Below are 71155 nucleotides of genomic sequence, written 5' to 3'. Positions count from 1 at the left end.
TCCTGCCCCTGTGCCATCCATCCTTTAGCACAGCCCATGGCTGCTCTGTGATAATAATGAGAAAACCAAGCAGGAGAAGTGAATTTACAATCTTTGCAGGTTTTTGAGATTGAGAACTGTACAAAGACCCACAACTTTTATCTCAGCATAGTGACCAGCACCCATCAATCCTGATCAGGTCCAGCCACTGGGACAGGAGGACTTGAATTCTGCTCACAGCACTCAGAGCCATCCAAATTCCTCTTGCCCACTGCCAGCACAGTGGAGAAACCCCCTGTGAGGTGAGAGAGGCCCTGCCAGCCCACTCTGATTCCTTCAAGTTCTCTCAATAGCCATCAGGAACCACAATTAACGTCTGCTGCAATTTCTTCATTATCATAATGACAGTGCTCAGCAAAATATACGGGAGGCATTGACGGTGACGCCCAGATGCTGGAACCATACGATGCCACATGGAAAATCATGGTGTGGTATAAAACCCCAGCTTTTATATGGTACAGCTGCCTCCACATAATGCCCTTGTAATTTATCAGTGGATGGCATCTGGTTCTTTCCTGTCATTCTTTGACTTCCAGACGACCATAATCTCAAGTGTCTTAATAATAACACAGACCTGCCAGACAGGGGAGGAGGGAGGATGGGAAGGGGGTGGGGAGCAAAATTGCTCCTTTTATGCTGTTCTACCCAAATTAGAGGGAAAAACCAGAAAAAGGGAAGCCTGGTGGGGGACTGGGAGTGCTGGAGGGGGGCTGGGGCGGCACAGCAGGTCCTGGAAGAATCTGCATGAGGGGCACCTTGCAGAAACCATTGCTTTGGTATCCAGGTCTGGAAGGGTTTCCAGGCACTTGCTCTTCCTGAGGCAAATTTCCCTGTGTTGGTTTAAAGGAAACCATTTGGATAAGGGTGAAATTTGAGTGTGTGCACAGCAGTGGTGCAGGGTGACACCACGGCAGAGCTCAGCCTGGGGCTGCACAGGGTGGAGGGACAATTCTGGGTCCTGCATTGGCTCCATGGAAAAAAGTGTTAAAAAGGGTTGGGGGTGGGAACTTTGCTTTTGGAGCTCCAGCCATGCTGCTGGATCCTGCAGAGCTGTGCCAGTGCTAAACTGCTCTGGCGTCTCTGTCACAGAGAGCTTTCCTGGCATTTCCTTCCCACTCCCTGCTACTCACAGGAGTGCCTGGGCTGTGACACCAACAGCAATTTTGGAGTGCCTGAGGGTGGACAGCCCAGACCTGGTGTGCTGGGGGTGTGAGAAGCCAAACCTTTACACTCTGTCACAAGTCTGGGAGCATGAAATACCTCCGTGTCCAACACATCATCACCCCATGTGTGTTAATGTCCTGGTGCACCTCCCAAGGGAGTCGGGGGAAATTCCTGGGGTGGGGCTGAGCCCTGCATGTGAGTGACTCTGCAGGGCCAGATCCGTGATGGGGTTACACGGCTGTGGACTCACTGACACTACCAGGGTGGGGTCGGGGAGTCTGGGGGGACAGAGCAGTGCCCGGTGCCGGGGGTGGTATGGGGGTGGTCCAGCCCCTTCCCACCCCCAACACACTCTGGGCTCCCACAGGGGCTGTGGGATGTGAAATGTGGGATGTGAGCAGGTGGGATCCGGGATGTGGGATGCGGGATGTGGGATGAGGGCAGGTGGGATGTTGGATGTGAGATATGGGATGTGGGGTGCAGGATGTGGGATGCGGGATGTGAGATGTGGGATGCGGGATGTGAGATGCGGGATGTGGGATGTGAGATGTGGGATGCGGGATGTGAGATGTGGGATGTGAGATGTGGGATGAGGGCAGGTGGGATGTTGGATGTGAGATGTGGGACGCGGGATGCGGGATGCGGGCTGTGAGATGCGTGGGATGCGGGATTGGGGATGCAGGATGAGGGCAGGTGGGATGCGAGATGTGGGATGCGAGATGCGAGATGTGGGATGCGAGATGTGAGATGTGGGATGCGGGATGTGAGATGTGGGATGCGGGATGTGAGATGTGGGATGCGGGATGTGAGATGCGGGACGAGGGCAAGTGGGATGCGGGACTCGGGCTGCGGGACCCGGGCTGCCTGCTGCCACCACGAGGTGGCGAGCGAAGGAGCCTCTGGCAGGGCAGTCCCAGGGAAAAGGGCCCGGCTCTCGGAGGCACGGCATGGCTCAGCCCGGTTTCCCGTAGCCAGGGAGGGTGGGGAGCGTGTATGGCGGCATGAACGGCCAGGCTGGACGAGAAGAAGGATGTCTGAAGTTATCCCAGCAGGATTTGGGAGAGCATGGCCACACGTCCCGCAGCTATTCGTACCCCCTGAGTACCCCCATTTTCTGACATGCTGAATCTCCAAGGGAAGGGCGGCTGCTTGGTCCCCCCTCCATCCCCTTTGCTGGCAGGATAACCCACTGCTCACGCCCCCAGCAGCTGGGGGGAGAGGGGCAGAGCCAGGCAGGAGGGGGGAATGGCACACCAGGGGCACCTTGAGAGTGGGCAGGCCCTGGGCAGGGCAGGAGCCCTGGCTGGGAATTGCATAGGAAAGGATTTTCCTGGCTGTGATGGAGAGTGTTGCTGTATGGAGGTGGGGATGGTGAAGACCAGTAGGGCTGAAGTTTTGCTCATCTGATTATTTTCTGTGCCTCCTTCCTGCCCTGTCCTCTGGGTGCTCTGCTCCTGTGGATGCACACAAGTCCCACCCTTTGGGCTGTGGGGCTTCTGTTCCTGCCTGGATATGACCTGGCAGGAGGGTTTGGTGGTTGCCATCTGCCCCAGTCTGCAAAAGGGTCAGCAAAGCTACTTCCCCCTGGATATTTCTGCTGGAAAAGTGGAAGCCAGCTCAGAGATCCACAGGGAAAGATGTCTGCAGGAAACTAAAAGGGCTTCTTGTTAAATATGTGAACACAGAAATGGTATGTGAGCTGTGGGAACACCCCTCAGTGCTGGGGATGGCTGACATTGGCACAGCTGCCATTCAGCAGGGTCTGGCTGCTCTGTGAGCTCCAGAGCCAAGCCTGGGGCAGCTGGGTGGGCAGCAGAGCCCCCCTACCCTGCAGTAGCACAGCACTTACCCTGTTGCTTTATTGAGAGAAATGAGGGTGATTATGAGAGTCACTTTGCAGAGGGGATTGGTGCTCCAACACACACAGTGCCCCTCCCAGGGCACCCTGACCTGGAGACCTGTTTTCACAGTTGGTGTCAGTCCAGAGTATTTTGATTTTTTTTTTTTTTTTTTTTTTTTTTTTTTTTTTTTTTGAGTGCACAGAATTTCTGGTTGGTCCTTTTAGTAAAGAGATGTGTTATTTTGCCCTGCTTTTCTCTGTTTGTACAGTAAGAGATAAGGCCCATATTATGTCAACAATCAGGCAACGTGTGCTGAACTGAATCTATTGGTACTAACTGGGACAGCTTTATCTTGGGAGGGTGCCTGAGTGGGAGGAGATCCCTGGCTGGAATGAGTGTAGATGATGCCAACTTCACCTTGGAGATAAAGTTTGTTCAGGCTTGCATCAAACTCTCGGGCAGGAATCCAGAGGTGAGGCACCTCTCTGCTGTGTCCTGTGAGGTTCCTGGGGTTAAACATCCATTTGAGAAGGGCTCCAGTGCATGGGTAAGGCAGCATAGTGAGCCCCAGAAACAGGTCTTTGGTGTGCTGGGGGAGTTCAGCCTCCTTTGAAGGAGCTTTAGGCTCATGCAGCCTGTGCCAAAAGCAGGTTTGTGGCCTGGGACAGTGAAGTCCCAGCAGTGTGGTCCCTCCTGAAGGGGAGCACATTCGTGTGTTCACAGGGGGACTTCTGGCACCACATTGAACTTATCTTCAGTGGTTACCTGAAACACGATATACCTGTAAAACAAACAAAGCAGGCAGTTACAGAACCCCCAAATCTTGCTTGCTTCCCTGCAGAGTTGAGATCAAGTGACCCAAGGCAGCCTGTGTTAATGCAGTGTCTGTCCTGCCTGGGTGGGCACCCAGCTCCTGGGAAGGGCCTTTGTGCTGCTTTGTGTCCCAGTTGCTGGCCTGGACTGGAGGGATTTTTGGTCTCTGCTGGAGGCACAGGTCTCCTTGCAGCCTTCTGAAATCCTGCAGGGTCCTGTGCACCACCAAACACACCCAGGGCAGTGTGTGCAGTGTTTGGGTCAGGTCTCCTTTGGGGCTGCACTGCTGAAGTCCTGTGCCACCCCTAGGCAGCAATCCTGGGAAGGAGCTCATGGATTAGGAAGCATTTCCCAGTGTGTCTTCAGTGTGTGGACTAACAAGTGCTTGCAGGCTCTGCTTGCATTTCTTTCCTCCCAAGAATCTTTCCTCTGGGCTGCCTGTCCCTGCCCAGCCTCTTCCCTTCTCCCTGGCCCCCTCCAAACCCAGACCACCACTAAAATCAGTTTGGTTTTGCTCTTGGGACAGTGGGAGCTCACGAGCCTGGGGGTGCTGCTGTGATGCTTTGCCCCTCCAGGATTCTCACCAGGATTGCTCTGCAGCCCCCTCCTCACACAGCAAAGCCCCCCAGGCCAGCACAACCCCTCAGATTTCTGCAAAACTGGCACAGTCTGCCCTGGTAATTTGCAGGAAAGGCTGAACACAAACAAAGTCGACGTGTCCGTGGGTTTGCTGAACAAGTGGTGTGTGCTGCCCTCGGAGAGGAGTGTTTGCCTTGGCTGCAGGGCTGGCTCCCTGCACACAGGTGAAATGTTCCTGGACCAAAGTGCAGCCTGGGCAGCAGGAATCCAGCAGTGGGACAACAAACACGTTACGCCAGCAGGTGAGCTGGAGCTGCATTCCTCAGTGTTTTCCCTTGGCAAGGGTGTCCCTGGGGTGGAGGGGGAGCTGCCAAGGGGCTCCTTCTCTTAATTAAAACAAAAATGTAGTTAGGCTTTATCAGGTTCAGTGTTAATTAACTTGCAGGGATGAAGTCACTTGTTTCAGAGCTGCTGGTTGAATTTTTGTGGTCAGTCTTGTATTCACCTCTTTTTGCACTGATTTTCAATCCTGTTGATGGAAGTGTTGGGTGAGAGGGACCTTGGGAGGGCTCTGGTCTGGTCTCTGAGCTGTTGCCAGGGCTGTTTTGGGTCAGCTGTGTCTTGGCCTGGGCATGTCCAAGGACAGAGCCTCCTCAGCCTCTCAGGCAGTGTCACTGCATTGCACCAGCCCTCCAGGAGAAACTTTCCTGGTGTTCACCCTGCACCTCCCCAGGCACATCCCTGGCACCACAGGACGTGTGGCTCTGCTCCTCCAGCCTTTGCCAGTCCCCTCTCCCTGTTCCCACCTCGGGAGCAGCTGGAGTTAGGCAGCCTGGTAGGTCTGGGGGTTGCCAGTGAGATACATATTTTCTCAAAGAAATACATATTTCCATAAAAAACAAACACTCCTGTTTTGGGTCAGCCCTGAGGTCTGCTCAGCCCCCTCCTCACAGGTAGGAGCCTGCAGATGTCCCACAGCTCGGAAATGAAAGCTGCCCTGAGAGGAAATGCCTTCCTGGTGCCCAGCTGGGAAGCCTGAACTTTGCTGTCCTTTTTTGAAGCATTCATTTTTTAAAATGTGGCTTCTCCACCATTTTGGCTGAAGCTGGACTGGTGAATGCTGCTGGGAAATGGAGTTTGGATCTGAACGTTTCCTCTGTGAGCTCTGGAGGGATGGTGGATCTTTATCTCTCTTCAGTCTCCCTTGGCAACATCTATTTACATGGCTGCACAAGCTGCTGAAATAGTTACTTCACCCTGGTCTTTTGTTTTGTTTCATTAGAAACCAATATTTTGGCCATGTCAAGTCTTGAATTCTTTTGTGGCATGTTTAATCCAGGTTTGATGGCTTGCTCTGCTCCCAGAGGTAGAAAACCAAATAGAAATAAATATGGGGAAGGAGCTGATGAGATGTAAAAGAAACTGGGGTGGGAGAAAAAACCCCAAAAACATGAAGTATCAGGAATTTGGCAGAAAGCCTCCTTTTTATTATTATTTTTTTTCCTTTTTCTTTTTTTCCTTTTTTAAAATACAGCTTATGAGACTTCATGAATCTCTGGGACTGGCTTGTGGTGCCCACATCTCTCCTGCCTCTGTGTTTTGGGAAGTGACAGCATCCTCTCCCTTACACAGAGCCAGCCTGGGGTGGTGGTCCTGGATTGGGTCCTGTCCCTGTGCCTCCAAGCAGGACTCTGGGTACCTCTTTTTCTTCCCAGCTGCCCTGTCTCACCTGTTTTGAGCATTAGTTGTCTGGACAAGGAGCTTTTGATGGAGGCGGGAGGTTGTGGCTCTGTTTGTGCCTGGGGGTGCTGCTATTTCAAACAACCAGAGCAGAATTTCTGCTGTAGCTGAGCAGCCTCTGCCCAAGTAGGTATTTATTTGTGTGGGAGCCTGGAGGGGAATTTCACTTGCTGCCTTATCAGCCTTATCTGCTTCTGCCCTGAAGCCAAAGTGGTGAGGAGTGTTTTCTTCTCATTTATCTGTGTACCTGCCTTAGTGACTCGCCAGAAGGGAAGGGGGATACTGTAGATCTCCAAACAAATCACTTTCCTCCAAAATGCATAATTTACTAAGTTATACAAGGAATCAATGCACCAGATTGCTTATCAGCCTGGATAGGGCACTGCTGCTCCCATTGCAATGCTCACACGCAAATCCAAGCAGCATCTCTTGGAAAGCTTTTATCTGGGATTGATCTTCAGCTAAGATAGGCATTATCTGCACAAAATAAATGTTTTTTGCCCTGTAACCCATGGTGATGTTGCAGCCAGGGCTGCCAGAATCAAGCCAGGCTGAGGGCCAGGTTGCATTTGCCCCTGGGGCTGGGCTCTGCAGGCTGCACTGCTGGCTCTGTGAGCCAAACTGGGTCCTGCTGGGCTGCTCAAACCTGCCTCCCACGGTGCCTCATGCCCTGTCACTGCTCTGCCACCTCCCTGGAGCTCCCAGAGCCCTCATCCCACCTGGAGAGGGGTTGTCTTCCTCTTTTCCTTCCCCCAAACCCACATGGGTGCAGTCACAGGAGGCACCATGAGCTCCCAGAGCTCAGGGCAGCTTCTCCTCTTCCTCATATTCCTGTTCCTCCTCCTTTCCAAGGGGCTGAGGGAATCCTGCCCTCATCCCCATCACAGCTTCTCCTCTTCCTCACATTCCTGTTCCTCCTCCCTTCCCACTGCAGCCAAAAGGGGCTGGGGGAGTCTGGCCCCCATGCCCATCACACCTCCACGATTTTCCCTTTTGTCTGGCAGCACATCCTTGGTCCTGACACAGGATAACCTGGCCTAAATAATGGATTACAAGAGCTGATCTCACCGTGCAGATCATTTTGCTGGCTTTGTAAAGTTAATCAGTTTACATGTTGCCGTTAGGTCAGGAAAGCTCCGTTTACCTTAAATAATTAATCAAGATCAATTAAACACAGGGTAATTGTGAAGAACAGCAAAAGGCAGAAATGACCCTCATTTCTTCCCTTTCTTTCTCATGTTTAGACAATGCAGTGAACAGCACATCTTGCAGAGCTTGGCCAGTGAGGGAGTAACTTACATTTATGTCTGTGATGACAGCTCTATCCCGAAGGTTTGACCCAATTACTGTGTCTTGTCTCGACTTCTGTCTGGGAGTTATTGTTGCTGTCATTGTGGCAAATGCAGCTAATGAAAACATCCAGTGGTCCCATTAAAATATCAGCCTGGTGAGTCGGCTCTGCTGTGCAAGTGCAAATGAATGTTCCTGAATTTCTCAATTTTTTTGGTGACTTTTCACATCACTTTGAAATTATCCTCCAGGAGTTCTAGTGAGTATTTTGTTTAGGTGACACAAGGTAAGACCAAAGAAGAAACTTCTTGAAAATAATTCTATGGTGTTCTTGATAAGTATTAAAACTCAATACCCCCTAGGAAGAAACTGAAATGCTTCTCACACAGAGACTGAGAGTTTTGGCCCTTTTAGTTGATCTTGGAGCTGCTTGGACATAATTTGCAGTGTTTTATACAGATATTTCTTGAGCTGTTTATTGCATAAGTTGGTTGAACGTGGTAGCAGCCAGTACAGAAACTGGTAGAAAGGGGCACGGTATGTCCCAGTGACACAGCTCCAAAAAAGCCCTTTGGAGGGAGGTGGGGGCTGCAGGGCCACTGCAGGATGTTCCTGGAAGGAGCTCGTTTCCTTCACTTCCACTGAGTTACAAAACTTGTTTTTCTGTTCTGAGAATCATCAGCACAAAGAGACCATAAAGAGTTTTAAAGGACTTCCCTTGGCTCAGTTGTAAGGAAGCTCTTTGCAGTGGACTGGCAAATACCTGCTGGTGGCTGGCTGGGCTCCTCCCAGAGCTGGAGCAGGCTCAGGTGAGGGTTTCCAGTCCTCTTACCTGGTGTAAGAATTACTTTAGGATGCTAATCTCTCTGGCCCTGACTTCCAGGAAGGAGAGCAAGTCCCTGAGCCATGGGGACTCAGTGATCTTGAAGGTCTTGTCCAACCTGAATGATCCTATGGCATGCTTTGGGAGCAACGCAGACTTGACAAGATACTGTGAAATGGGGTCTTTTTTCCAAATGGGAGATTCTTACCCCAAAGACGTGAAACCAAATAGTTACATGCTCATAGTTGAACAGGCTAGACACGAATTACTGCTCTAAAACAATCTCTTCTGGTACCCTTCACTCTCATGGAGCCTGACTGTGGTCTATTGTGACAGTTTTGCTTATTCTTTGTCCTCAGAAATGGCATTTTTATATGGAGACATCTACAGATGATACATTATGAAAAGAATTCTGCAGTGATAGCTCAGTGTTCTTTCTGCTTCTGATGGGGAAATTGCAGAGGGTGTTTTTGGCTGTAATTCCTGGAGATCAACACGTTAATGAAGTAGCCAATGAACTTTGGGTTGGATGTTGCAATGTCCTGGGGCTGTAGCACTTATCTGGATTACTCTTCAGAGGACCCATGTCCTGTCTGCTCCACAGGGAGGTTCACAGGACAGTCCATAAATCCTCAGCAATGCACACAATGGATTTTGTTTTAATTTATAATCTCCCCCTAAGCCAGAGTACACTGCTAACTTGTTGTTGATGCGGTGCCTGCTGTACTGACATAACCTGTGTGCAATGGCCACTGAGACCTCTCCAGGCTGTTGTGGCTCTTTCAGTCCCAGTCCCCCTTCCCAGCAGCACAGCACAACAGTCTAATATGCCCAAGGCCTGGAAATATTTATGCTACAAGGACTCCTGGGCTGAGTGTGCCTGGTGTATGTCCCTGTGTGTTTTGCACACTGTACAACAACAACAAACCCTGAATTTTAGGAGTGTCAATGCTGAGAGGAATCTGGTTCTGCACACAGGCAGGCTGCAAACCTCCTGGTAACAACAGAACCTCCACAATCACTGACCCACTTTGTTCAGAGGGGTTGCATTCCTTCTCTGAGGTGCTTTGGAGGTTCAAGGACAAGGAAGTATTTAGCATTTATAACCAGAAGCTTGAGGGAGGAAAACAGGCAGTGTTGGGAGCCCTGGATGAGAGCAAAGAGTTAACTTGCACCACTGGTTGCATGACAGCCCCCAGCTGTCTGTGCCTTCCCCTCCAGCACTTTTCTCCATTATTCCATCAAAGCAACAGGCATGGTTTTAATTTTCCATGACTTGCTTATGAAATACGATCCTCGCTGTAATAAAGAAATGATTTGGTTTGTAATAGATACATAAGAAATCAATTTCCTATTTTTAAATTAGGTGGGATTAACAATGAAGCAAACAATAAGCAGAGCAATGGGGGGAAAAGGATGGGAGAAAGACCTGGCAGCCCGCAGACAGGGCTGGCTGCACTTGGGCGTGTTAAACTGCATTTGTTAATGGCTCCACCAAGGCAGCCACAGCTGTAGGGGTTCTTCCAGTGTATATCCATTTTATGCTTTAAAATCATGACGTTGGGAATACGGCTGGAGATTCATTACTTCCCTTCTGCCTGGCAGTGACATTTAGGGTGCAACATGATTTCTGTTCAAATTTACAGCTTAAAAAAACTGGAACTGTTGTAAATGTCTTGGGAGCAGGACCTTCCTGCTGTGCCTGCAGCATCCAGCAAACACCCTCACCTGGACCAGGAGACTGGGAGATGCTCTTCAGCAACTGGAACAGAAGAAGCTCCCAGCTTCCACTGTCTAAGGGTGTAGCTGTATGTGAGAGCTGCTTGTTTGGAGATAGAGCAGCAGTGTGACACAGCCTGCAGGGAGTTTTGTAGCTGTCATTGCTAGAAACCATCTGCTCCCCCTCCTTTACCTTCCTCCTACAGCACTGAGCAGTGCTGCTTGGGGACCCCCAGGCCAGGCAGTTGTCAGCAGTCCCACAGCCCTGTACAAGACTAATCAGTCCAGTCACCTTCCTGGCAGCTCTGTGCACTGTGTCCCTGAAATGAAAGCACTTTCCAGTCCCTGCTGCAGTGACTATTCCCAGTGCCTGGTAATTCTGTGCTGGTGTGCCACGCTGGCAGAGCAGTCCATCTGCTGAGGTCCACTGGAGGGGTCTGAGGGGCACAGGGATTAACCTTTAGCCTCTCAAGGTGTTCCATGTGTTGTTTTACCCCCTGGGTTCCTTGGGAAATTCACTCCCCATGTAGCACCAAGTGGGCACGGTGCTTGCAGGGCATGCACAAGGGGCCTTTGGGCTGCCCAGTCACAGACATTTGCTCCAGGACACAGTTCCTTGGAGCTGCAGGAGCCTTGGAAGGCAGATTGCCCTTTAGACCTTGGACTGCAGATGGCTGATCCAGGCTCCTGCCAAGCCGCACTGCCGGCGTGTTTTTGTGTTGTTGACAGATGTGCTGTTCCTCTACCTCCCTACATGTACAGGGAGCTCAGGGATCACAGTGTCCCTGGAGCTGTCAGCTTGGGGGGTTTTGGGGGTGGGGAGTGGTCCTGAGCCTGTCTGAGTCTGTCCCCCTCAGCAAATCACCAAATTGCAGCGGGGACTTGCCAGAGCTGCTCTTCTGGTGCCAGCGACTCCTCCTGGCCCAGCTCCACACTTGTGCTAAGTGGCTTTGGAGCTGCCCCAGGGGTCTGTCACGGGTTGGAATTAAGAGTTGCATTTGGCTGGCTGGTCTGTCTTTCCTTCCTGGATGCAATTGCTTTTTTTAGCTTATCTTGGTTCTGCATGGGTTTGTGAGTTCCTGCTGAAGTCTCTAACAAGATTTGTATGGTGGCTTCTTTTTCCTCCAAGCAATCATAATTTGGCCAGAAATAAATGTCTGCAAAAATCTTTTTAAAGTCTCTCCCTCATGTAGGTTTCTGCAGCCTTCTTGAGAGACAAGCCGTAAAAACTGATGGGACTTTTGGAAATGGTTGGTGGGACTTCTAGGACTGGGCAGAAGTCCAAACAATTTCTTGTAATCTTCTCCACATAGATCTGTTATTGCTGGGGCAGGTACCAGATGCATTATCACTACTAATCTCCTTCAAGGGTGGAGGGGTGCCTGAATGTAGATAACTATGATGAAATAGAGCCAGATTTCTGTCTTTATAGAATAAGGACCAAGAAAACGCCACGGAATCCAAGGCTTGCTTCTACTTATTAGTGTCAGAAGGCTATTGTTTTTGTACTCTAAGACCACCAGTCAACCCACAGCTCTCAGCCTCCCCCTCCCTCTCCCAACTCTTGTCCTACTTTAAATTTATAGCTGATTTATAGCTTTTTTTTTTTTCCCCTATTGGTTACCTCTGGAGCTTGACATAACTGTTGGTAGCATCACTTTGAGAGGCAAAACCAGGCTGAATGTGGGGTTTTTGTTGGGGTTTGTTTTGGTGCAGATTCTTTTGGTCACCACCAAAGCCTGCTGTCCATGTTGTCCACTGTCCTGGCTGTGTGGCTTTCCATGAAGTTGTAATTTAAAGCAAGCCAGAGACTGAGGTGGAACAAAAGTCCAGGCACACTTACCTTAGCCTGGGCAGACCTGAATGAGCTATAGGAAAAGGAACTGGGGAGTCAGGGTGCTCAGTGAGGGCCAAGGCAGAAGCTTCCCATGGGTCCCACCACATTTTTGGCTCCTGCCAGCAGGAATAACTCCTGGGAGGGTTGTACCCCTCATGATTCCAGGCCATTCAAAGTCACCCCACTTCTGTAGCATTACTGGACATGGATGGTGATGTTGTTCACCTCGTGGGTGGGAATTTATCTCCATGCCCCCTGCAAGGCTCTGCTGGCTTCCCAGCCAGCTGAACTGCCGTCATCTTGTAGCTTTAGGCTTCGGTCTCTTTCCAACCTTGGATAAATTTAAAGCCTCTATTCATAGCTGCTCTCAGGATCTGGAGCTCCAGAACACCATGGGAAGTTTCTCATCTGTTCAGGAAGACACAGATAAATATAGTGATGGTTTCCAGTGGGTAAAACGAGGTTTTGTTGTTCTATTCACGTTCAGAGCTGGCATTTGTGCTGTTGCTGTGCCAGCCTCCACCATGGTGACAGGCCTTTCTAGGATTTCTGATGAGATGGGAAGGATGACAAGTTCAGACCATCAGTTGAGTTTAAAGCCCACAAATCTATACACAGCAAGAGTAAGATCTATTTATTGTGAGCCTAGGAGCTATTTTCTGTAGAGGATGAGCTTAGTTTGTGCTGGAGAGCAGCTGTTTATCAGGATCAAGTTTCTGGGAGGGACTGTTCCTTGACCATCTCAACCTGGGAAATGGCCTTGTGATGCTTTACAAGAAAAGGAACAAAAAACTACGTTCTTGGTTCAAAAAAAGAACAAAATCAACAAAAATGAAATGCAGCAGTTAACGAAGGGATTTTTTAGCTGAATAAAAGGCCTTGAGGCTGCATAAAAAAACAGCACAAAAACTTTGATATGTTCCTTCGTGAGGATTAAACCAGATGTTTTCCCTTTTCCAGTGGCCAGCATCTGACATTTCCAAAGAAGACACAAGGAACATTTCTGGGATGTGTATTAGAAAAAGTTCTGCTTGCAGCTTATCAGCTTGAAGGAAAGCTGAAGGCAGAATCATCTCAGAACCTATGTCTGGTCAATTTACACTGGAGAAAAGGCATGGCAAGAGGCACTAGTGTGAAGAGGAGCAAAACAAATTTCAAGGTGATTGTCACTGATGGCATCAAAGGCAGAACAAAGCCCTCCACACTGGGTAGGGACAACTCAGAGTTCTTTTGCATGGCCTCTTACAGCAAAGGCACCATAACCATGTTTTTGTTTGCAAGGATCAGAGCATAGCCTGAATTTTGCATATTAATATATGTGGATTTCTGCAATTTGCTCACAAAATCCTTCTCTGGTAAAGTTTTGCAGCCAAAAAATCCATGATGGCTGCAGAATGCTGTAAAGGAATACAATAGCAATCAGGGTTTGTTTTTTTTTCTTTCTCATTTTCCCCACCTAGCTGTTCTGCATAAGGACACACAGATGGGGCAGGACGTGGTTTGGAATCTCGGCGAGGGGGATTTGCCAACACTCATTTGACCAACGTGCCCTTTTGTACTGCTGAGGTTAAACCTCTGCCAGAAATGTCCTCCATGATCAACAGTAACAATTACTGATCTGGAGTTTGGAGTGTTCTGCTTTGCCATCCATAGCAGCATTCCCACAGTCTTCCAGCCAGGTACATCTCTAGTTACAATAATTGTCTTTCAGTTGGGGAACTGACTATACTGCCGCAAGTATGGAATAAATCATGTTACTATGGTAGCCAAGGTTTTTGGAAAACAGCATTTCCCAGAGCACAAATGCCATTTCTCTGAATTTTGCTTCTTTTCCTGAAAATAGCATCCCAGAATTGTGAGAGGTTTGAAGTTGGGTTTCACTATTTTCCAACACGAGTTCTGCAGCAAGCTGGACGCTCCTTTTCAGGTTTATTTATTTATTTGGTTTAACCTTCATGATGTTGACAGAATCCAGGTGCATGGATAACTTATATACTCAAGCTAATTACTGCTGAGACTGACATCTGAGAAGGGGATTTGAAGGAACAAGACAAAACACAGTCAAAACTTGACCTTCAACATGAGAAATGAGTCCAAAGGATGGCAGCGGGCTTGGAGGCTTCTCAACCTGTGCAAGGATTGGGCCAAGGTCTAGGTCTGAGCTCTGGGTTTATCTGTGCTAACAGGAGCACTTGGCATTGAGGCCAGACTTTTTGCCCAAGGAACTGTGCTAAATTTAAGGTAGTTGAGCACAGCCTTCCCTGGATGTGGTGCATCCATCACAGTGCTCTTGTCCAGGGAATCACGGCACAAAGTACCAGAGATCATATCCTGAAGAGCATTAATGGTTAAACTGTGATTTTAATTTTGTCTCTCTTCTTCTGAGCCACCGGTACATCCACAAGTGTTCTAACAAAGTATTTTGTTTCTCACTTCCCAGAATACCAAGTGCATTTCATAACACAGCTGTTGCAAATGTTATGGCTCTGTACACTTCATGTGTTAGTCTTGCCTGTGCTTCCCTTCTCTGAATAGCATTTAATAGGCCAAGTTTTATATTTCTCTGCTAATTTGTTGAAATTTATTGCATTTGTTGCCTTCCCCTCTTTCTTTTGAAAATCAGGGGAACTTCCAAATTTCAATTTAAAAGCATTTTGTTTTTATGGAGCATAGTATTTGTTGGAGGGAGAAGAGTTGAGATCATAATCTGGCACACTTGACTAAGTTTCTAAATTTTAAACCACCGCCTTCTCTCTTTTTAAACATTTTCTCTGCCAATACTAAACATTTTGATCATTCAAAATGTAAATTGTACTCCCCATAGATGCTGATGGGTTGAGGATATATTTACATACAAAGGAGCTGTTGAATGACTCACGCAAAAAACTCATTTTCTTGTTCTCATTCTTAACAGTACAGCAGGTTTTTTCCCCAAACTTTCTGGTTTCCGGAATGATCTGTGTCTCTGAGCAGTGTCTGAAAAGGTGCATGTGGTTAAAATGTGTGCAGTGGGAGAACCACAAATGGTTTAAATAATTTTTGCCAGTGGAGCTCGTGATAGGCACTGTCCATGAGTTGTGTTGTGTTACATAGAAAAAACACCCAGAGCAGAACCTGAGGGCAGTGGTGGTGAAATAAAGGAAAATTCTCGGATTTCTTGGGGTGAGGAGAAGAAAGCAGGGGTTTAGTCAGAAAATGAAAGCTGGTGTTTTGGGCTGTAAGATGCTCTCAAGGCAGTTAGCACTTTACAACACCAGTGTTGCTAGAGCTGGGTGTGTGCTGTAAGACCTCAGCGATGGTATCTATATCTCCTCATGGAGCAGCATTTTATGGGAGAAGTGTCACTTGGTTTTCCCATGTCCATATGCCTGCTGGGCCTGGGCCCCTGGCACAGATTCCTCTGGCAGGAAGCGGGAGTCGTTTCTTTGGAACACTCGTTGGAGCCTGGCTGTGTTTGGGAAGGCAGAGCAGCACACTGCAGCGCTCAGGGAGCTCTGGAAAGCCCCAAGCTTCTGTACATCTCCTGGGCACCATTTCAAGCTGTGCCTGGAACGTTTGCAGGGCTCAGGGCTGGGATGCTCTCCCGAGGCCCGTAAGAAACCCTGAGGCTGTAACTGGCCATAACTCTCTGGTATCACCCTGACAGATTTTCTCAGCTCTCTTTGTTCTTCCTTAGGCGTATCCAAACACCAGTCCAGAACTGTCACACCAGTTTTGAATGGTCCAGGCTTTTCATCAGCTATTTGTAGAATTACTTTAACAACTTTATTTTATACACTTGACAGTAATGCTTGAATCTGAGGAGTGCATATTCCAGTCTTCCTTGGCTCACTTCCTCTGACTTATTTACTGACTTCCACCTTGATTTTTCTGTTAATTCGGAGCCCACTCAAGAGGACACATATAGGTGACCCTGTAGGAGATGCAGATGTGATTTTGATCACCTCCATACAACTCTTCTCCACTTCCATCACAGCTTTCCATTGTCTGTTCTTTGTGTGACCTATGCATTGACTTGGGCTCTGTAATTCACTTCAGAACTGATAATGTTTGTGTTAAGTCTTAAACATGGGGGTCAGGGGGTAGTTGGAGCCTTTTCAGATTATGTGACCTCTCCTAGCAAACCTTGAAGGGCAGTTGTTGACCAGCCCTGGCACTGTTTGCTCTGCAAGGAAGCAGGGTCTGTAAAAAGGCTTATTACACAATGTAAGTGATTTTCTTTTTGCTAAGCAAATATTTGCAATATGTTTTGGGAGATCAAGCATTCAAAGCGAAAAAGTAGGACACTCGCCAGGGACATGGGAAGCACATAAATGACACCTCTAATTGGGAGAACATAGGCTGGTTTTAGTGTCTTGGCTCAACAAAGAAGCCAACAGAGGTTCCTACCCTGATTTTCAATGAGCTCTAAGGCTTTAGGCATCCCGACAAATCTGGAACACTTTTTCCCAAATTGTCTTTACTTCAACAGCTGCACTCGTTACTCTTGCAAAAGCCATGGTAGTGTGGAACAGGGACAAATCCTATGACTTTAACAAATGAGCAAGGTCCTAAGACGGGGCTTTCCTAGAGGGTAGTTTATTTTATAAATGCCTGCAGTAACTAACAGTGCCCAGTTATGGAGAGTGTGTCACCATCTGGATGACTGCTCACAGCTGGTATCATAATTTTCGGATCATTCCTTTGGCTTGAATCAAAGTTGCAAAGACAGTATGTGGCTTAAATTTGGCTCAGGAGTAGCTGATCAACTCTAGTCAACATCTAACTTCCACATGTGCATCTGTCCCTGTGCTGTGGTATTGACAGGAGCCTCAATTTATATGCATGCAGTTTATAAACAGCAAGAATACTGGAAATGAGGTAATATTTTTGTATAAACATTTATTTTATAGTTTAAGAACAAGCCATTCAAAACATCTGGAAATCACAAGAACATGAGTAATATATAATAGCAATATCTTAAATATGCATTAGTAATATAAAGTCGTCTTTCACTCTGATAGAAGTTACAACTTCATTTTTCTAAAAAGTATTTAAGACATGAAATACATTTAGGTAATACATATATACAGCATCTAATTTTCTCTCCTCTTTCCAGTAGAGTCTGAGACTCCAGAGGTTTCTCTGATGGAAACAATGTGCTACAACTTGAAGGCTGGATTGGTTTGGATTGTATATGCAGAGCTAGGCAAATAATTTACACCCATCATGGCTCTGTGTGCCTGTAAGTGACAGAGCAGGGGTTTCAGACCCCGTGCACGTGCACTCCCACAGCTGCTCACCTATTCACAACAACCGATGTAGTTATAAATCATTAGGTCTGGAGTTATTTCTGGAATGTCTCTGTATCTATATGCTAACTAAGCTATGACCTACTTTCATTATAACCCCCTGCCCATCAGTGTGCTGTTATGCTTCCAGTGGTGATTCGGTAAAACGTGTTTGCCCTGTCTTAGCATGTGCGAATTGATAAATAATTGTGGGTTTGATCAGCTCACAGCTGTTTTATCCTCACCTCTAAGGCAAGCAATTCCCTTTCTATTTCATAGGGGAGGTCAGCATTAACTTGCACTTCAAAGTATTGCTTGATTTCTTCTACCTCCTTTTCCCAGAACTCTTTTGAGATATCAAACAGTTCGGTCAGGTTGACATCTTCTAAACCCTTCAAGTTCAAAGCAGCGTCAGTAGGGATGTAACCTATGGCAGTTGGTTTGGCAGAGGCCTTCCCTTCAATCCTGTTGAACATCCACTCCAGCACACGGGAATTCTCTCCGAAGCCAGGCCACAGGAATTTCCCTTGGCTGTCTTTCCGGAACCAGTTAACGTGGAAGATCCTGGGTAGTTTTGCAGCTGGACGATGGGCCATGCTCAGCCAGTGGGACAAGTATTTGCCAAAGTTGTAGCCAAAGAAAGGCCTCATGGCAAATGGGTCGTGCATAATGACTTTGCCTGTTTGAAACACACATGGAGAAGGTAAGGGAATAAGTAGCACATTTATTCTAAAGCACAGAGATTCAGATCATCCCAGGGTTTAGTACCCATGATCTCTTCACCACCCTTCTGAACCAAAGAGCTTTAAGAAACAACACAAGCATTATCCTTGATGCACGAAAGGTTCAAATTAAATTAATTTTTGTTATTAAATTTCTTAAATCTCAGGTCAAGCGGCTTAAATGAAGATCCTCAAGGGATGGCTATCATTCATGCATTTATGTTGAGCTCTAGCAAAAGAGAAAATTTAAATTTGTTTATCCCAGACTGTAACAAGAACTCCCTGTCAAGGCTTCTGGCAACTCTGTGCCTGCATCCTGTTCTGTATGCTTGCCACCTAAGGGATTATTTTGCTTAATTTGACTTTTACAGAGAATTTGGCTGTTAATTCCAGTACAAATATTTTCTATTGTGAAAATGCACAGGTTGCAAAATTAGCTGCCAAGACTGAAATGTGAAAGAGCAGGGGGAAGGAGAGGGCAGGCAGTCCAGAGGGGCCTGCTTTTAATACAGGTAGGCAGATTAAATTTTGATTTACCTTTGTGCTCAGCAGCTGCTGTTGCTTCAGACCTCATGGCTGCTCCTACAAACACTCCATGCTTCCAGTTAAAGGCCTCATATACAAGAGGGACACCTATAAAGAACAAAATCACTTCAGTAATTAGAGGCTCAGAAACATTTTTATGGCAGCTTTTGCTATCTGGGACAGTGCTGAATGCATGTCACTGGATAATGTTATTCTAATTTTCCCTTTTAAAAAAAAAAATAAATCAGTTAATTTCCTGCCCTCTTACAGCAAAGAAGTTTAAATGAATGTTTTCAAAACTGTCTACTGATTACTGAACACATCCAGTGGGAGACACCTGGGACATCAGAATATCCAGCAGATTTTGGGGGAAAGAGAATCTGGTCCTGTGGTCATATTAGACTCAGACCCAGCATTATTTTTATTTCTTTTCCAACTTTAGGTGACCTTTCACAGAACATTTTAATTTACTTTCTTTTCTTTAAACTATCTAAAACTGACTCATTTCTCTAACCATTTGCTAACTGAACTACTTAAACTACAGGCAAATTGAGACCAAAACAGCAATTTTCTATGTGTCTACTACCCGTGTTAGTGGGTTCTGATCTCCCTCCAGCCCTTTATTATTATTACCCGTTTCGTGTTAACATCAAACAACTCAGACACTGAAACACCAGTGGCTGGAAGCGTGTGTGCCAAAGGCTAACACAGAGAAATTGGACTAAGGTGGTTGTTTCCTTGCTTTTGCAGCTGTGAAAGCAAAACCTGTGTCTATGCCCAGCTGTGTGTCAACCCTTCTGTGGCCAGCATTTCAGCCTGGAGACGTGGCTGCTGCATCTCTTACCAGCTGGTCTGCGGCCTCCAAAAATGATCCCTTCGATAGGAACGCCTTCGGGAGATTCCCACGCAGGATCCATGATGGGGCACTGCTTGGCTGGGGAGCAGAACCTGGAGTTGGGGTGAGCACAAGGTTCTCCTGCACAGAACACAGTAAAAAGGCAGAATTAATTTAAATTTACCCATTAATTTCAAAGAAAGCCAAGAGAGGGCCATGGTGTGGGTCAGGTACCATTTTCTGGGGTCCAATCCTTGTTCTTCCATGAGGTCACTGTTACTCCAGCTGGCAGGGGCTCATCAATGCCTTCCCAGTAAACTCCCCCATCACTGGTTTCTGCCACGTTGGTGAAGATGGTGTTCTTGAATATGGTTTTAATAGCATTGGGGTTTGTTTTGACTGAAGTTCCAGGAGCGACACCAAAGAAGCCATTTTCAGGATTGATTGCCCTTAAGTTGCCTGGAAGTTAAATGACCAAATATAAGTAAATCATACTGATTTAATTCTATCCAGAAGTTTGTAGCATGTCTTACTGCACCTACAGCAAGCTGCAAAACATTCCCATTTAATTTCCATACCTTGTTCATCAAATTTCATCCAGGCAATATCGTCACCCACACACTCAATTTTCCATCCTGGCAGGCTTGGGTTCATCATGGCCAAGTTAGTTTTTCCACATGCACTAGGGAATGCTGCAGCAAAGTACTTCTTTTTACCTTCTGGATTGGTAATTCCCAGGATCTATTGAAAAATTAATGCAACTGTTAAACATAGTCTTTTTTTTCTTGCACTTTTCATTTTGGAGATTGTCTCCCAGCAAGCGGAAATGATAAAATATGCACATTTGTTCCTAGAGAAGAAACACTACATAATATTGTTGACAAATACCTCAAGCTGTATTTTTTAAATCTTTTTAAGTCAATTCTTCTTGCCATTAGAAAATCTGTAAGAAATTCTTATATTTTTTAAAATGTTATGTCTGGTATATAATAAATATTTATTTTATTTTGCTGATTAAATACCATAATATACATCTGTGTATCTCTGTTAAGACATAAGAAAACCAGGCAATATTCTTTTGGCTGCACAAGTGGAGTGAAGGGAAAGCACTTTGTGCATGGATACTTCTGCTCTTCTCAGAGACCACAGAGATTTTTTTCTAAGGCCCTTCTCTTACGCACTTTGGAATTCTTTTTTTTCAGTGGTATTTTATGGTGGTAGAATGCTTAAAGGACAGCAGAAATTAAAAGCCAGAAAGGTTACACAGCAGAACTCCCTTACATAGAGAGACAGAACTCTCCACAGCAGAAAATCTGATATTTGGAGGTTTTTGAGTACATAGACCTCTTTATAATTTGGCCAAGTGATGATGTTCAGGCTCTGCTCAGTTACATGGGCCAGCCTACAAGACATCACTCTCAGAAGTTCCAAATCTTTCTTGTTTTATGCCATTACAGGTCCTATTTTAAATGTTTAGTACTTGGCCTTGCAAGCAGTTCTCTATTCCTCACAAGCCTGGCACATGACAGATTCCTATCTAAAGTTACAGGACTATCCATATGAGACTAACTTCACTGACGGCGAGACGGGTGATGGATTTACGTGGCTCTAATTTGGGGTTTAACGGCTGCTCAAACACACGAGATTTAACAGCTCTTACCAGCATGTGCTCTGCGAGCCAGCCCTCCTCTTTGGCCAGTCTGCTGGCAATTCTGAGAGCAAAGCATTTCTTCCCCAGCAAGGAGTTTCCTCCGTAGCCGCTGCCAAACGAAATGATCTCCCTGCGATCCGGGAGATGAGCAATCAGCGTCAGCTCCGGGTTGCACGGCCAGTTGTTGATTAATGGCTCTGCAGAACAGAATGTTGTACTCATCATGAATGCAGCAATTTCCATGCTTGATCACGCTGTTGTTTCATCAGCATCGAGCCTCTGACAGCAACCCACACCAGATGCTTCAAGGAAATCCCTGGTAAGTACTAGGGATAATAATCTCCCTTCCATCAAACTCTCGTTGAGCTTTGATTCCTTTAACTGAGTTTTGAACCTAGTGCTGTTACAGAACCACCCTGTTCTTCTGTGGTGAGGGTGGTCCTATGTGCTGAGGTCACACAGTCAGCTTCAAAACATAGCCCTCAGAATTTCAAGGGGTTTTTAATGGCTCCAGGGGTTTTTAGTGGCTCCTGGGATGTTAAATGACTCTTACCTTTCAGCGGCAGAGGGCATCCAACTGAGTGAAGGCATTTTACAAACTCCCCATTGCCCAGGGCTTTCAAAACATCTGCTCCTATCCGTGTCATGATCCTCATGCTGGCCACCACATAGGGTGAATCTGTCAGCTCGATCCCAATCTTGGACAAAGGTGACCCAATGGGCCCCATGCTGAAGGGGATGACATACATTGTACGTCCTGGAAAATAGGGAGTAACAAGATGTGGTCAAGAGCAAAACAAGGAACATTTGAAGTAACCTTTACTAACATGGAGGTTGTTTCTCAGTCCTTTAAAAGCTGTTTGTCTTGTGAGAGCTTCTGATGATGTTTAAAGAGCTGTAGCTTTCTGTTTGCCTAATTGTGTAGCAAGAAGTTTTATCTTAAATGCTGAAAGCAGCAGTTCAGACAGATTGTGCAGCCAGGAGTAAGGGGAGGGTGAAGGCCAAGTTCTCTATTAGTGTAAATCCCTGAATCTGGAATTATTGCTGTGGATGGGGGTCGTTCATTCTCATCTCACTTCCTATCTGCTCCTCAGTTGCTGTGTGACTTCCTGAACCAAGTCACACAAATTTTTGTACTTTGACACTCTTTAGGAAAACAAGAGTGCTGGAAAGAGACTGAGGACTGTCCTTGACCAGGTATTTGGGTCTATGGTAAAGATCTGCATGAAATCAGTGGAGTGACTATTGGGGGTATAAAGATAAATCTACAACTCAAATTGTTCTTTAAAGATTACAGTAACTTGCAACAGTAGTAAGTGTCTCAGCAATGCTGGAAGTTCAGTGTCAATCATGTTTTTCTTGCCTACCTTGCATGCAGCCTGGGAACCTGGTGTTGAAGGCTTTCTCAAAATCTTCCTCAGACATCCAGCGCCCCAGCTGGCTTGTTCCAGTTTTAGGTATTGGAGTGGTATCTCTCTGCTCTTGAGTGATGATGACAGTTTTGCTCTCAATTCTTGCCACATCTCTTGGATCAGTGAGAGCCAACCAGCTGCATTTCACCAAAAATCAGGAAATTAGACTTTAATTGTCAATATAGCGTTTTTTACCCTTCTGTGGGACCACTCTAGCATAAAAGGTTGCTAAAACAATGCGTTGTAAGGCAAAAATTAGTGACAAAGCATTATAACAGATAACCTCAAAAATCAGATACTTTCTCTAATACAAATTGTTTTAAGACTTTCTAGTAATAATAACAAATAATATGGCCTGGGAAATTCTTGTTACGTGCTGATACTCCTTTGCTTATTATCTCAGCCTTATTCTCTGTTGCTAACTTTCAGGGAAAAGTTAATCTTGTTTAATTCTCATTCTCATCAGTGTGAAATTGTTTTGTATGGGGTCCACAAAATGATGCCTCAAGCTAAGTGGATGCCAAAGAAAGTAGTTTAAGTGTTGGTATAAGTGCCAGAGGGATCAGAACCCAGCTTAGTGGATTGGCATAGTCCCTTAAATTAGAGGCATTACAAAGAAAATATGGAGTATAAGCATGATCATGAAAGTGAAAGAGTTTATTAAAGGGGATCCTTTTTTCCCTCTAAGGAATTTTTGCCATCTATTTACAATAGAGAGGATTGTTTTACATTTTCACCTCTGTGCATCGAAATTTTCCACGAGTATAAAAATGTTCTAGTTGGGCTGTCATAACCATCATCACTACAGCTAAGCATATAATTAACAATGAATAATTTATCTGGTGAATCTTGCCCTTTTCTCTCCCAAATAGTCTGCAAACAGATTGCCAAATTCCTGCACTTAGTTATTCAAAAGTCTTTGCAGATTTCTCCCATGAAGATCTCGTGGTTGGCACGTAATTCTCGAGTATGCACTTGTTGTTAATATTCTCTTTTCATGTTCAGTTAGTTGGGAGAAATGATGAAATATTTGAAAAAAGTATTTGCAGAATACATTAGAGTCAAAGCTCATCGGCACGATATGAATAATGCCTGTACTGAATAATATTTGAACACCCACAGACCTATTTGAATGCCACAAAAAAGTATGTGATGAATAAACTAATTGGCTAAAACAGCAGAATTCTTCAAAAGAAGATTTGCTCAATAATATTTAGCCATTGCTAATGATAAGTTGCGTAAGTCTCATGACATCATTTCAGTTCCCTGATGTAACTAATCAATAGAGGAAATGTGCCGTTGATAGTCCAATTGAATAATATGCTTTATGTTAATTTTTAGAGGAAAAAGTTTGCTTTTCCTGAGTATTTCACCTATGTAAGCTTAAGTTCCAAAATGTTCATGGAAAGCAAATATTGGAGAGTCATAAGAACTTTTCTAAGTAAACAGGATAGAAAATGAATTTTCCAATTCTGAGATGATACTTGACTTCATTTAGGCTACTCACCAGTTCTCATACTTGTTCAGCTTCTTGATCATGCCTTGTTCCACCATGATGTCCAGAAGTTTTTTGTTCTCTTCTTCTGAGCCATCGCAGATGTGGATGCAGTCAGGCTGGCACAGCTTGGCATTGGTCTCGATGAAATCCCTTGCTTCTGGGGACAGGCTCTCCAAATCCCCCTGCACAACCTTGGGCATGACATTCATCTCGGCTTTCAACTGAGGGGGCATTATTGAGGCTGTTGTGGGTCTTCTGGGTGGCTGTAAAATACTGACCACAATCTAAAATCAAATAGATTAGATTATGTGTTAGCATACTTCATGTTCTAACCAGCGTCACAAAGCCTAACAACATGTCACACAAACAATTTGCAATGGACTTGATTATGTACTGATGTAAAATCTAGGTAGAAAATTTGGATCACTGCTAATTTCAAGGTGGAAAAAATTGAGGCCATTTTACTAATTTAAGATGGAAAAAATAGAGGCAGTTCTACTTACGGTCTATGTAAGGTGGAGATGGATGCTGGAGAGGGTTTTGCTGCACCTCTCAGCTGAGCCCTTGGAGCTCTCTTGCAGTTGCTGCTTTCCAAGGATGCACCTCCTGCCTTAAATATTCTTCGTGGTAGTGTCCATCCCACCAGTTGAGGTGAGGGAGGCTTGTCCTTTACATCACCACTGGATGTGTCTTGGGACAGTGCCACTGACATTGTCATCATACAGAGTTGTCAACAAAACAGCCCTGGCGGGGTAATCATTTAACAGCCTTGATTAATGAATGCTGAAAGCGGAGGTTCTTAGCCCCTGGGTTCGCTGTTTTGAAGCAGTTACAAAATTTAGCAGTTTAACCAAACTTTGATCCAATTTGGCTTTGAAATCAAAAACGTCATAACTTCTCGGCCTGTGGGAAAGGTTGAGTACAAAGAGTTTCTGGAACCAGGAACACGGAGGTCATGCACAGAGGCAAAGTGCAGTTGGCACATTTTGTAGGCAGATGGTCACTAGTTGGCTGTGAAGTGGAGGCTTGTCCAAGGAGTGTTTACTCACCTTGGGAACATTGCCTGATCCGGGTATAAAGTTCAACACTGAGCACTGACAGGCCTGAATAACCACGACATACACAAGGCCCACAGCTGTTATTTTTGTCTAGGCAATTCTAAAAAATCCCAAGCAATATAAATCTAAGTGTTGGGGTTCCTTCAGTGTAAGCAAGGAAGTTTTTGCTTATGGCTTGTTTAAGGCTGTTGCAAACTAAACAGTTATTTTCTATTGCCACCACCTCAGAAAAGGCAAAGCAACAACTGTCTCAATAATTAACCTCCTCTTTCAAATATTATGTTTTATTTTACTGGGAGTTCTGTGGGGGAGAAGTGTCATAAAATATTAACCCATCCCTAAATCAGTACTCAGAGCAAAAGCACAGAACTGCTCAGGGCTGGGGCTGCACACTGTTGTTCTGTGCACATACACAGACTTGAGTCTGTACCTGTGTCAGTTGTGGCAGTACCTGATATCAACAGCACTACTACTCATATACTTCTGAGAGTTATCTCAGTGTGATATCAGACACTTGAGTGTCTGATCTCAGACACTTTGAGCTCTTGTCTCTGTTTCTACAGGCCTGTTCCATTTTAGACCTTTGTGACCATAAAGAGGTGGTGTTCATGTCAATTTGTCCATGTAGTCTGGGTGTGTGAAGACTGAAGACTTCCAGTACAATAGAACTGTAGAAATAACCCTGCTGTCATTTCTCTCACTCTATTTATACCCAGTCTGCAGCCTGGATAAGGAGATACCTTTGTGCCAACTTGTGGTTTTTTGTATTGATGGGGCTTTTACCCTGGTTGTTATTGGTAGTTTGCAGAACAGGAAATCTGGGATTCCTAGCTAAGTTTCAGGGAGTTGTAAAATTGACTTATCTTGTATAAAGGGCATTCACAACCCAGCTGTTGCTCAGGTTTATGAGGCAGTTGGATGTTCCCAGCAAGGTTCTTGTTGGGGCAACCAGCAGTGACTTGCAACCTCCAAAAGCCAGGCTGGCAGAGCAGCAGGGATGAGGATTGCAGCTCACCTTCCCACCCTGCAAATCTAAAATACTGCAGAGCTGACTGTCCCACTGCAGGAACACCCCTGGGACTGTACCCTCTATCTCCCCTGCAAAGCCTTTTATTATGTTTTGTAAATAAGGGAAGAAAACAGTGAGGTAAGAGGGGCTGTCCTTGATGCATAGCAAGGCCAAACATTCCAGAAAAGGAAAACAAAAATCTGGTAGGATAAGAGGTGCTAAAGACTGCTGCAGATAGGGCTGTGATGTAAGCAAAGATAAAATCCAAAACCAATTTAATAATGATAAAGCTGTTGTTTGTCTTCAGACTCCATACACTGTGTTGCTGGTGGAGCTGATCAGAAATATTTTCCTTTTAAAACACGTAATAAAGTACCTTCATTAGAAATAAAATGGAGCATAACCTTCAGTAATATTAAGCAGACCTCTTTTTCAGAGAAGTACAAAATTACTGAGTGCTTTTTGCTGGCCAGGTAAGTCAGGATACATAGAAATAACTGAGAGTAAACCAGCAATGCTCAGTTATCAGGAAGAGAGTAGGCCAGGAAATTATCATATTGCAGCACAAGTAAAATCAGAATAAAAGATTACCTACAACAGTGTAATACAGCAGAATCAGTCCTAGTGTCTCTAGGTTTTGAGAGGAGGAGAAAAATTCCCAAACCCAGAGCATTAATTTCTGCCAATTAAATTACAGTCAGGCAGGTGTTGTGCAAATTTTCTAACACTGCAATCCTAACCTCCCACAATCTTGCTATACAAACTGTGGGCTTCTCTTGAGAAGACACTAAATATGCCAAATTGGTGGCACTGTGTTATGAACATATGTCCATTAAAAATCACATTAAGGATTCCAAATGTTTTTCATTTGTGATGGCAGCAGGGCTCGAGTACAGATGTCCACTGGGAATTCTAGACACTTCAGCATCAAATTACTTGTATTTAGGTAACACCTCCCATCAGAGGATCTCAAAGCATATCACAAACACACAGTAAGCCTCAAGCCCCTATATAAAACACACATAGTATTTGGTGCAATGAAATAACTGGAGCATATGCAAATCAAGGCCAGGATTTTTTTTTTTTCAAGAATCTTCTCATTTAGAGATTCAGCTTTTTAGACAGCCAACAGAAGGCATTAAAGGTTTTATGTGAAGAGAGTGAATTCTCATAACACCCACTGTCTCCCACACAAAAACCCAAATGTGGCACTTCCAATGGCTCAGTTACAGTGGTCTTGAGGTGTTCACCCAGTACCAGTGGGTGCTGCTTGTCTGGATTCAGTTTCTGGAAGATTTCACAAATGGAAAACATGGGAGGTGGTATGGGGCAATGTAAGACCTTTTAAAAAATCGTTGTATTGTATGTAAAGTTTATTTTCCATTTAAATGAGAAGTCTTTTTTAGTAGTAACTGCATTATAATGCTCATCTAATAGCTGATACGATTTCTTCTGATTGAACTTTTTTTGGCACTTTTTCTCTGTGCTTCTTGACACTTGAATGTGATGCTTATCAGGTGCCTTCTTGGAAGCTGTCAAATCATTTAAATATGTGTGAATCTGACATTTCAAGATGATAGTGTTCAACAAGTGCCTTGAAAGGAGGGGGTTTAGGATGTTTGCTTTGATGGACACTATTCAGGTTGTTCAAAACAGAAGTTTTTGAGCACTTCAGGTTTTACAGACTTACTAGAACTCAAAAAAATGTAAAGGTTTTTAGATGATCAAAAAAAGTGTCATTAGAAAGCTTAACTCATCACTACAAACCAAGGTGCAACAAAGCACTCACAGTGAGATCTGAAAGTTGTTAATGGCATATAATAATACTCAGAAATTCTACTTCCCTCCCATTGCTAATTCTCCTACATATTGTCACCTCCAAAGAGTTTGTCACTTGGGTATTTTGCTATAAAATTGTAGGGTTTTTAACGATTCTCTGAGCTGTTCTACTAACGGAAGAGCACTGCCTCTGGATTGTTATTCCTCTGGTGGAGCTGTGCTCAGCTGACACTGAGAACACTCTGACAGGTGCTGGACTGGGTGCCACAGAGCCCAGATCCAAGGGCAGCCCTCGCAAGCGTACAGAGAGCAGGGCAGGGATCGTTCTCTCAACTTCCAAAAGAAAACGTGAACCGTGCAAACTGCCTGCAGTTGCAAAAGAGCCTGTGAGTGAGCCAAGAGCTCATTCTGGACCCTGCACGGCCCCGTGCGATGTTTCCGCCTCACAGCCCCTCTCCTTGCAGGCAGCTCTTGGGCACTGACTCATCTGCAGGTCTGGGGGCCCTGCCACATGTGCTGCACACTCCTCTCTCCACGTGTGCTGCGTGAACCATGAGACTGAGCCTGGAGACTGAGTCTCTGGGACTGGCCACAACACGTAGCAGCAAACCCGTGGCACGGCGCTTTGCTGCCTTCTTACGTCCTTTCCAACCCCGATCGATACATGGGGTTGGAAACACCAGACAGGTTGGGCAGATTGTAAAATAAGATGTTTGTGGATCCTTACAAAAGGCGATGTAATTTTTTTGGCCTATGTTCAAAATGAAGTGGCTTGTTCTGATGCTGGAAGAGTGGGAGAAAACACTCAGATTTATCACGATTAGACTGTACTTCCATTAGCCTGTCCAGTGTTTTCAGCTTGACAACAGACATTTCTCAAAACAAATGGAAGCAAATTTCAGCAGCCAGGAAGACGCACTGGTGCATGTTTAAGGTCTTTAAACAAAATCACCAGCCTTTGATGCTTAGTTTAGTCTCAGCTCAAGTGCTCAATCCTGAGCTATATTTTAGGGAAGGTCCTGGTTGTGTCACAGTACATGCCAAGGCTGACATCACACATGAGCACACTGGTTTCTTACTTGTTGTTCTGCTTTGGCAGATAAAATAGTTTTTATTGTTATGATGATTACTTTATTTTTAAGCTCACTTTTACAGGCTCAGGTCTAGAGATGAGATCGAGACATGTAATTTTAACTTTGATAAGAAGTCACTCCTCTGGAGCCATTTTTGAGTTGTGACTCTAATCTGAGGACTCTTCCTGAAATGAATACTGTCTTTTTTAAAAAAACCAAACCAACCCTGTCAAGAATCAGTGAGAATATGTGAGTAGTGGGCTCTGTAGCCACTGGTACCTGGCCAGTGGCCAGGTATGTGTCATTCTGTTGGCTTGGGAGCTCTTCTTGTCTACTGCAGGAGGTCTCAGTCATGTGGAGAGTTTCATCCCATCAAGTCTTTGACTGACTTTACTTTAGCCACAACAGAATTATAATTTTTGCATGGTTACTGCAGTTTGGGTTTTTTTGCTGGATGAACAGCAGAACCACAGCCAGGAGAGAAGGGGACAAACCATACTAACCAGAGTGAAAAACAGTCAGCAAAAGGTTTGTGTTTCCCTTTACCTTTCAGCATTTGCTCTGCTCAGTCACACAAAGCCCAGATGGCTCCAAATCCAGTTTGCAAATAAAAATGGTTACCTTTCTGGACCAAAATCTCTTTACCACAGAGGTGTGTGTTCGCAGCTGTCAAGGACTTCCTGCTTCCTACTTGGGTAGGGAGCAGACAAATCCTTGCACATGAGTTCAAGCACCTCTTGTTTCAGGAGTTTCTGGCTTCCTGTGGATAACTGGTGTTCTGCTAACTGTGCTCTTTCACAGAGACCTCACATCTTCAGGCCTAAAGAAATGACATGGAAGCACCTTTTAATATTCTAAATTTGTTTATTTTTTCTAGGATGAGACAACCCTGGCTCCCCTTGCTCCTTCTTCTTGCACGCTGTTCATTATTTCTCTGTGATGCTTTGCCTGCTAGCAGCACTGTTTCAGGGTTACCCAGCTCTACCTGGGCAATGGGCCTTTTCTCTTTTCTTTAAATCTTCTCATGTACTTTTGTTCTTCCTCACCATTTCAGTCCCTTGTTACATGCAGTGTGACCCACTGGCCATGGTTCTGTACATCCTTCTTGAGCCAACTCCTTTGAAGAAGGATGGCTTTAACCAGTCAGATGCAGGCAGATTCTGAAGGTTTAGGTTCTGTTTCTTCCTCAGCTATGGATTTCCCATCTGACTTTGGACATGTAACTACATCCCCGAGCCTTTATCTTCTCCTAGGAAGGGGGCTGGGAGGTGATAATGCAAATTTCTCCCTGTTCTTACGAATTCTCCTAGTTTGGTTGATAGTTCCCAGCTAGAGGAGCTTAAAACTTAATTAGACATGATCATTATCTCTTCTCATTTTTGTCTGTGCCACAGACAGTCCCTGCTGGGTTCTCTCTAGGTTATTGTAATGCAAAGAGTAAGTTCTTACTTGAAATGAAAAGCATTTACTATAAACTGTTTTCTCCTTCAATAGCAACACAAAACCAGCAACTTGGGCTGGTTGTCTTCTGTTTCAAGTGAGATTTGTTCTATACTTTATCCCCAGGAACACAGTTTTGATTAATATTTCAAGCATTTTATAACACCAAAAGCCAAACAACAGGATAGAAAAGCTGATTATGCAGAAATGAAAGCCAAGCTACATCTAAAGGTCAGAAGGTAAATGTGCCTATGTCAAGCACTACATACCTTTTGGTTCTTGAACCTGGCAGCTGGAGGAAAATCAACATTGCACAAAAACCAATAATCCCTGTAATGAATCCTCTGTTTACTGGAAAACTCTTATGTAAGTGTTAGCAGGTCAGGTGAAATCCTACATACTGTACGCTTCTGCTTAGCACCATTCTAACAAGGAATAAGGCAACATCAGTGGACCACAATGGGATTTTTTCAATGTAAAGGCACTTTTGTTTGGTCAGCGTAAGTGGTTCCTACCAGACAAATGCCACAATTATGATTATCTCTACAAACAACACTCAGTAAAGAGATCAGGAGTTCAACTGGACCTGAAATCATGCTTTTTTTCTTATGCTTTTAGGAAGATAGAATTCTGATTGCTATACGTGCATCTTTGACTGACCATCTGTAACTGTCTCCAAATTTACTGGTTCAGGATGATATATATGCATATGAAAACTGTTTATGTAAAGAGAAGGTTCTTATGTGTGTGGTTAAACCATTATGTACAAATGAACAGCAACCAACTTTGCATTCTGCAAATTAAATAAAAAACCCCACGGACTTGCTAACCTTGTAGAGTTCAGGTATTTGTTCTAAATAGGATTAAGTACCCTTTTATTTTGGGTGAAGTATAAATGTGCTCTGCCCAGAAGATCTTAAACAAAAGATGGGTATGAATGACAGATCAAGAGACTTGCAGTTTGCAGAGGCAGCTCTGAACGGAGTAATAATTGTGATTCACAAAACGTGTCACCCAGGTTTTCTCATCTGCTTTCTAGACACTGCCTCATCTTGATGTTTAAGATTACAAGGCCTATAAGATTGATTTAGTTTCTTCTTACAGGAGCAGAAAAGATGTACAACAAACCTGCTATACCATATTTCCACTAGCAGTTCCTGATGGAGAGGCCTGGGGCTATCTGGTTGTGGACTTCAGGTGATGGTTCAACATTGTAGCAGTGCAGAAAATTAAGATTTAAGGTATTTCTGCTGATAAATATCAGAGACTACTGTTGCTCAGTGAAGTGACATTAACATATAAATTGTTAAATTTTCCCTTAAGTTTTCTTGATTTCTTTAGATTTTTGATGTAAGAAGTTGATTTGGACTCCTTAGAAAGTTTAACACCCAAGAGGATTTGTTATCTGAGCTAGAAAAAAAGTGCACAGGAACCCAGTGCTCTTCTGAACCCATCAAGCACCTCCTTAGTGCTGATTTTGCAACGTTTAACGTGTACTTGCTGCACATCCACGTGGAAGCAGAATTTGAACTCCTCTGGGTTTGTACATCACACTCACAGATTTATTAGGACAATCATTTAATAGTCTCATTCTTCAGTGATCCTATTAACTTCCCAGTTTAGGTGTCTGTTCAGCTGTGCACGAAGAGCTGTTCTCAGAACTGTTTTCCTGATTAAAGATTAACAATACGATAAAAGAAGGAAACATGGGCATCCTTGGAGTTTGTTTCTTACATCAGCTGGGTTAAACCTTTACTATCTTTTCTCACTGTGTATTTTCTCTCTGTGTTTGGCAATCAAATTCTGCACAGCTCAAGCACGTTTCCCCCAGTTTAGTCAAAACAAGAGGAAAACTTTCTGCCTTTTAAACTTTTAACTCTTCGACCCTTGCAAAAACAGCAACAGAAACCTGTAATAACTAACTAAGGGGAGTTGTATTAAAAACTTTCTTTGCTATCTGTTGGATTAAAGAGTATTCTGCAAAAACAGTGGAAGTCACTGAGGTGTAGTTAACTGTATAACCACACTAATGTCTTTTGAAATGGAAGAAGTGATCTGCTTCTCAATAAACATCCTTCTTCCAAACGGATCCAGGCACGCAGCTCAGCCATTTGCCACAAGCAGCAAATTGTGTATTAGTCGATGGCAGGATTGTTTCTAAATATATCATAATGTTAGATGAAACAGTTAATAGACAAATTGCAATTATGGTTAATAATTTTTAGACCACTTCCCCGACTTGTGTCTAAGCAATCAATCATCCTTGGTACTTTCAGCTCCAATAAGCTTATGTTAAATACTTCCCCTTTTATATATCCCACATCTGTACTCTATTAGGTCTTGGGGTTTTTTTGTCATGCTATATAATTATAATCATTTACAGTATGGAGCAAGATTTTAAGAGCATAGACAGTACTTGAAAGCATTAAGTCTTCTAACTTAATAGAAGTGGCTTTTGTTCTGCTGCAGGAATTACTCATATTTAAAGAGATGATTTGTCTCCTCAAAGTCAAGATGAGCATTGGAGAGAAAGCAAAGCCTGGCTTTCCCTGTGCCTTAGGCACAACCCGAATTTAGCTGATCCTGCATGAACAGCACAGTCCAAGCACTGTGCCCCGAGACAGCTCTGCAGCTCTGCTCACCCTCCTCTTTGCATGAGAAGTGGTAATTTATAGCCTGCCTAGACACTAGTCAATCAATACCCTCCAGCATGATTTCCATCTGGCTTTGCTTTGCTGTGCTCCCATCTTCTCTCTGCTCCGGGGATTCAGCAAGGAAACAAGTAGGACTGTATGTTCTGATGTTGCTGGGTCTGAGGTCTGACTAGTTTTTTTCTGACTGTAGCAATAGGGAGCAGAGAATTGTGTTCTTTGGGGCAAGAAATCCAAGTCGGATCTGAATCCCTAGGTGATGTCTGCTAAAATAAACTATAGCTTCCATCTCCGAACCAAAGATCTGGAGGAAAAAAATAAAAAATTAATAATATTCCTCTTTCCAAGTGATCAAACTCTATATTTTCTCCTGAGAATATTCCAGGCCAGCACTGAAGCACTGACTTAATTCAGAATCTGCAAGATTCAGTTGCTTAGAACAGCATCAAAAAGAACATAACTTTTTATCTCACTCATTAGCTGACGTCCTTTCTTTTTATTTTTTTAATTAAGGTTTTTGGTGGTCTCTGAAGAAATGCTTCATATTTGTGAAAGTGGGACACCAAAGGAACAAGGAGCACCAGAAAATACAGCAAAAAGACTTCATCCATTTAATGACAGCTTCAAGACCCGAGCAATGCTTAAAGGAGCCAGATGAATTAGAAGATTGCAAAAGTATCTCCGCTTTCTCTGAAGCAGGTGATGGTGTGAAGGAGGTTATCTGGTGCTGTCATTATTGAGAGGGGGCAATATCTCACTGCAAAAGAGGTGCTGAAGGTAGTGATTGTCCCTGGGGTAGGAGCAAAGGGAAAAGGCGTGCGTGTTTGCAGCCTGGTGCTAAGGCACACACACCGCTGACAGGTGCGGTGTGAACGCGACACAAACTTGGAAACAAAAGTGAGACATTGGTGGAAAGTGAAAATGGAAAACTTTCCAGATGCCAGGTGGGAAATGATATTAAAGCTGTCAAAATAAGTCACAACAAAGACTGAGTTTTCTCCTAGACTAACAGGAGTCATGTTCTGGAGAAGAATGGAGGTTTTGACTATAAGGTGGAGTGTCATAAATGAAACAATTATGAGCACTGGAGGTTAAATTCGAGCCTCTCTGTTTTGGGGTTCCATGCTTTGTCCTCTTTTTCTTTTTCTCTTTCAAGTGCACTGCAGCATTCCTGATTTACTCTACAGCTTGTGGACAGGTCAAAAATGTGTAAATAAATCCCACTGTCACTGCTTCACATAGTTATCTATTCTGGGCCTAATTCCAAGCCCTGTTAAATTGATGGCAATCCTTCCATTGGCATCGGAGGACTGCAGTTTAGAACCTGTGATGGAGGTGCAAAGCATCACCAGAGAGAATGGATAAACAGCCTCTGCAGTCATCCAAAGTGAGTTTCTGAAACACAGAAAGAGTAATCACAGTAAGAGAAGCAAACCTTGAACTACATTCAAGGTCAAATATGCTTTATGTATATGGCAATGGAGCTTTTAAAAGAGTCAGCTCCACCTAACATGCACTAAACATCTTAAATATTATAAAATACATTAGTCAGATTTAAGATTGACAATCTGAACAGATAAGCCACTATTTTACTTCTTAAAAAAAACCAGCTGCACTGTTTATACTTGGGTAGAAAACTGCAGATCAGAACAAAGTTTGCTGTGTTTCCTTAGTGCAGCCAAGGAAACTCTGCTGATTGAGGATTTTACTTGTCCGTGTATTCACTTTCATGCTCTGGTAGATTCTTATCAGCAATTTATCTGCAATTTTGTAGCTGAATTTTGTTTCTTTATGTAACATTACTTTAGGACAAGAAAATGTGCCTACATTAAATTCCTTATGCTCCTTATGAAATTCTCCTGACAAACAATAATTCACTTCGAACGTTTACCCCCCCGAAGTATAATTATGACTTAAAATATAAAACGGCTCTCTATTCTTTCCGTGATAGACTTTTCATGCAGGCTGTTGATGTGTTAGAAAGAACCAGACTCCCAGAGGAGTGGGTAGAAGCTTGATTGCAGCTAGAGATAGACAATGCAGCAGCAGCAGTAACTAGAGCCTGTACACACAACATACCATAATGGCCATTATGGAGCTGTTAACCTCTAGTGTGTCAAAACCTACTCAGAAACTGGTTGAATTCGTAGATTGCTGATCCAAGTGGTTCCTTTAAATTCAGCAAAAAAAATTAACTGAAGGGGTATTTTGCATTTGAGCTATAAATCCTTGGAAATATCAGTTAATAAAGGAAATAATGACAGACCTTTACTGTACCTGCATGGATGGTGCTGGTATTAATAATGCAGAAGTGCAAGGCAGGACAGCTCTTAGAATCTGATGACTGTTGAAGCACAGAAAATCTCATTAAAATGACCTAAAGGATGGTGTATTATTATAAAAACTTTTTTCCTACAGTGCCCTTCAACTATCATAATTGCACAGTATACAGAGCAACTTGAAAAGATTTAGAATGTGTAAGAAGTAAAATCTCTGGCCACAGTTACTGGCAGCCTAATTATGTGAATATATTGTGTACTCTGCATCCTGCTCTTTAGTTTTGAGAGCCCACGGATTCGTGGATAATGAATAATGTGGCGTCTAACCAAAATATCAGCACTAAATTGCTGGAATAGATATTCACCCTTAAATAATTGCTTTGGATTTGTGTTGATTCCAAGCAGTAGAATAGTTATGACTAACTTGCAGTTGTTAAATGTAAACATGTTGTATTATTTTTGCATTCAAGATTTTACAGAACTGTGGATAGAAGTGTTTGTTGTTAAGGGTGTTTTTTGGTATTTTCAGTTGATGTGTCTGAGGATGAGGTCCAATAATCCCACCTCATCTGAGGATACTGCTTCACGGCCAGTGGTGTGGGCTGCTCTTTGTGCTACAGGTATTTCACAAATGCCAGTTGTACTGGATACTTCCACAGACATGGAAAGCACCACTTGGTTTGGGGCTTTGATTAGTGTTCAGTAATTCAGTTTAACAGGATCTAGACCACACTGGGCTGCAATCTCTGTGCAGTGTACTGTACCCTGCAATGCACCAAGCTAATATTTAGAGGTAAAGCTCCAAATCTATCCTCTGCACTGGCATATAATAGAGTATTCAAATAAGTGGGTTTTATAAAATGTTTGATGGCTGGAAATTACTAGTCTAGAAGGGTACACAAGATTAAATGTTAAGTCACTCAAACTGCGCCAAGTTTACCTCAAAGGCATTTTTACAATGCCTTTTGGAGAAAGTCTTTCAACTTGTTCTCACTGAATAACCAATCCTGGCCTAGGGTACAGTGTAATGATGCTCCTACATCGCTCCACTGCCTCTGCAAAGCCACTTGAGGCAATTTTGTACAACACTTGTGTGGCTGCAGCACCAGGCGGCCCTTCAGCGCCACTCCAGCACAGGGCTCCCGGCTGGAGCCTTTCCATCGCACAGACATGGCAAGTGCTTCAGATATTCCCCAAGTGGAGAAACCAACCGAGCTCAGCCCTGTGGTCTCCAGCCAAGTGGGAGCAGAAGGTTAAGGGCCTACAATTAAGGCCAAGAGATCTTCATCTTCACTCAGGGGGTGAGAAAACGGTGGCTGCTCTGACAGGATTTGCCGTGCGTGGGGGACCAAGGAGCACTGGGCACCCGGTGCATTGGGAGGGAAACCTCTGCAGGTTTGTGTTTTGTAGGAAATTAACAGGTGAGAAGCAGCTGTTCCCCAAAAGCTGCTACCCATGAGTGAGCTCCCACTGAGGCAGCGGTACAGGGAGGAATAGGGAGGCCAGGCCAAGGTGCGCGGCAGGCGCTGAGCCCCTTCCCTGCCACCTCCGTTCGAGGGGCACTCCGGGCACAATGGCCCCAGCCTGGCTGGCCCAACAGCCCGGGGGAACCCAGCTCTCCTCGGGGGAACCGCCTGCAATGGCCGTGAGGGGCCTCAGGCTGGGAGAGCCCTGGGCGAGAAGCACTGACGAGTGCGAGAGTTTGGGGCTTGTGGCGCGAGCAGGGCTGGGGCTGGTCCTGAACGGCCAAGGTTTGTGCCCTCGTGTTTAACCTCGGACAGGATCGCTCAGCAGCGGGGCCTCAGGGCTGCAGGAAAACCAAAGCCGGCAGCGGAAAGCATGGCGAGGCCAGGCTGAGCCGAGCGGAGCAGAGGAGCAGAGCCGGACACCGCAGTGAGGATGGGATACGCGTCCACCGGAGTGGGCCCTGAGAAGGGTGAAGAACACCGAACGTACCCTCGGTGGGTGTGAAGGGAGCAGGACGTGCAGGGAACCCACAGGGCCGTGGTCGGGTGCTATGTTCTTAGGAGGGTGGAGAACAACCTCACCCTCACTGTGTGTGAAGGGAGCAGGACGTGCGGAGAGCCCACTGGGCCCTGGTCGGGATCTGTGTTCTGAGGAGGGTGAAGTACACCGAGCCTGCTCTCGGTAGGTGTGAAGGGACGAGGACGTGCAGGGAACCCGCAAGGCCCTGGTCAGGTGCTGTCTCCTGAAGAAGGTGAAGAACAACCTCACCCTCGGTGTGTGTGAAGGGAGCAGGACGTGCTGGGAGCCCGCAGGGCCCTGGCCAGGCGCTGTGTCCCACGGAAGGTGAAGAACGACCTGACCCTCGGTGTGTGTGAACTGAGCAGGACACCCCAGGGCCGGGGGCGCTGCCCGGGCCCAGCCCACTGTGCAGCTCTGGGTGGCCCTGACCCTGCGGGGCAGCATCGGCGTGTTCTATGATTTGGAGATGGCACAGATCCGTATTTTGCAAGAAGAAGGGCAAGACAAGAGTGTGGAAAGCAAGGCGACAGAGAAACCGCCAGACACGCTCCTGATGGAGGTAGAAGTTCTGGACAAGGTGAAATTAGAGATGTGTTGTTCCCTGCTAGCTTCTACTATCACACCGATTTGACTCTGACTTAAGCATTAGTGTTATTTATTCGAATTTGTTGGGCTTAAGTATCCAGTACATCTTTTTATAATTCCATCTCATTTTAAAAGGACAAGCTAGAAGTTTAGACTTTCTAGATCCAGAGAATATTCTGAGTTGGTAGATACCCAGATTATCAAGATGATATTCGAGATGATATTTAACTGTTGAAATTCAGATCAGTTTTTAATTTAGTCCACCAGTTTGGTACTATTTGGTTTGATAGTCTCCATCTCTTAAGTGCCATTAAATAATTTCCCTTTTTTTCCCTAATTCAGTTAGTTCAATCTGCAGTCGTTAAAGCTGGGTATGTAATACAGTCCCATTTGAAATTAATTTTATTAAAAAGGGCATGCAAACACTGCTGTTTTATTCTGTTCTAGTTATTACATTGGTTTTACAATAAAATACTACTTTTTTTCTTAAAAATTCATGCATGAATAGATAATTTCTGAGGTAGGTCACACTCCCATATTTGAGTCTAGCTAATACAAGTATCACAATCTGGTTAATTGCTTTATGACAAAGAAGGCGTTACAATTAGCCTGCAGAAGTCTTAAATTTGTTAAAAAAACAGAGCATACTTTTCACTTTCTTTTAAAAGATAAATGTACTGAAATGAAATTTTAAGTCTTTTATTTAAAAGATAAAGATATGGGTTTCTGTGTTCTCAGTGCTGCCATCTTAAAATGATGCTCTGAAATTTTATATAAAGAGAGAAGGGCATAATTTTAGTAATTATTCGTGTTTAATTGTAACCTACTGGTTAGGCTGCTTTATGCAAAATACAAATTTTTTGTTGCAGTTTTGTCCATCACTTGTAAGACTGAAACTCAGAACGAGTTGGTGGCTTGCATTTTGTTGACTGCTCAGTTGATTTGCCACTAGCGACTGCCTTTGATTGAGAAAGTTGTAAAACATATTCCTTTTTAAAATAGATTGACAGAGATAATGATGCCATTGCATTTGAAAATAACATCCAGCAACTGAGCCCGTCTGAAGAGGGAGAAGGAAAGGAAGTTTCTTCCACTGTTGGGGAAACAAAGAGTCAGAGCTGCAAAGGGGGTGATGATTTGTCAGACTTACTCAATGAAAGTAAAGAGCAGGAATATCCAACTGCATCAGAACAAACAGTTGTGAGAAATCTGAAGAATCTAAAATTTGAGGCTCGTGCTCCACATCAGGAAAAAGGTAAAAATAATAATCTTTGTAGTTAATTTTTAGATAAGGCATGTTGAGTAAGATTTTGAACAGAGGTTGAAGTTTCACATTAAACACTCACTATGGTAATTGTTAAGTTTAGATTAGTTTAGAAGGTTAAGTCTTAACATTCTGTGGAAATTTGGAAGAAGAAATAATACCTTCAGCCCTAAGTGCTGGAAGATCTCGTTCAGCCTGATGTCATCTGCCTTGTGTTCAGGAGAGACATTTTGATGGCATTTAGAAATTAATGGTCTTTTGAACAGTGTGTGGTATTTGAAACCTCCAGGGAGATTTCAAAGTTAATATTGTATAAGTGCCTTTGAATAAACCTAGTAATTTATTTAGTGTCTTGATTCACTTATTCACCTTCAAAATATGATTGTTTGAGGGTTTGTGATTGAGCTTAGAGTAGTTCCACATTGCCAGCAGAGGGTGGTGGGCAATTATTAATCAATACCTGTCAGCAAAGCCTTTCTCAGAACCTAAATAACAGTAACAGAAAATGGCTGATTTAAGACGTTAGAAACACAAAAATATGTTACAGAAGTTAAGGACTGACTCAGAAGAGAGCAGATAAGCATCTGTTTCCCTAGAAACTGTGTGTGTACTGTAAAAATTGGATGACATCAATGATGTTGAGTCTGTAAAATGTGTGTGTTTTATCTGGAAGTTAAGGTATCTTGGCTGAGGTTCTCTATGGATACTGTACAAATTGTTAATGTCCCCTGTTTCAGTTACAGCCTTTATAGGAAGCACATTTGAGCAGCTTTAACAAAGCTAACAGTGTTCCTTTGTGTGGGCATGAATCCACAATGAATAAATGACAATAAAGTGGTTTTGTTTGCTGTTACTGAAGTGAAGTGTTATCTGCACATCTCTGTGTGGTATAAAGCGTTGTATAAAATGCATTTTGGTCTCAGCATGAAAATCATTACAGAGAGCACACTTGGGAGCTGAGACAACTGTTCTGGAAAGCCTCTTCAAATATGACGTATTTGCCATTTCACAGTTTCAAATCTTCTTCATAACTGAAAGTGTTGCACATTTAATCTTAACTTGTTACTCTCAAAAGAAATTCATTACTCTTGTGCCCCGAACTTTATTCTACAACTTCTCCAAAGAACTGATTTTTTTTCCCTCTCAAATTCAACCAGAAATTTTAAAGAGACTTTTACATCATGATTTTTTTATATGCACTTTACAAATTCAGGAGCACCAGAAAGCTGAAATCAGCTGCTTAACCTGCCATTTCCAAATCTTTGCATAAACTTACTTAGTGCTAATTACACAGTTGTTATCAAGAAGTTTGTTGCACAGGTTGTAAGTCTTAATGATGGTATTGAAGTCTCATCCTGTCTTGGAGATGAGAGCAAGGATACGAGTTAGGTTTCCTGGGATTAGATTCTAAACTGTATCACTAACAAATAACAGAGTTTTGAGGGCAAATCACTGAAATCTTAATGAATCCTTTGATCCAGAAGTTTGAAGTAGTTTTACCCAGATTAGAGGGACTCTTTAGAAATTGATACCATTTCTTGAAAAAGTAAGTAATTATTTCGTGGCATGTACAGTGTAAATGTGTATTTGTTCCAACAAGAGAAAAAGAATGTTTCAACTCTTTTTTCTGCACATTCCCCTCAGTCAAGTTATCAAGTCTGAAGCATCATTTGAAAACCCATTCAGATGAGAAACATCATGTGTGTCACCTCTGCCCGAAGACCTTTCGTACAGCGACTCTGCTGCACAACCATGTGAACGCACACACAGGTACATAATGCTTGGAAATACTTCATGTTACACACTCTCTTCAAAACTGAATTAACAGGCAAGGGGCTTTCCCTTGGAGCTGTGTTCTGTGAGCATTTTATGCCCAGAAATTCCTCTGATTTTCTGTGGTGTTCCACACTGAAAAGACATGGACTGTAGTTAGGAACTTTGTGTGTGTGTATTTGTTTATTGTGTTAAGTACCATTCTAACCATTATTGTCAATGACTTCAGCTGTGCTTCATTCCTACATGCAGAATAGAATTTTCTGTGGTGTTTTCATTTTGCTGTATAAACATATGAAGCAAAGTGAAAAATTGTGTTTATAATAAACTTATTGTGTGCATATATATGGAAGAAGTTCTTTACTGTGAGGGTGGGAGGCACTGGCACAGGGTGCCCAGAGAAGCTGTGGCTGGCCCATCCCTGGAAGTGTCCAAGGCCAGATTGACCAGGGCTTGGAGCAACCTGGGATAGTGGAAGGTGTCCCTGCCCATGGCAGGGGGTGGAACAAAATGAGCTTTAAGGTCTCTTCCAACCCAAATCATTCTATGATTTATTGTATGTAAAAAAATCAGAATATCAGAAAAGATTCTATTAAAAAATTCTGCATGTTGATTTAAGACAGACAGATCACATTGCTGTGGTGTTAAATAAAAGTCTCATGGTGTATTGTTGCAGGGAACAAACCCCACAAATGCAGTGAGTGTGACACAGCCTTTGTGACCCGAGGGGAGCTTTCACGACACAGGAGGTACAAACACACTTTGGAGAAGCCTTTCAAGTGCACAATTTGTGAATACTCCAGTGTAGAAGTAAGTACAGCCTTACTGAATCTTTTGGGAAGGTGTAAAGGTTTTCACGTGCCAGGATTTTAATGTACATACAATTTTTCCCAGATTTGTAACCGTCAGAAGTCCAGGCTCTGCTGATGGCCTTGGACACACTGATGGATTGTGTTTATCTTGTGTTATGTTGCTGTAGTGTTACTGCAAGGTGGCTGATGGCTACAACTTCATGGTGCCATGCATTTCATTTCATTATTTCATTTCATTTCATTTCATTTCATTTCATTTCATTTGTGTGCATATCTTTTCATCCCCATCATCCTGTAAAGAAGGAATGAGTAACCTGAATTCCTGGAACCCTTACTTTGTCCATTGTGGTACTTGCAAATGTGTTACTCCAAATAAATAATATTCATACAATTATTTAGGGTTTTCTAATGAGTTGCATTTTAAGAGCTTTTTCCTCTTTTGTTGTGCTAAAATTGCTGCTATACAATGTTTTTGTGTGATTTTGGTCCTACAAAAACATTCTTGGTCCTCATTTACACCTCATTCCAAGTACTGTGGGACAATACTAGCTAATGTCTAAAAAGAAGTTGATTTATTGTGTTTATGTACTTGATGATGTTTGGGTTTTTTCCCAGGACTAGAATTTTCTTCATCAAGAACAAAAATACTTTAGAGTCTGCTTAAGGGTGCTCTTGGAAATTGCAATTGCATTGGGTGCACAGGCTTTCAGAAATGCACCTGTGATCGAATCACTGTCACAGTTTAGTGGATGTTCAATATCTGAATTTGTGCTGTGTCCAGATCTAAAGCTGTAAGCAATCCTGAACTTTACTCCACACACCTTATCTTAATAATTAGATTTTTGATAGCTCGCATCTTTAAAAACCCTGACAGCTCATGCTAAATCACCTTATTCTTTCCCTTGTTTCAATAAGGAGCTATTCAGCATTTACTGCTGGTACAGAACTCTCATTCCTGTAAGCTTTACCTGAATGAGGAAAGCTGAAGGAGCCCTCCAGTACTGCCATGCAAATTATTTGACTTTTGTGTAGCAAAGGTTGGCAGTCATGTTTAATTTTATTTAAGTGAATAGTCGTATAGTTTTGAAAGAATCTAGCAATGAATTCATTAATTGTGTTTATAAATGGAGGAACTGAACATTTGATAACTCCTAATCATGTACCTACAATATTTATGTAGAACATATCAAAAAAACAGCATTGAAAAAGTAGAATTAAATTAAACTTTGTAACTAAGGTGCTTTATTGGGACTTGGAGGTGAATAGACTCTGGATAATGGGTTTGGTCTTTCATTTATTTTCCTGAGTGTTTTCAAAGAATTTTATGTTTGGTATGTCCAAGTAGCTTGACAGTAGTAGGTATCCCTCTTTTTAAAATGTTATCTTTTTTGTTCTTATTATAAAATTTCCCGTTTTGCTAGTGTGGACACTAAACATGGAAATAAGATAATATGGGGAAAGAGTGCAAAGTGTCCTAAAACCACAACAGGCTGATTGTGCAGGGAAAAACACGGATGTGAGAGTGCTAATTCTGGGGTTAATGCAGTGTTTTAAATTTTAATAGATGTAGTATGTAAAATTGCTTATCTTTTAATTAAATATATCTATAATGTTGATGTCACTTTATAAAATCTCTCCTTTCTCTCTGAGGCCAGCAAGATGAGGCGCCACATTCACTCGCACACGGGAGAGCGGCCCTACCCCTGTCACCTGTGCAGCTATGCCAGCAAAGATGCCTACAAACTGAAAAGGCACATGTTAACTCACACTGGTAGGATTCTGGGGCAATCATCGAGTCCAGAGCCTCAGCTCCTTAATATTCATAGGGTTAGAGTGATCTTATTTCAGCCTCAAAATGAGCTCTTTTTTAATTCGTGATTTGGAGTAAAAACACGTTCTCTTTCAGTGTTCTGGATTTGGCAGTGGGAAGCCCAGCAGTGCTAGTAGTTAGTCTTGCTGTTCCTCCTAAACTTCTTCTATATTAGAAAAATATTTCATTTTCTGTGGGTCAAGTTGTCACTTTTTTTTCTCAATTAGTTGATTTTACATGGAGAGGTTTCTATGGGAGATTTTTAAATATCTGCTCAGAACATGGATATTGTTGTGACCCTAGATTGCCAGCAACTAATTTGGTCAACAAAGAATTAAATTGCTTTAATATTGAAAGCAGTGTGTTCTTGTCATAGCTCTGTAACATGCAAGTCATCTCAGGGGCAGTGGGTATCAATTTATACTTCAGGGTTTAACTTGGCTCAATTATGATATGTAATTTGTGCTCTGATTAATGTTTTGGGTTGAATCAGAGTGTGACAGTGTGGTTTGAATCAAATTTTCCAAATATCCCCATTTGTCATGCATTGGTTCATATCTTGAGACAGTTTGGTGCAATTAAACTGAATTCTTTTTTTATGAGAGTCAACCACTGGAAGAGTTCAAGAGTGTTGCCCACTACTGGCAGGGACTTCTTCCACAGAACCAGTCTGGAGTTGGTTCAAAACTGTGCCAGTTGCCAGTGTTGATGTAATATTTAGTGATAGTCACACCTGATGTGGCTTTTTGGGAAAGAAAGGCAAGAAAATAATTTCCTATTTTCCCATCTCAATTTCCTATTTTCCCTTCCCATTATCAATGGTTGGTGGTGTGTGATTCTTACCATGATGTTTTACTGCTGTTGACTTTCTCTCCTTGCGTATTTGAAGATAACTCTGCCTTTTTGTGCAGAGGAACAAGGAAGAATAAGTGATAATTAAAATAATTCCTGATTCCAAGTTTAGAATTATATAAATGGCTTTATGCTTCAGCAGTTTGACTTGTGGACTCAGGAAAGCCAAGATTTTGTGTTGCAATCAGTTATGTAAACTTCTGGAGAATTGTTTGGCCTTTCGTGCACTGTCAACTAACATTAACTTGGGTTGATCTGAAAACTGTTGCTGTTAGAACATGGATGTTGAATTCTATGGGAATTGGAATTTATATCAAACAAGTAGAGTTTCCAAGCATGTGTTATTTTAATTTCTTTTCAATAGGTGAAAAACGCTATGAATGTTATGTTTGCCAAGCCAGATTCACTCAGAGTGGAACAATGAAAATCCATATGTTACAGAAGCACGGGGAAAATGTGCCAAAACACCAATGTCCACATTGCAGTACTTTCCTTTCCCGAAAAAGTGATTTGGGTGAGTTTAAGGGAAAACACTGAAAGTGGAATGTAGAGATAAGTAGAGGGGAAATCTCTAATTTTCACAAAATTTCACCAAATGTGTTATAGCTAACTTCATATTATCACAGATTATTTTAAGTAAAATGCATTTGTAGTTTTGCCGGTAAGTTCCCTCCTGCAAGGAGATGTGGCGACATCTTGTGGTTGATGTTTTAATTTGTTCAAAATGCAAAGTAGCAAATATTTAGCCTTTTTTTTTTTTTTTTTTTTTTTTTTTTTTTTTTTTTTTAATTTGCTTGATACCTCTGGCACTGTGACCTTTTGTTTTTTTCAGAAGAAGTGTTGGCAGCAATAGATCCAACTGACCAGTAACAACAAAACCTATATAGAATTTTAAGTTTCCAAAAATATGTGAAAATGCTGTATTAAAACTGGATTTTTTGAAGTATTTGATTTGTTAAATGATTTCTGCTGAAATCAGTAAGATTCATGCTTAAAACTGCTTGATTTCTTTGGGAAGTTACAACATCTTTCTGCAGATTTGTTAAATCTTAAATTAATTTATCCATTTTACCCCTGATGCAGAGAGCACGGAAGGTTCTTTTGTGTTTTCCCCTACCAGATTTTCATTACTCAGGGCTATACCCAACCCAAGTCTTATTCAAAACTGTGAAAATAAAAACCTTGTCATTAAAGTGAGTTATTTTGACTAAACTGTGCGGGTGTCCACCTGAGGAATCTGCATTCCTACATGGAAGAGGCAGTGAAGTGCAGGGACTGTGAGGCAGCTTTCCACGAGCGCTACGCTTTCCTTCAGCACAGGAAGACTCACAGGAATGAGAGGAAATTCAGATGTGCTCAGTGCAGCTGCACATGTAACCAGGTATTTCAGTTCCCTGGGAAAATGCTGCCTACTCTGCTGGTGGTGTTGTAAGGCACGGTTGGCTTTGGGGTTATATTTACCTTAAGGAAATAAAAAACTTTTGTGACCACAGTCCAACTAAAATAGTGTAGTGGTGCTTATTTCCAGGGTAAATCCTTCACAAATAAACAGGGAAATTGAAATGCTGGAAGGATGAGTCTGTCTTCTTGGTGAATCTTTTGTACATGGACTGCTTAGAAGTATAAAGTAACTGCAATCACTTTCAGGGATGTTGTGATAAAGAACAAAATGTGGTATTTCAGCCTGAAATGTGATTTTCAGTGGTGATGCAGAATAAATTCAGTTTGAACTGAAAAATTGATTTTCAAGAGTACTTTTAGGACAGCTAGGACCAGTTCTGCGAGGAAAGTAAGAAATTATTATTCACTTCAAAACCATATGCAATGAGAACATATTCTCATTTTGAGTTAACTGTGCACACTTTAAAGTAAATGTGACCCTTTTCCCACATACAGATTTTACATGTAAAACTTAATTGCTTATCCAGGAACCAGGAAATGATAAATTTTACTTTATACCCACCAAATGGCAATGTTCTTTTAAAGCAGAATTTTAATATATATTCTGGAAATTCTTCAGGACTTTTATGGAAGTTGTTAACTATGTCAGTCTTCCACTCAGTGTTGCAGAATTTGTCTGTCAAAACCATATTTGCTTTCTGTGTGTTAAATTGCTTACATAGATTAATATTTGATTGATATTTTTGTTCTTCATTATGCTAACAGAGTAATATGTGTAAGCATGCTGAAAATTGTGGATTGGTGAGGGCAAAAACTGCTACACCCAGAAAAGGAAGCAAAGGCAAAAATAAAATCCATGAGAACCCGAAGCGTGCTAAGCCAGAAGGTAATCAGTGACTAAGTTAGAATTTAATCATGTAAATTAGAATCAAGACTAAAAGGCTAAGGCAGTGAATCTTCCCTGCTGCTTAATTACTGTTTCACAGTGAAGCTAATAATGGAAGAATAGTTCAGAACAGGCTTTGTTGTGTGTCAGAAATTCTTGCCATGTGAGCTGGGTCACTGCACAGGTACCATCCATCCTGGGCTGTTCCCTGCTCCTGCAGCAGAGTTCCTAAACTCCCTTTATGGCAATGCTTTCAGATGATTTTTGTGGAGTGAGAGACAAGAATGGAGTTACACCTTAGGCCTGGGTGTCCCTAAACCTCACCTTGTGCTGTATCAGATTGTATCTGCACTGAGGGAAAGCTTGACATGGTGAGGAGAAGAAATGCTGGAGCTTTTCTGAATCTAATGAATATATATCAGCAGCTGAGTTTACATTAGCATTGACACTTCTGTTTTCACTGGTGAGGCTGTAATGGTATGGTTAGAGAGAAGTGTTACAGCTGCAGTGTTTATGTTTTTGCAGTAATTAGATTTTGCTTTTTATTAATGTTTTCCTACATGCAAACAATTTCTTTTTGCTATCTGGTAAATACCTTCATCTGAAAGCCTGATTTTCTAGAGCTGTGATAATGTATCTTCAGATGTTGTTCATGCAAATATTCAGTTCATTAATTGACTCACACAAAACCTAGAAATTTCTGTGCTGTTACAGAAGGTTTTCCCCCAAAACTGACATTTGCAACTATTTATATATCACTGTCCACTTGCACAACTTGAAGGGGCCTGTGGGATCCTCAGTGTGGCTTTGCAGATGATGACCTGTGAGACTGGGGCTGTCAGTGATTTGCTAATAATTAAAAAAGAAAAAGGATGCATATGATAATTAAATTTCCAGTTAAAAAATGCTTCATTTACCCCTGATGAGAATACCAAACTCAGCAACATGGCTTGTAATGTAATATTCAACAGAAGATATATTCATTCCCCAAGTAAAGTGCAAGATAAAAGATGTGCTGTAGTTACAGATTGGCAGCATTTTCTCCACTGAATGAAACTGCCTATTTGTTAAATTTATTGAAATATTTACTTGTCTGTCTGGTTAATAATCCAAATATTTAATTTTTTTTTCCAAAGTTGCCCTGAAATCATTCCAAGGTGACTCCACTTTAAAAAATGAACATTGTGCCAATGAGATTGTTCCTGTTTTAGATGGGGCAGAAACAGCAATTCCTCAGGAGCACAAGACAGAAGCAACTCATTAAATGGATCCTCAACATGATGGACAAATAATGCACAAAGAGACTGGAATTCCTTGTTCTCAGTAGTTGTAACTGAGCAGTTCAAAGTGTGGAGCTGCCTCCAGTCGGAAGGGTAGAAAAGATGCTGGTTGGAAGCTGTTGAAGCCCTTCTGTGCTCATGTTTCTTCTTGCTGCAGTTTCTACTGTGTAGCCTAAATACCATTGCAGAAGGTGAAAGTTAGAGGCAACTTTCACCTGGTTTATTACATCCGTGTAATAACAGCACAGAGAAAAGCAGCTGATTTCAGAGTCCTGTACTGAAGAATGGATGGGCTGTTTCACCTTGTATTTGGTTTTTTCCAGCTTTACTCACAGAATTGCAAACTGATCTGAGGCAAATTTATCCCTCAGTATCACTGGGAGCTGCCTGAATTTCAGTGTTTATACTTTGCTGAGGTGAGCACATGAAAGGCAATGATTTTTTAGTACAAGGTACATTTACTAAATCTCCTTTCTGCAAACACTTTAGTTTCTAATCAAATTCATGATGCAAGAGAATGCATGACACAATTTTGTGGAAAAGCACCATTTTTTTATGCCTCATACTACTGGGAATTAGAAACTAATCTTTTGTCTGAGTTTTTCTCAGCTCAGTTAGCTGGGCAGACAGAACTGCATGACAAAAATGAAGCAGGAACAGGGTGGCAGAGAAGTGTGGAGGACCCCATAATAATATAAAACCTTCTGTGACCTTTAGCTGACTCTTTTTTGAATGCAGGTGGGATCTGTTTTCTCTATCCCTCCTTTAACCAGCCTTGCAAGTGTTGCCGTGTAAGTTTGTGCTTTTCCATTTTAGCACCAGATCCAAACCACACCCACGGCTTTGATTTTAATTAGCTCTTCAATAAAGCACAACTGTGTCATTTAGGAAAGTTCATGTTTATAGTATACTTAAAAATCAGAAAAAAAATCTACTGTCAAATACAATTCTCTGACTTTCCTGCTGGGTTTAACTCTTAATAATTACTAGAGTCATTACAGTAAATACTATTAATTTTTATGATTCATTACAGTAATCACAATTGTCATTTATGCACTATTCACACTTTTTTTTTGTCATTTATAATTAACACTTGGAAGCCTCCTGATAAAATCTTAAATACTTTTAAAATATTCATCTTTAATGTTGCTATTCTTACGTTACATTTGATTTTAAATAAGCACCAGCATAACTAACAAATATTAATAATATTAGGTCACGTAACCACTAAATTTAATTGAAATGCCAAACCTTCATCCCAATTTCAAGATTAACATCTGTGTTTAAATTTAACTTCATTATGGTGTGGAATTTGACCAGTATTAAACCCAAACCAGGTTTGGGTTTGCACGTTGGGCAGGCTGTGGTTGCTGGTTCTGCTGATGTGGTCTGGGACAAAGAATTCCTGTGCTGTCCACCCCAGGTGAGCTGCAAGCAACTCCAACTTTTAACTTTTTTTACTTTGAATGGCCTGTTAAAAATGAAACTTTACATTTTGGCCAGTCAGTTTATTAACATAACATCCTTATCCTGTACTTGGTAGCACGTCTACATGCCTGTTCTAGGATAACTTCTATAATTCAGCCTGTTCTAGGATAACTTCTTTAATTCACAGCAGTGCCAGGAGCTTTAACAGTGTCACACAGTGTCCCCAGCATCTCCCTGCTCACAGTGAGCAGATGAGGGAGAATGTTGGAATTAGCAGGAGATAATTACTATCTTACAGTAAATAATCTCATTTATAGAAACCACACCAAAAGCCTCACCAAGACCTTCATCAATCATCTCAGTCAAACATATGAACCACTTTAGTATCAGAAATCTCCCTCAGTTTTGTAGCAAACGCAGAGAACTCAGAGGCCTTGAATTCATTGAAATTCCTCATTGGTTTTGTCCCTCCATTACAGAGCTGTTATTTCAGTGTTTATAAAAGTTTTATACCGATTACTCTGTGTTCATGCTGGTAAAATTTCAGTAAGTTCATTTGTTCTTACCAGTGACAGGACATAATACTTTTGTTCATGACAATTGCTTAAATAATATTGTTAACTTTATTCTTGTTGTGCTGTTTCCATTTGTGTTATAAATTCTAAGCAGCAGATTGCTCTGTCAAAATTAATTTTAGAAGTTGTTTAAATTCCTTGATCAATTTGCTGAATATATATTGTTCATTTGAATTGTTAATAACAAAGCTGACTCATTCCATGCTGACTTCTAAAAATCAGACTACATAGAGTGGAATGTGAATGTAGTAATAAAAGATATTTTTATCTCTGAACTTTCAAATTGTTATTTCAGTAGTTAGAAGCTATAAATGTGTCATTTTGGGAATCAAGAAAGAATGCTTTGACCTCCTCAGGAGTCATTCCTGGTGTCCTTATGCTTTTTAACAGCAGTGATTGTTCTTCATGATTAAGAATTTGCATAACTATGCAAATGCAAATATTTGCATCACTATTCTGATTTATATTTTATGAAGGTAATTTGATTTCATTATATTACTCACATATTTTAGACCAGTAGATATGTATTAATATCTTTTAAAGCAATACATATTTTAAACATGCCAAATTTAAAATATTTTAATTTACTAATTGTGGAGGAGTTGTTAAATACACAGGAATTATTCATGTCTAAACCAGATAATACTGGAGTGTTCTGGGAGTGTTCTGTAGCATTATGTAACAGTGTTCTGAGATAATTCAGTTATTTGGGTAAGAAGAGGAAACTTGTATTCTGAGTTTCCTCTGCAAGCTGAAATTGTCTATGCCTTAAATAGTTAATGTGTGAGGAAATACATTTTTGCAGAGACCCAGCAGATAAAAAGCAGAGAAGGAATAAAACCAGGGCTTTGGATACATTTTTTTACTATTTAGACTCTGTAATAAAACAGACTTGACACAAGAGTGGCTTCGATGATGCTAAAATATGACATGACATTGTGGAAGTGATGCGTCAATTAGAATGAATTGCATCCTGAAATCTGCAAGAATTGACCTCAAAAAAAAAAAAAATCCTGGACTCTGTCAGGGGATGAGAAGAAGGAGCTGAGACTGGAAGTTGGCTCTGGTGTTCCTGCAGGAATTCCTGCAGGAGTTTAGGGGCAGTGGCTGGTCCGGGAGCGACCATTCCCGGCCGTTGTCATTCCCGGCGCCGCCCGCAGGTGGCAGCACGGGGCCGCCGCCCGGGAGCTCAAGGAAAGCCGCTCCTTGGTGCTGCAATTGCTGCCTCAGTTTCCCTCGGCCCGTTTCACCTCCATCGCTTTGGCCGCGTCCAGGCGATATAAAAAGAGCTCTTTCTTTCCCTTAGCAGGTTCCGAAGTCCTAATGTCACTACAAAGTGTTGTCGCCCCAACCAGGAGAAATGATGGGGAGTGCGCTGCTGCCTTGTCTTCTGCTAAAACCCAGCTGGGATGGGGTGGGATGGGGTTGCCTCGTGTCTGGAATGGGAATTTTGTCCTGGTGGAGCTGGCAGAGGCTCAGCTGGTCCTTCCACGTTCATGGACTGTGACACATCTTCTCTGCTGTTTTGCTGTGTTTGTTTTCCCTTTGCCTGAGTTGGCTCCATGGAAGGGCAAGTCAGTGGCACCAGTGCAAGGCAGGTGCAGGGAGCCTGCACTAGGGCAGGTTAATGTATTTTCTGTTGCTGGGAAGTCTTTTTAACATGTCAAGAAAGTTACTGTTTGTTGATAATTTAAGCAGCTTATCTAAGAAATCTTTACTTAAATAGATGTCAGGGCTTTTAACAAGCAACACATTTGTTAGGGAAATTTTAAAAAGTCGTTTAAGGTGAGGTGAAGTGGGAACACAGGCAATGAGAAGTGACCTGGCCCTTTGATAAAGAAAGAGCTTGTTAAATGCAGTAGATTTCCTTTTTAATGTTCTCCAAGTTAAGTGTTGACACACCAATGTGGAAATAGTGCACAGTCAGCATCACCACAAGGACTGGGACTTCTCATGTTGTGATGTAACATTTTACCATGAGATGGTCTTTACTCACTGTCTAAGCATTATTCTTGTACAGCATACAGGGAAATGGTGGATTTCCAGCTGATTTCCATTTTTGTGACTGTTCCAAGAAATTTTCTTGAATTGTCATCTTAACGTTCCTGCCATCCTGTCCTTTGTATCCAAACTAGTCTCTTTCCTGTCTTTCAAATCTTTTTCTTTTTGCTGACTGCTGAGTCTGGATCAGGGAAACATGTCTGCTGTCTGTCGGCACATTCCTGGAGATCTTTGCCATGATTACTTTTCTGTTAGTTACACGAGTTTGGTTATTTAACAATCTCACAACTATACTGCAAAGATAACTGACAAAAAAATTAACAGATGGGAGTGTAATTGTTGTTGTGAGGAAGCCTCCCTGTCTCTCAGCCATAGCTGTGTTGTCTCCATTGTACAGATGAGAAAGATGACACACAGAACAAAATGAATCTCTGGTTTAATCCTCTTGCTTTCAGGAGCAACGAAACTCACTGAGGGTACAGTGTGCTCTGCTTATTACTACTTCAATCTCACTGAACCAGAAATAGAAACCTGGGGTGCTGCAGCAAGTGATGATTAAGTTACATTAGCAGAAGGTGGTGAGCAAATAGGCAAGCACCTAAAGACATAAAGCTAGTGCTGTTAATCACTTCCAGAGACATTAAAATCAGAATATTAAAGCTGAAATAACATTTATAACTTTTTAAAGGTCAGTGCTTAAGCTGATAGGAAGGCACTGTGGCAGCATGACTAACAGCCAGGGGCACGAGTGGTGTGCAGCATCTTGTAAGGAGCAAACACAGAGTTTCATCTGGTGGTAATTGGAAGGTCCAAAAAGGAGACCCAGACTCCATAGTCCTAAGGCCTTTCTAAAGTAGGAAGAGTGGAATTAAAAACATTTTCCTTTAATACAAACAGAGGCCCCTTTTGCTGTGTTTCTCCCTGAATGCAAGCTCACTCCATGCAGCCCCTAATGGGTGACTGAATTGTGGCTGACAGGTTCTGCATGGCTCCAGCAGTAACTTCCACTCAGTTTAATATCTCCTTTTTGTTTTGCTTAAGAAAATGGATGTGCATTTGAAAGCAATTTGCATTAATACAGTATGTCTTCAGGCAAACATCATTCCCTGTTTTAAACAGCTTTTAAACTTTTAAACAGCCCAGCTATTGTTTGAAGTCAGTCTCAGAAACAGCTGGGCTCTGTCTGGCGTTAGGGGTGTGAGCATTGCAAAATGGGAAAGCATTTTTGGACAGTTTTGGTTCAATCTGTTTTCACTTTGAATTGGCACTCGACAGTGAAGAATTTCGTTTCTATCTCCTTTGGTAGCTGACAGTTCGAGTTGCCTCTCTAAATTATTTTATTTTTACCTTTTGGGGTTGGTTTTTTTCCCCCAGATTAACAATTATTGGTTCTATCCCTGCCCTGTCCACATAATAACATTTGTAGCTAATGGGAGGAGTGCAAAGGAGTGACACTGCTGATTGCTTTGATAAGAGAGAGACTTGCTTTTATTACCAACTAATTAAATGGTAGCAGCTAATGGTGATTATAATTAAGCCTGGAACTGACCTCCTTTTTTTGGAAGAGCTGTAAGTGGAGAGAACTAAGCTAATGTCCCTTTATGGCAAAGGTGATTTTTTGTTCTGTTGTAGGAACTGATCAGCTGTTCCACTGCAAAGTGAAAGTTGTAAAGCTGTTTATAGTTGGTATTTGCCAATCCCATTTTAAATGTCCTGCTGCTTGAAGGGAGTTGTTTATCCTTTCATCATTTAGCTTTACTGACTGTGAATTGAAATAGTTTAATTTTACACGAGCTGTACCCTCCAGGCCGTGCCCTCTGACGTAATTTTTGCAGCTTTGCTTCAGTAAAATTTGTGGGATAATAAATGTCATAATAGTGTTAATGTAAGACTGTGCTCCATCTTTGCAAGATGTGTAAGTTTATAGTAAATTCAGATAGATTATGAATTCATCCTAGTTAAATGCAAAGTGAGACAGCCGTGTCTTCTTTTGGGACAAACTTCCAAAAAGTGATGTACAACCAACAAACCCCACCTTTTAACCTTAGGCAATGCACTCTTACTTTGGATATAAAGTGATATTTCTCTGTTTTCCTCACCGTGTCTGTGAGGGATGCAGGATGTGCAGGGTGCTGCTGTTCCGTCCTGCCAGGAGGGAGCTGCCAGGGCTGCCCCTCTGCAGTTTGGGCAGCCAGGCTGTGCTTCGGGGGGTTCCTCCCTCTCAGGAGCAGCTGATGGCTGGAAACAATAAAACTGCTTTCCCCATCTGGTGATGAAGACTGACAGTTCGTAGGGGATGAGTCAAAGGTCGCTGATGAGAAGATCCATCCAGATAATTGCTGTAATTGCACCCTGAGGATGCAGCTCCTCTCACAGAGCATCAGACAGTGACTGTTGGTAAATCTGTACTTGGCAGTGAACTTCATCCTATGCCTTAAATCAAAGAAGTTCCTTCATGAGACATAAGTGGAGAAACCTATTTTGATTTTTTTTTCCTCAGTCCAACCATGTTCTGTCCCGTTGGCAGGTGAATAGGAAATAGTTGCATTCTGAAACAGGGAAGTAATTGTGATTTTTTAACATAAAATTACCATTTAATGTTAAACCCTTTGATGAATACACAAGCTGTTGTTACTTCACAACAAATATCAATAAGCAGCATGAATGAGTATACATAATTCATAATATTTAACTTGAAAGTACATCTTTTTCTTACAGTGATTGATTCATTTTTTCTTGAGTTTGTCCAGTGAGTTTATCACAGTTTAATATCAGAAACTTTTCTGTTGGAGAGTGAAGAGTAACAGGACACAAGCAGCAGCCCTGCCACAAAATTAGCTTTTTTCCCACCCCTTCACAAGGCCCAGAAATCCAAAAGCTTTGTGATTGCATTGCTGAATGAAACTAGGGAAATAACACCATTGTCAATCAGTCAGCCCTTAGCACTTAGGACTTTATGATATGAAGAATAAGAAATATTCAATAGAGATTGTGAGAAGGAATTGAAAAGGCAGGAACCAACTCAGTTTTGTTTTTTTTTACCTCAAACTGTTTGAATGTAGCGTGTAAAACACAGCACTTCCTATTTTAATAGACTGTTCCTTTGCCCATAGGGGAATTTTTCTTTTACCAGAGAGGCCCAAGGGATGGGAAGCAAAATGTTTGTTTTTGCAAGAAGTTGCCGTGTTTGTTTTGTGTCAAAGCTCCACAAAGGATCATGATTATCCAACCACTGGTGAGGAAGGTGAGTGAGCCCAGCACTGCAGGAGCCTGGTCATGAGCAGCATTTCCATGTGTGTGCGCTGTATCAGTTTTCTGTGGTTACAGGAGCTGGCAGAATGAAGAAGTGCAGGGGTAACCCAGCCTTGCTCTGAACAAAGGCAGGTTCCTCTCTGATGCTCTCTGGGGCAGGTTTGCAGGTTCAGGCATGTTCCTTTAGACCCACACTGACACAAAGGCAGAAGAGCATTTTCTGGAAGCTGCTTTAGTGGTTTTTAATCTGATGTTATTTCCTCCTTCCTGGATTTTTCTGTATCAACTCCAAACAAGTGTGACAGGGAAGAGCTGTCTCTAAACTACACCCCAGCGTAGGGATGGCAACAAAGCTTTGCTCTCCTCTTACAATTTATCCACTCTGGTTTCTTTTTTATTCAGGGAAATTGCTGGGATTTTCCTCACTGATGAAAGCTGTGCTGTCAGAGACATAATGTTTTTTTACCTCATATACCTCTCATGCAAATATTAATTTAAACTTGTCTTTACTATTATGAAATAAGTAGGTAGTAGCCTGGTCTTGTGCCAACACAGATTAGTACATTTATAATTAGATTAGTACAAATTGTTTATAGGTTTCAGACTCCACTTAGCCCAGCAGAATATGCATGCAGTCTGTAAAATTGCTTTCTTTGGTGGAAATTCCTTTGCGACAACAAATGCGTGGCTCAGAATAGAATTTCACATTTTTTTACATTAGTTCAATAACAACCATAATCTGATGCTATGGTCATTCGGTTTATGCCTTTTGCCATTTATTCATCTAAACAGAAAGCAGTATTTTGTGCCTCCCAGAGATCTTGGTATTTATTTATGATTCATTCAGTGTCTATAATTCAAATATACTCTTGAAAGTCCCCCCGAAGCTCTTGCTCGTGGGAAACCAACAGGCTTACACCAAACATATCTGTCACTACTAAAAGCTATTTGATAAGAGACTTGGGGAAAAAAAAAATCTTCTTAAAATACAGCAAAAACAAGAGTTCTTGAGTCAACTGCTGCACAGGAGCTCAGGCAGCTATTTTTGCTGGGAGTGCTTTGGGTAGAAGACAAACATGGTCAAATTAGCTAAAATGCTGGAAGTTCAGTCAAGGATAGTGCCTTAAATAGTTCACCCAGAAAAGGACAAGGCTGTCTTAGGGCAGCCCCTTCAGAATTCCAATGGCAGTTGCAATTTCTAATAAGTAAATATCAAATATAGTAATTTTTCTGTGAATTTGTTTTACGAGAGATTATTGGAATGTTTCGAGGTCAAACTCAGCCTATGAAATATGAAATATTCATATGAAATGAAATATGAAATATTAAATACTCCTATGAAATACTCACTAGGAAAAATATATATGTGAAAGTAGACCTTGATTAATATTGTTGTTTTCCTATTCTTGGCTATAGGTCACAGAGCTGGAGGAAAAAATGTATGGTAACAAGATGCTAAAATTTAAAGGAAAATGTGTTCACTGTCAACCTCCTTTTACTGTGCAGTGTTTTTTACTTGTTGCCAAATATCTGCTATTTGACCTCTCTGGGCTATGCTAATATTGACCTAAAGAGCAGAGGAGATTATCTTTCAATGCAGGAATAAATTCAATATTTACTCATAAATATTTTTCATAGAGCCATAGAATACCAGGTTGGAAAGGACATCAGGGATCAAATGACTGAACTTTTCTAGGCAAAATCACAGCCTTGACAGAATGGCCCAGCATCCAGTCCAGCTGAATCTTAAAAGTGTCCAGCATTGGGGGAGACCCTGGGGAGATTTTTCTATAAAAGGTATTCCCTTTAAAAAGGGAATTTCCATCTTCTTTGTAGCCTGGAACATGGTGAGGAGGTCGCCCCAAGCCACTTTCTCTCAAGGCTGAACAGCCCCAGTTCTCTCAACCTTTCTTCATGAAGCATCTTCCAGATCTTTGATCATCTTTGTGATCTTTCTCTGGACTATCTCCAGCCTTTCCACATCTTTATTTCCATAGCAGGGACCAAAAGTGACCCCAGTATTCCAGGTGAGGCCTGATAAGTGCTGGATTGAGTGGGGTGATGATTTTCTCTCTGCTGGTGTTGCCCTTGTTGGCCCAGCCCAGCATCCTGTTGGCTCTGCCACAGCAGCTCCCTGGTCACTCCTATTGAGCCTTTTGGCCCCCAGGTCCTTTTCCACAGAAAGTGGTTCAATTGCTGGCTTATTTTTTTAATTGCTGGCTTATTATTTAATTGCTGATTCTCACACCCACCTTTTGTGCTGCCCCACCACTGCAGCCACTGTACACACACCTGGCACTGCAGATACCCAGCCCTTCACTCATCATCCCTCTCCTCTCATCTCAAATCCCTTCAGCTGCCACAAAATCTTTGTGGAAGTTCCAGTCCCTCCCCAAAATGCCATATTGTGTGGGTTTGACCCTCTCCCATCTGTTAATTAACATTTGCAGGCACAGACCCGTTTCTGATGGTGTGGGCAGAGGGTGCCTGTACTCATCCCACTCCTAGGAAAGATGAATTCCCAAATGCCAGAAGTGGAAATAATGGAGTTGATCATTTGGGCTTGTGGTGGTCTCAGTAAAGGGTTAACAGGGGCTGTGCACAGCCAGCCCCTCACTGCCTCTGCTGAAGGAACATTAATTATAGAGAGCCCGAAGGATTCAGAGCTAAAAAGCCTAAAAAGCCTGAATAGTATTTAAAACCAAGACAGTCAAATAACCGGTTGGATTTGATCTCTAATAAATTACTACGTTCTGATGGTGAAATCCAGCGAGGGGGTGACATTCAGATGGGGAGGTTGGCAGCAAAAGTTTTAAAAATAAATAGTCTTAAATTGCAGGAAATTAGAGCAAGCAGCTCCTTGGAGTTATTTTTCTGCACGCATTGTGTGTCTGAGGAGGCAGGCAGCCTGCTGGCAAGCTTTTGACCTTTTGTGTGAGGAATAAAATATGCAGGTGCAATAGTGTGAGTGCACAACGGGGGACAGTGACTTTCAGCCGTGGGTTTGAGCACTCTGGGGCCCTGCAGGGCAGGAGTGCTCCAGATCAGCTCCATTAAACCTGAGAGCAGCACAGGGAGGGGCTGTGGCTGTAAAGGATTGCAGAATTTGTGTGTTTCCTACAAATGTCCTCATACTCCAAATCTGTAAGTCAGCCACTGGAAGACCTGTGCTAAATGATCTTCTGAGAGCTGATGTGCCTCTCCTATTGCCCTGTTTATATTTCAGTCTGGGGTAACTCTTAGAGCAGTTGAGTTTAGTTTGAGGATGCTGCTCCCACCATGTTTTAACTCCCAGTTTCTTGGCTGGAAGGAAATCCACACCTGCATGGCAGGGAATTCTTCCCATTGTAATTATATTCCAAATTCCTAAACCCTCCAGGTCAATATGAATGAGAAGTGATGATTTTAAACATAATGAAGGTGCTGTAGGTAAAAAGGCGACAGTAATGTTGGGAATGTCAACTCTGCAGTGGCTGGAGGAACAAGTGCTCTCAATTCTTCCTCTGTAACAGAAGTGATGAATCCTGGATCTCAGGACAAAACGAGTTCCTCCACTCAGGTATTCAGTGTTTATTAGGCCAGTGTTCATACAGACAAAACTGTGGAGTTCCAGTCATTCATTTCTCACAGTTTAATGTTGCTGTTACTGGTCCAGTGTTTGTCAGTTTTTTGGGCATGAAAAATCACCAGTTTTTACTGTGAGAAAAACCCCCACTCTGTCCCAAACACTTTGTATTTATAAATCATAGAGGAACTTACACTGAGGATTATGAATCCAAAGTTTTATCTACTGATAGATCACATTTAGAACGAATTTTTAGCTCCATGTTCTTAGCAAAATATTGTTTTTTAAAATATTAAAGGACATATTCTTGGAAGCTTAAATAACCTCCACAGAGAAATTTGTATCTGTGGAGGTTTTACAACTAAACCCAGTTCTAACTATTATCTGCTGGTGGCACCATTACACCAGAGGAATTTATTATCCAAGTCTTAAATGAAAAACTGCTACAGGCTTCACCTCTCAATCTGATTTAATGGGAATTATTTTTTTTTTAATTTCTTCATAGTCTGTTGTCAGTTAAACCAAGTCCTTTTGTTGCCATGGGGTCTTTGTGGGTGAGTGTTAAAGAAATGAGCTTCATAAGGAGCCCAATGATGATGTACCAGGGAACAAAATTGTCTGACAGTGTCACCTAAAGGAAGTGATTCTTTATGCAATCACACCCTGCTTTTTTTCTCTGCACCAGAGGTAGTTCCATATTGAATTTTATTCCCCCCTCTTCTTTTCTTTCAAAAATCTTGAGTAAATAAATTAAAAAGCCAAGTTAGATCATGTTTTATCCTTCAGATACTGAGGATTAATCTTTGAACTTGATTTTTCTAATTGTTAGTGGGTAGGAACAGGTACATTCATTTTTTCTCTGTGAGGTAACCACACAGACAAACCCTTTTTTTTTTCAGTTGGCAGCTAAATACAGTTTATTTTTTTTTGTCAACCTTATATTGTCCTAATATTTCATATAGTTTCCTAGACCTTTCCATTATTGCTATATATTGATATATATGTATTGATATATTCCTACATAACTGTGTGAGCCACTTATATACCACAGAACACAGTGCAGCTTGATTTTTCCTGTGGCTGGGAGAGCAATCACTTCCAACAGTATTTTTTCCACACAAATTTCTTCTAACTTTAGTTTTTAGCTTAAAGTTACTAAGGTGAAAAATTTTGAGTAGTTACCTAAATTAATCTTTGTCCTGGCTGGGAGACACAAGCATTTCTAATTAAATACATAATTGATTTTATTAATTCTGTTTATCTTGTAAGGAAGATAAAAAATGGGAGGATCACACTACACCTCAGTTCATTGTGAATGCCTTTACCCATGGCCCATGATCCTGTAAAATCCAGTTTAAAAATCCTCTCATAAAACTTTTTTGCTTTTCCCAATTTTAGAAAACACAAATTCCCCTCCATGCTGGGCTCTCCCTCCCCTGGTTAATGTTGCTTTATATCTGGGCAGAAGTAATTTGTGCAAGGCACATTACTTATAGGACAGTGCCTAAAAATACATCAAAAAGGTCAGTGCACAGCAGACAGAAGGCAGCTCTTGTTCCAGCCACTCGCTGGAGAACGGCAGGTCTTTGTTAATATTAATTGTGCATATTTTAAACAGCGCCTGCTTTAAAAATACGTGGCACAAACATGCAGCAATGAGCATTTTGTGAGCCCTGGGACTGGGTAACGGGGGCCAGTCCTTCACTGATGATTTTAGACATGAGTGTTTGCTGTTCTCATTGGCTTCCTGGTTTTGTGGACTGTGCATCTGCTTCCAGGAAAGTGGGGTAATATTTCCATAAGTGAAATTAAGAATAGTAGCAAAGATGTATAAAGTACCATGAGGATTTAGAGATGATGATTTGCACAAATATTCACCATGATTGTGCTTATAATAGTAAGCATGTACAGAGAACATGGGAAAAACTCTGCTGGGAGAGCAAGGCCAGATTCCCTCGTGCTCAGGAGAGGTTGAGGGGCTGTGAGGAGGTGGAGAAGAATCTCCACAGGGTCCTGCTGCTCCCACAGGGTCCTGCTGCCTTCCCACAGCTCTGGAAATGCCTTGCTCTTTCCTGGCTCCCTCAGCACCTGGAAATGTTCCTCCAAAGGCAGGTCCAGCAGCTGCTCCACGGGCTGACCTCAGTATTCACCCAGGGATTATCCCCAGGGGCATCTCCTTCCTCCCAGCTGCTGATGTGACACTGAAAATACCTCCCAGGACACAATTCACACACACAGTCACCTCTGGTGCCATCCCTTCTTGTGAGCCCAGGCAAAATCAAAAGGTGTGATTCTCTCCTCTGGTGGGCGTTATCCAGGAATGATGTTTTTTACTAAAGACAGCAGATTTTGAGTCTTTATATGTCTCTCCAGAAACTGCAATATTTGAAAGGCTCTATCAAAGAAACCCTGGCACCTGGACACTCAAGGTGTTCCCATCAAGGCACCCTCATTGGAGCACGCTTGGTTTGTTTTGTAATTTATCCTTAATAAGAAAATGTTGAAAAGATCTAATTCTGGCTGGGCATCAAAGGCAGTGGAGCTGTATGTGGACAGAATTGTTTATAATGTGATTGTGCTGTGTGGCAATTTACAACCCAAATTTATGTTGCTATTGAGTTGCTATTATGTTGCTATTGCCCCCCCCCCCCCTTTTTTTTTTCTTTTGAAAACTGGTATATAAGTGTGTTTAGAATGGTAATTATTCACACAGAGTTAGGGGGAAGAAAACAATGCAGGTGTGGTGAAAGCAACAGCAAGACAAGGAAGGTGATGCTGTGTGGGTAAAGTCATTTCAGAACTTCCTCAAATGTTAAGCTGATGAGGATGAGCATTAATTCTCTTTTGGAAGAAAGATTGAGGTAGAACAGATGTGTTGGTTGCCAAGAAAATGGTTTGAAAGGAAGTAATGTGCATGTTAACATTTCCTGCTTTTACATAATTATTTTTTAATAACTTATGTGATTGCCTTGAGTGGAATCATTGTGTACATTAGTGGGGTATGAAGAGAAGAATTTCCAGCATCCCAGACAGTCTGTCTTGTGCTGTACCTCTTGCATTTGACCATCCCAACACATGCTTTTATTTTGTTTTTTGACAAAGCAATATGCCACAACTTGAACAAAAACCCAGCAGCATCTTTTTCTTGCCCTGTGTGCATCTTGTTCCACCTGCAGGGGCTAAACATGAGTAGGACTTTTCACCTTCCCATGGCTGCCCACTTGGTGTGGAAAATCATGGACTTTGCCCACCCAGGACATGAGGTTCATCTCCCTCTTCCTCTTTTGATTGTAATTGTAATGAGCACAATTACAATTTGTTGGGTTTCCCTCCTTGAGAATCGAATCCACGAGGCAGGTCTTGGAGCAGAGGATTGTTGGTAGCTTGAAGGCCAAGGAATATTTTCCTCCTTGGCCCCTCTCGCTATCTGTCCATGCCCTGTGTGCTGGGTATCTTCTCTCTGCTCACAGATTTTCCCTGGGAAAATCTCAGTTTCCTCCTCCCTCACCCCATCCCAACTCCAACCACGTTCTGCTGCACTGCTTTTGAGTTTTTGAACAGATGCTGTTCAAAACGTGGAGATGCTGCTGGGAGCCTGTGCCCCGGTTTGGAGGGGAATTACTGCCAGCCATGCCCTGTGCTTGCCCACTGTCTGCTCCTGTCAGCTCTTCCATTATGTGCTGGTGATAATTAAATCTCCCCTGCAGCAGGCAGAGCCCTCCTTGTCCCTGCAGCTGCCAAGGAAGGTGCAGCTCCAAACGATGCTGTGATCACCTGCTGGCTCCACAATGCCCCAGCACCACCTATTTGTTCCCAACGAGCTCTTTTCCAGCAGCTGTCGGATGCTAATGAAATGTTTCAGCTGCCGAAACAACCTGTGCCCTGTGCAAACCAAGGGGGCACGTCGTGGGAATGGGCATAAATATTCATAACCGTTCATAATGGCACTCACAAAACCAAAAGCGTGTGGTTATCAGAGCTCCTCCTGTTGTGGATGTGTTGTGGTGGGTTCAGGGTGATGAATGCAGCGTAGATGTTTCGAAATAATGCTGTTATTTTTATAACTGGGAGGAAAAAACACACTAAAGGTAATGGGACTGCAGGGGCAGTTGTGGGTAAGAGCAGGATTTGTGCCCCTGGATGATGTTGGCAGTTTTGGAATTGGGCAGTGCTGTCTGTTGTGGGTGATTGTATAAACTCACTCTCCTGCCCTCCTCCTGGGGGCTTTAGCTAGCTCAGTTATTAGGAGGATTTGGAGAGAATTATACCAAGGATGAGGTGAGATATCTCAGAAGAGGCCCTTTCCCCGGGTCCTTCGTCCCAGGCGTTTATTCTTCGAATTTCCAGGGGAGAAAGAGGTAGAACAAAGGAAGGGGAGACAATTTATAGCCTCCTGGTCAGGGAATAGACAGCTGGACCACAGCCAATGGTAAGGGTCACTCTAAGTGGTAAGGGACTCCAGGGGGTCAAAAAGGGAGAAACCATTCTCCAAGAGAATTACAACAGGTGATGCACTGAAACTTGTTCCTGAAAGAAAGAAGTTTCTGTGTTTGCTCATTCTGTTTGCATCTCTTTTCTGAACCTGCTCGTGAAGAGTTGAGTTTCTCACCAGATCTGTGCTGGATGCCTATGGAACACAAATCCCACAGGCTGAGTTCAGTGCTTTACTTTCTAAAACAATTAATGTCAAGAATAGCAATGTATCTGATTTGATCAAGAGTTGGTGATTTCCCACCTTTCAGCACCCCAAAGCCTCAAATCTTTGACATCAGAATAGAAGTGTGAGTCAGTCTCTTAGGACAGAATGCTTTACAAATTAATTCTCTCAATGTGTCTGCATTGGCTTTTTTAAAAAATAATTTTGTTTGTAATGTGCTTTTACTTTTTTCTTCTAATTCAGGGTAGCCCTGCTGGGAGGAGACAGGGATGATATTCCCCTTGAAACTCTTTCTTGGTAGGTCCCTCTAAGGTACATCAGATGCCAGTGTAATGTTTGCTCATGTTTCTCTGCCATATCAATAACTTGCATGAACTTTCAAAATCTGTGCAGCATTTTTAATCAGTGTTCTGTAAAAGAAATTGGTTTGAAGGAGTCTAATAATGTGTCATTATACATCCCTTAACCTCTTCTGCCCAGAGTGAAGTTTACCATTAAAATTCACTGAAAGGCTGCTGTTTCAGGATTGCATTAAAAGGTGCAGAGCTGGGCAGGGATTAAAAGATCAATCCTGAAAACTGTTGGAATGCAACTGATTTTACTTATGGGAGCTTCAGTGGGAGAAATTCCCACTGTGGTCTGGTTCTTACATGCAGTGACTCTATTAAATACTGCTAGAAACAGATAGAATTCAATCTTGAGTGAATTTTACCATATAAGAAATATTTCTTGGGTATGTGGGAACAAGGCAGGCTCCATGAAGGCATCCAGCTGATAAACTTCATCTGAGTCTGAAAATAATCATAAATTGGTGGTGGTACCTTCATTACCTTAAACTATTATCCATATAGCCTGGGTGTGTACATTTTTCTGAGGAAGAAGTCTTGTGAAAATAAAGTTAATTCATTGTCTCAGATAAAGAATGACATTTTAGCTGGAAATTGTTGTCATAATAGTTGCACAAAAGGCTTCAAATATTCTGCAGCTTGGTACAAATGAAATGTTCAAAGATACAGGTGTTGTTCCTGAGCCATCAAAGGGTTTTCCACTGCGGTGTTTTATTAAAGTGAAGAGAAGAGAAAAGATAAAACGCAAAGCTCTGTGCTAATCTTTTGCTTTGTTGCTTAAGGGACATTTCAGTATAAAGTAGCAATTTCCATATCATTTGAATAGCAGTTGCAACCCATTGATGTTTAAAGTAAAATGTGCAACTCCTGTAATCAGCAAAACAAGATGCAAATGTCTTGTCTGTCTCCAAGTGCAGCTCCCTGCTTGCTGCCTCAATTAGATTTAGAGTGGAAAACACGATCAGATAATGAAAATCATGGGAGCTCCTCTTTCATCTCTTGGCTGGTGAAAGTTTGTTCAGGAGGAGCTGGAGGGAGCCTGGCCGGATGCTCGGGATGGTCCCTGCAGCATCACTGCCCTCCTGAGCTCACAGGATCCTTTGGAGGTGGGAAAGGGACACATCTCCCCCCTCCAGCCCTTCCTCTGGGGACAGGAATGGCCTTTTAGTGCTGTTTGTGCCCGGTGCCATCCCAGCTCAAGCCTCTGCACGGTTTTGTAAATAATGATCACAAAAATAAACAACATTTAGCATCTCGATCCCAGGCAAGTGGTTTTGGCTGTGCAGGGAGCAGTGCAGTAGGCTGGATAAAAAACCCTCTGAGCTCCCTGAGTTCTGCCATCCCAGGCTTTAGGTGGCTGGGGCCATTCCTCAGAGGGCTTTTTAACTCTAAAAATAACCTGTAATGGTATGAGGGAAGAGTTTACTTTATCCTCCACATTTCCAAATGTGACAGTGAACACTTCCATGGCGCTTTCCTGAGCCTGGTGTGTCTGTGGTGCTGGTGCAGATTAGAGAGGGGTGACCATCAGAGTGATTTCTGAGTGGAGCTGCCCTTCTGAGGAAAGGGAAAACTTCCCACAAAAAGGGGAATTTAATCAAATTAAAATTGACAAAGCCTCCAAAACAGACTGCTGATGGGATGAGAATTCTCCTTTGCTTCCTCTAAAACATTTTCCTGGAAAGAGGCTGTGTATTTTCTTTTTCTCATTAGTACTTTTCCTAATGAAGAGACATCTTATGGAAAAGGATTTCCATCTTGTGGTCAGCTGTGGTAATAAAACACTCCAGCTGGACTTTTTTTTTTCATAGCAAACCAAACTGGTTTCAATAAGAAATATTGCAAATCTGTTGTAGCTCCTTGTGGAGGTGAATGCTGGAGACCTCACAAAGTCTGTTTGTACAGAAAATAAAACAGTGACAAGACTATTCCCCTCCATCTTTAGAATTAAAGTAATTGGGAAAGGTATAATATAAATGATTCACAATGGAATATTTAATTTTGACACATTATACAGCATGTTGGCCTCAGGAGCCCAGACAGAATTACTTGGAACTTTAACAGAAAGGAGGCAATTACTCCTGAACTTCTGGGAAAATTTCTATCCAGAGCCAAATATTGTTGCTTGGATTGTTTTCTATTCCAGGATGACTCTGAGCCTCTGTACAACGTCATCATAACTCCATGCAGATATTTATTGTTCAGGACAAATTTTGAAACCCGTGCTCTAATCTTGAAATAGCAAAATGCTGCAGGGTTAAGTGCTGGAGCTCACTGGAAAATCTACCCACTTCAGTGGGAAAGACTTTTTAATATATTAAAAACAAAACAAATTTGGAAAGGTCATTTTAAATATTAAGGGCTGTGGTTGAAGGGCAGGGCTTTGTGTGCTGGGGAAGTTTAGAGCTCAGATCTTGTGGAGGTGCTCTGAAAACAACCTCAGTTGTACAACCCTGCAAGGAAAGGTGAGGCTGTTAAAAGGAATAATTAATTTCTTAAATTTAATTACTACCTTGTTCAGTTGTGCACTGTGATGCTCATGCAGGTTGTACTGAAAATCTTCTGTCTTCAGCAAGAGCTGGACCAGCCCTGAATATTTACAAGGAGAGTTAAATTAGATCTCAGATCAAAATTCTTAGAGATAAATGTAAGAACTTCATAAGTATTTTTTGTTTGGAGGGTTTGTAACTAAAGGAGATGTTCAGTGTGTTCCTTAGTGGGTGCCAAAAAGCTTATTTTCAGAAGTGTCTGAATTTCAGGGAAACTCAAAAACTGCTATATTTGATCTGAAGTCGATGCAACTGCTGCTGAAATCCATCCATATTCTTTTTGTAGGGATAATAAGGGGAAAAAAAATACAGCATGTGTATGAAAAATCAGGTAAAATTTATATGGCTTACACAACATGGCAATGTAGATTTCAAAAACCAATTCAACAACGTCAAAGGTTGTGCTGTAAGTGTCACTGAAAGGAAAGCAGAAAATGAGAAGATGTTTGTGAACTCCTTGCAATATTTGGTAAATAGTTTCAGAAAAACTTATATCCAAAGTTTGTACTTGGACCTTGTTCTGTTGGTAACTGCAGCCAGTGGGAGTTTTTGCCATGGGCTTTGAGCCTGCTGAGGATGATGGTTGAGGGATGAACAACTTCTTTCTTCAATTTATGGACACTGATTCCTTTGCTTCAAACTGCAGAGTAACCCCATCCATTGAAAAGTGTGTCATTTATTCAGATCTTTGGCCTCACAATGTTACCCAGTGCACTGTGTGTTGGTGAAAATGTGTTTTATTTGAAATTTTGTTGACAAATATCCCCTTGCTTGCATGGAGGTCTTCATTTCAAAGCAATTGCCCAGTGCAAGTAACACCCCTGTAAGCTCTTGTGTCATCCTAACGGTGAGTGGGCACCCTCCTCCCTGCTCCTGCTGCTCCCAGCCTTGGAAAGGACAATTTTGTGCAACTTTTGGTTCCCACACCCCCAGCTCTTCAAACTGTGAGGAGGAAAGTCAGTACAGGTTCTTTGGAGAGAGCTGGCTGACCAAATGAACTGGTTTTTTGTGGTGTTTATTTATTTATTTATTTATTTATTACTAGTTGCTAAGAAAAGTCTGCAGGAAGCTGCCAAGCACACTCTTGTGGGGTTGCTTTCCATAGAAATGACTGCCAGGGTCACCCAAGTGTGGCCTCAGAGGAGAGAGGTGGAGGTGAGTGTCCTGGTTTGTGGAGTAGAATGTACACAAAGTATTTATTCTCTCACCATCTCCATGAGCTGTTGGAACCAGGTGGGACAGTGTTTTCCCAGGCCCCACCTTTGGGCTCTTCTGCTCATGGCCCATCAATGCCTTGCCCAGGATTCACAGGGAACTCCCTCCAGGAGCTCTCTCTGTCTAATGGGCCATCAAGGAGCCACTGCACGACTCCTCATCCCATTGGGAGATGCTCCCAATGCCCAGGGGGAGGAGCCAAGCATTCCCACCTGGAGAGAATCTGGGATTTGGGACAGGACAAGCAGCCCTGAGCCACTGGATTCCCAGAGGAGCAGAGCTCCCAGACCTTTCTGTGGGATCACTGCTTCAGGAAGAGCCCCTCACCTGGACTGCTCCCACCACCCTGCTCAGGGTGTGTTCTGACTCTGGCAGTGCTCCTTTGTGTTATTGCATTGATTTGATTTTATTTTTACCTTTTTACCTTTCTTATTATTAACTTGTATTTCTGACTTGGAGCCTCTCACTCGTTTTGCTTTCAAAGCACGACAGAGAGGAACAGCAGGGAGGTGCTTCACTGGCAGTGACAGGGAGACTCTCCTGGCCCTGGGCTGTGCTGGACACATCATGGAGAATTTCCCTGGGAAGGGGCTCCCCTGGCTGCCCCACCTGGCTCCACTTGGGCTCGGGAAGTCTCAAGTTTTGCCATCCCAGTGGATGGTGGAGGTGAGGAATCTGGATGATGGATGGAGCCCACAGTGCCTCAGAACAGGCTCTGAAACTTAGGCAGTTTCCATGGCCCAGATCCAGTGCGGTTTTTAATTTGGTTTTGGTTTTTCTGCAGTTCTCAAGCCCTGGGCGAGTGCTGTGACACCAGGCTGCAGTTTTCAGAAGCAACAGCAGCCCAGAAATGCTGGTTAATCACTAGTTTATTAGCTCGTGGCCTTAGGCAAACCTGAAATCATTAACAGCCCATTTGTTGGGCTAATGACTCTTTTTTACTAGATGTATAATTTAATATATGGTAACTTTCATGCTTAATTATGCTCTTCAAAGTTTCTTTGGAAGGAATTTATTTTTTTGTGTGCATGTATATGAAAGGGTTGGGAGCTGGCTGGCTTTGCCTGCATGCTGCCGTGTTAAAATCTGGATAGTTTATTTAAGATTTTAATTTAGATATGGGTATTTCCCCTGTTGCTCGTTCTTTCAATATTTTTGTCTTTGAGGGCTCGAAAAATAAATAATGATGAATTACCAACAGGTTTAAAATAGCATCATTTCATGCCCCACTGTAGGTTGCTGCATTGTTTTGGACAAGACGTAAACCCAAAGTCCTGATCAATAGGGCCATTGTGGCAGCAGCTTCCAGATGAATGCAAGTCTTGATCTCAGTGTCCTGGCTGCTTTCCAGCCTGGTTCACATTTTACTCAACAGCAAGTCCCACTTCTATTCCCTCTAAGCTCAGTGGGAACAGAGGCAGACCACTGCAAAGTGCTGCTAATCCCACGTGCCATTTGCATGCAGCACTTGTAAAGCATCCTGGGATCACTTGGGATGAAAAAAGGCTGTGCATGTAAGATGTTGGTTTTTTTTTTTCATTGGCATCCCAAATTCACTGCTACATCACTGAAAGGAAGTTATGACTTTGTCAATTGGGATTTTTTTTTTTTTTTTTTTTTTTTTTTTTTTTTTTTTTAAGTGAGGCAGCTGATTGAGAAGGATAATAACGATGAATTTGATTTTTTTTTTTTTTCTGTGGGCTCTAGTGTCCCCTTCATGGAGATTAAAAATTTCCTGGTGCTGTTTTCAGCTCCACAGAGCAAGCACAAGCTAATCTCCTGCTTGGCTATCCCCACACCGTTGCCATCCACTAATAGGATCGCCATACAGCTGTGACTTAACAGGCACTGGGAGAGCATAATCCTGTTTATTCGGTCACCCAAAACACTGATGATCTGAGATAATCAGCGGGCTAGGAGCAGAGGAGGAGGAGGGATCAGGTTTGCTTTGCCTCGTGGTTCAATCTGGGCAGACACAGAGTGCCAGGGAATGGCTCCATCTCCTCACAGGGAATGGGAAGGGACCAAAAACAGCTCCCCAAAGGAGAGCCAACCCAATTAAACAACAGCCTCATCAGTGTCTGATCCAGATGTTGTGCTCAACAATTCAAATTTGTTCTTTTTGTGACTGATTTAATAGAGAAATTATCAGTGTCTGAGTGGCCACATGAGGCACTTGGTGCAGAATTCTTTGGCTACCAGGTGGGAGAGACTGTGTTGAACGGCTCATCTCCCCATGTCCAACCACATTTGGAAACCTACACCCACCTGGTACTTGGATCTAAATTTACTAAAATTACAACTATAATTATGTATTTGCTAGGCAGAGGCACAGCTTTTCACAGGACACTGAATATTTGTCAGCAGCCACTGGGTCTGTGGGGATGTAGGAGCACATTCTGCAGGGCTCCTCCCAAGGAATACAATCTCTGAGACTTTCCCCAGTGACCCAGAGCCTTGAAACTGGGCTGTATAAAATCTCTGGGGAGGGCACAGTAGTGAGCTTTCAAATGACTTTCTTTACTTGTTTCCGTGCTCATTAGAGCTTTCACACTTCATATTCTATCCCATTAATTCATTGGCTCAGCTTTCTGTGAAAGGCCTCATCTTCACTTTGATTTTATCTCGGTTCCTGTGTGTTTAGCACTCAATTCTTTCCTAATGCAGATATTCCAGTGTTCTTAACCTTCACTTTTACAGCTGCCACGAGCCATGGATTAACCTCAAAGAGTGATGCTGATTTTGAAGTCTCATTTTGTGCTCTCTGAGCTGTCGTAGTCCAGCTGACAGGTTTATAGTTTGGGAAGCCAGTAGCAATGGCTGAGCTCACTGGTCTTTATAACTAAAGCACTGTCGTTAGGTGCAGCTCCTCACCATGGTGACACTGCAAATATTGAACACAAAGTGATTCATGGCGCCCAATATAATGCTTGCTTTAATTAATATTTTACAAGATAACTTGCTTTATTTAACTTTTCAAACGTGAGTGGGTTGGGAAGGACAGAATGTTGCTGTGTATAATTTATGGGCGCTCATATTTGTGTGCTTTTTTTTATTATTATTAAATTAAATTTAAAAAGTATTGTTTGCTTTCTCCTCTCCCTGCTGGCAGATGTTCAGGCCCTTGGAGGGCTCCAGGGGATTTTCTGAGTGTGAGTGTTGAATGATGAGCTCTGAAAAGTGATGTTCTTGCTCTGCTGCCTCCCTCCCTCCCTTTGTATTCCCTTGCAGCCAGTGTGGCAGGGCTGTGTCCTTCCTGGAAGTGCTTTGGGATACCCTGAGCAGAGAGCAGGGTGCTGTGACCCCACTGCTGCACCCTGACCCCTCAGAACTGAGGTTCAGCCCTATCTCTGTGAAAAAAAAAAAAAAAAAAAAAAAAAAAAAAAAAAAAAAAAAAAAAAAAAAAAAAAAAAAGGTGTTTTGGGTAAGTAACAGCAGATTCTTCACTAGAGCTGGCAGGAAGTAAAGGAATATGGCAGCTGCAGAGCTTTGGGGCAATACAGGAAATTCACAATTAGGAAATTAGCCCCAGGGTTGTACTGCTGAGGTGGAATGATGTGATGAGCATATTCCAGATTTCCATGCACCTTGACTGGAATTTACCACACCTGAAAATCAATCTATAGGCTAAGACAGAGGATGCATCAACCCACCTATTTAAGTGGTGGCCACACCATCCTAAGAGGTGTTTTTCCCCCTGTGTGTGTCCTAATAATCTGAGGGATCACAGCCAGGGCCTCTCACAGCAATGACCAACACAGGGGAGGCTTGTGAGGACAAACCCCCTCAAGAAAAACTTTCTCAGTGCTCAGGTTTTTCTATAAATTTCCCTCTCACAACTAAGATTTCCTCTTGTAATTTTTACAACCA

General features: G+C 42.6%; 2 protein-coding genes and 1 long non-coding RNA gene across 3 annotated transcripts; 1 reads left to right on the top strand and 2 right to left on the bottom strand.

Moving 5' to 3' along the window:
- Positions 1-16709: 16709 nt before the first annotated feature.
- PCK1 (phosphoenolpyruvate carboxykinase 1) lies at positions 16710-24398 on the bottom strand. Its single transcript, XM_083873256.1, has 10 exons — positions 24262-24398; positions 23768-24042; positions 22216-22397; positions 21402-21605; positions 20858-21045; positions 19776-19938; positions 19432-19656; positions 19207-19338; positions 18375-18470; positions 16710-17794 (listed from the first exon to the last, which is right to left on the bottom strand). Exons 2-10 carry the CDS (start codon positions 23989-23991, stop codon positions 17340-17342), a joined length of 1869 nt encoding a protein of 622 aa, XP_083729382.1. The 5' UTR covers positions 23992-24042; positions 24262-24398; the 3' UTR covers positions 16710-17339.
- Positions 24399-34040: 9642 nt separating this feature from the next.
- CTCFL (CCCTC-binding factor like) lies at positions 34041-49953 on the top strand. Its single transcript, XM_083873257.1, has 9 exons — positions 34041-34155; positions 38621-38873; positions 40527-40652; positions 41332-41465; positions 43118-43238; positions 44494-44646; positions 45353-45510; positions 46296-46416; positions 47553-49953. Exons 1-9 carry the CDS (start codon positions 34126-34128, stop codon positions 47678-47680), a joined length of 1224 nt encoding a protein of 407 aa, XP_083729383.1. The 5' UTR covers positions 34041-34125; the 3' UTR covers positions 47681-49953.
- On the bottom strand, positions 34050-39663 carry LOC310916020. The gene is made up of 3 exons (XR_014591248.1): positions 39044-39663; positions 38641-38711; positions 34050-34163 (listed from the first exon to the last, which is right to left on the bottom strand). It is a non-coding gene; the product is annotated as an uncharacterized lncRNA (long non-coding RNA).
- Positions 49954-71155: the final 21202 nt, after the last annotated feature.

The sequence above is a fragment of the Zosterops lateralis genome (genome assembly GCF_965231275.1).
Source record: "Zosterops lateralis genome assembly, chromosome: 16".
Classification (NCBI taxonomy): domain Eukaryota; kingdom Metazoa; phylum Chordata; class Aves; order Passeriformes; family Zosteropidae; genus Zosterops; species Zosterops lateralis.
This window is presented reverse-complemented; position numbering and strand designations above follow the sequence as displayed.

Excerpts from the sequence above, each read along its gene's own strand:
- PCK1 (XM_083873256.1), bottom strand. The coding sequence starts at position 23,991 with ATGCCCCCTCAGTTGAAAGCCGAGATGAATGTCATGCCCAAGGTTGTG. Across the intron at positions 19,939-20,857 it reads GGCTCGCAGAGCACATGCTG|ATCCTGGGAATTACCAATCC; the intron begins GTAAGAGCTGTT and ends ATTTTTCAATAG. Across the intron at positions 19,657-19,775 it reads GATGAAATTTGATGAACAAG|GCAACTTAAGGGCAATCAAT; the intron begins GTATGGAAATTA and ends TTTAACTTCCAG.
- CTCFL (XM_083873257.1), top strand. The coding sequence starts at position 34,126 with ATGGATAAACAGCCTCTGCAGTCATCCAAA. Across the intron at positions 43,239-44,493 it reads GCACATGTTAACTCACACTG|GTGAAAAACGCTATGAATGT; the intron begins GTAGGATTCTGG and ends TCTTTTCAATAG. Across the intron at positions 45,511-46,295 it reads GCAGCTGCACATGTAACCAG|AGTAATATGTGTAAGCATGC; the intron begins GTATTTCAGTTC and ends TTATGCTAACAG.